This window comes from Mobula hypostoma, chromosome 18 (assembly GCF_963921235.1).
Source record: "Mobula hypostoma chromosome 18, sMobHyp1.1, whole genome shotgun sequence".
NCBI lineage: Eukaryota > Metazoa > Chordata > Chondrichthyes > Myliobatiformes > Myliobatidae > Mobula > Mobula hypostoma.
The window spans coordinates 19388050-19455261 of record NC_086114.1 but is presented as its reverse complement, the minus strand read 5'-3'; the positions used below and the strand labels follow the sequence as shown (position 1 = coordinate 19455261).

Below are 67212 nucleotides of genomic sequence, written 5' to 3'. Positions count from 1 at the left end.
TATCTTGCTCTAGATAAGGGGTTCCCAACCCTTTTAATACCTTGGACCAATAACATTAAGCATGGGGGTCTATGGACACCTGGTTGGGAACCCCCGGTATGGAATGAGCTGGGGAATCTGCAGCTGAGTAGTTAACTTGGTCCAAAATTTAATTTCTTCTCTTTTAGTGTCTCCTTTTCCCCTTTGCAAGGTGGCTGGGTCCTGTTGGAGTCCGTGATCTACAGCTGCACTCAAACTGCAGTTCTTTACAGTGGTGGGTTCTCGTTCTCAGAACTCACCATGTGGCCATGCGATTTCGATATCTCCAGGCGTGGCCTGGAAGATGTGCATCTTTGGGTTGTGGCTCCGTGGATGACACAATTACTCACCAGTGTCAACGTAAGTGCCATGGGACATTGAAACATCATGACAGCAGTCTATGCCGCTGTCGAAAGAAAATCCTCGAGTGAGTGGTCTCTCTCTCTCTCTTTTGAATGAATGTTATGTTTGTACTGACTGAAATAAATCTCATTCATTCATTCATTCTCTCTCTCGTGATGGTAAGTGAGAGTCTGCTGGCCCTCGAGTTGGGGGGGACTTGAGTAAGCGATGTTGCAGGTCGTAACGTCGAAACAGCGAGCTGTTGGTCTCCCTCTCGTCTGTTGTACGAGCGCTATCTCTCTCTCCCTCACCAGTGAAAGAGAGAGACCTTGTCTGACAGTAGTTTTTGATGGACTCTAGATTATGGCCTCCAGGGTGGGGGGGCTTTGCTATTGCTGCTGCTTATGCGTGGGAGGGGGGCTTTGGGGTGCTAACGTTTTTCTGTCATTCATTCTTCGGGTTCTTTTCCGTTTCGTGGATGTCTAGGAAGAGTAAAGATTTCAGGTTGTATACTGTACACATTCGCTGATGTTAAATTGAACCACAGAAAAGAACAAACGACTGGGGTAACTCAGTGGGTCAGGCAAAATCGACGGAAGGAAACAGACAGTCAATGATTTGAGTCAAAAGCAATGAATCACAAGGAGGACCTGCCAGTCTGTTTACTTCCTCAGAAGATTGTAGGATCATCACCAAACACTCAACTTCAACAGATATACTGTTGAATGTATCTGACTGGTTGCACCATGGTCTGGTACAACAATTCGAATACAGACAAATTTAAGAAGGGCAGCGGACTCAGTTCAATGCATCATGGCCCCACATCTCTCCTTACCATTAAAAATGCATAGGACGCTGCCCCAAGATGGCAACACCTGTCATCATAAATCTCCACCATCCAGTCCATGACATCTTCTTGCAGTTACCATTAGGCTGGAGATACTGAAGCCAAAGTCCCACACCACCAGTTTCAAGCACAGCTCCTTCCCTTCAACCCTTTGGTTCGTGAAGCAATCTGCACAACCCTAACTGCTACCTCAGTACGGCAATACAATGCCCACTTAACATCACAGTGTGCATTTTTCTCATTCTAATTGTGTTCTCGGTTAATTTTAAGTTTTTTTTTCTTGTGAATGTCGTGTGTCTGATGCCATGTGTCTGTAATGTTGCTACAAGTAACCTTTTCATTGTACCTGTCCATATGTGTTCTTGCACATATTAGAAATATGGAAAACCTACAGCACAATACAGGCCCTTCAGCCCACAAAATTGTGCTGAACACGTCCCTACCTTAGAAATTACTAGGCTTACCTATAGCCCTCTATTTTTCTAAGCTCCATGTACCTATCCAAAAGTCTCTTAAAAGACCCTATCATATCCGCCTCCACCACCATTGCCGGCCGCCCATTCTACGTACTCAGCACTCTCTGAGTAAAAAACTTACCCCCGACAACTCCTCTGTACCTACTCCCCAGCACCTGGTAGCAGCAGAGATACAGAGGAGCAGATTGGGAGGCAGATTTTGGAAAGGTGCAAAAATAACAGGGTTGTTATCATGGGTGACTTTAACTTCCCTAACATTGATTGGCACCTGATTAGTTCCAATGGTTTAGATGGGGCATAGTTTGTTAAGTGTGTCCAGGATAGATTCCTGTCACAGTACGTGGACAGGCCGACTAGGGGGAATGCCATACTAGATCTAGTACTAGGTAATGAACCGGGTCAGGTCACAGATCTCTCAGTGGGTGAGCATCTGGGGCACAGTGACCACCGCTCCCTGGTCTTTAGCATTATCATGGAAAAGGATAGAATCAGAGGGAGCAGGAAAATTTTTAATTGGGGAAAGGCAAATTATGAGGCTATAAGGCTAGAACTTGCGGGTGTGAATTGGGATGATGTTTTTGCAGGGAATGTACTATGGACATGAGGTCAATATTTAGAGATCTCTTGCAGGATGTTAGGGATAAATTTGTGCCAGTGAGGAAGATAAAGAATGGTAGGGTGAAGGACCCATGGGTGACAAGTGAGGTGGAAAATCTAGTCAGGTGGAAGAAGGCAGCATACATGAGGTTTAGGAAGCAAGGATCAGATGGGTCTATTGAGGAATATAGGGAAGCAAAAAAGGAGCTTAAGAAAGGGCTGAGAAGAGCAAGAAGGGGGCATAAGAAGGCCTTGGCAAGTAGGGTAAAAGGAAACCCCAAGGCATTCTTCAATTATGTGAAGAACAAAAGGATGACAGGAGTGAAGGTAGGACCAATTAGAGATAAAGGTGGGAAGATGTGCCTGGAGGCTGTGGAAGTGACCGAGGTCCTCAATGAATACTTCTCTCAGGTATTCACCAATGAGAGGGAACTTGATGACGGTGAGGACAGTATGAGTGAGGTTGATGTTCTGGAGCATGTTGATATCAAGGGAGAGGAGGTGTTGGAGTTGTTAAAATATATTAAGACGGATAAGTCCCCGGGGCCTGACGGAATATTCCTCAGGCTGCTCCACGAGGCGAGGGAAGAGATTGCTGAGTCTCTGGCTAGGATCTTTATGTCCTCGTTGTCCACGGTAATGGAACTGGAGGATTGGAGGGAGGCGAATGTTGTCCCCTTGTTCAAAAAAGGTAGTAGGGATAGTCCGGATAATTATAGACCAGTGAGCCTTACGTCTGTGGTGGGAAAGCTGTTGGAAAAGATTCTTAGAGATAGGATCTATGGGCATTTAGAGAATCATGGTCTGATCAGGGACAGTCAGCATGGCTTTGTGAAGGGCAGATCATGTCTAACAAGCCTGATAGAGTTCTTTGAGGAGGTGACCAGGCATATAGATGAGGGTAGTGCAGTGGATGTGATCTATATGGATTTTAGTAAGGCATTTGACAAGGTTCCACACGGTAGGGTTATTCAGAAAGTCAGAAGGCATGGGATCCAAGGAAGTTTGGCCAGGTGGATTCAGAATTGGCTTGCCTGCAGAAGGCAGAGGGTCGTGGTGGAGGGAGTACATTCAGATTGGAGGATTGTGACTAGTGGTGTCCCACAAGGATCTGTTCTGGGACCTCTACTTTTCGTGATTTTTATTAACGACCTGGATGTGGGAGTAGAGGGGTGGGTTGGCAAGTTTGCAGGTGACACAAAGGTTGGTGGTGTTGTAGGTAGTACAGAGAATTGTCGAAAATTGCAGAGAGACATTGATAGGATGCAGAAGTGGGCTGAGTAGTGGCAGATGGAGTTCAACCCAGAGAAGTGTGAGGTGGTACACTTTGGAAGGACAAACTCCAAGGCAGAGTACAAAGTAAATGGCAGGATACTTGGTAGTGTGGAGGAGCAGAGGGATCTCGGGGTACATGTCCACAGATCCCTGAAAGTTGCCTCACAGGTAGATAGGGTAGTTAAGAAAGCTTATGGGGTGTTAGCTTTCATTAGTCGAGGGTTAGAGTTTAAGAGTCGCGATGTAATGATGCAGCTCTATAAAACTCTGGTTAGGCCACAATTGGAGTAGTGTCCAGTTCCGGTTGCCTCACTATAGGAAGGATGTGGAAGCATTGGAAAGGGTACAAAGGAGGTTTACCAGGATGCTGCCTGGTTTAGAGAGTATGGATTATGATCAGAGATTAAGGGAGCTAGGGCTTTACTCTTTGGAGAGAAGGAGGATGAGAGGAGACATGATAGAGGTGTACAAGAGAATAAGAGGAATAGATCGAGTGGATAGCCAGCGCCTCTTCCTATTCTATGTTCTATGTTAAACCTATATCCTCTCGTGGCAACCATTTCAGCCCTGGGAAAAAGCCTCTGACTTTCCACATGATCAATGCCTCTCATCATCTTATACACCTCTATCAGTTCGCCTCTCATCATCTTATACAACTCTATCAGGTCACCTCTCATCCTCCGTCGCTCCAAGGATAAAAGGCCGAGTTCAGGCAACCTTTTCTCATAAGACATGCTCCCCAATCCAGGCAACATCCTTGTAAATCTCCTCTGCACCCTTTCTATGGCTTCCACATCCTTCCTATAGTGAGGCGACCAGAACTGAGCACAGTATTCCAAGTGGGGCCTGACCAGGGTCCTATATAGCTGCAACATTACCTCTCGGCTCCTAAATTCAATTCCATGATTGATGAAGGCCAATACATCGTATGGCTTCTTAACCACAGAGTCAACCTGCGCAGCTGCTTTGAGCGTCCTATGGACTCGGACCCCAAGATCCCTCGAATCCTCTACACTGCCAAGAGTCTTACCATTAATACTATATTCTGCCATCGTATTTGACCTACCGAAATGAACCACTTCACACTTATCTGGGTTGAACTCCATCTGCCATTTCTCAGCCCAGTTTTGCATCCTATCAATGTCCCGCTGTAACCTCTGACAGCCCTCCACACTATCCACAACACCTCCAACCTTTGTTTTCATCAGCAAACTTATTATCCCATCCGTCCACTTCCTCATCCAGGTCATTTATAAAAATCACAAAGAGTAAGGGTCCCAGAACAGATCCCTGAGGCACTCCACTGGTGACCGACCTCGATGCAGAATATGACCCGTCTACAACCACTCTTTGCCTTCTGTGGGCAAGCCAGTTCTGGATCCACAAAGCAATGTCCCCTTGGATCCCATGCCTCCTTACTTTCTCAATAAGCCTTGCATAGGGTACCTTATCAAATGCCTTGCTGAAATCCATATACACTACATCTACTGCTCTTCCTTCATCAATGTGTTTAGTCACATCCTCAAAAAATTCAATCCGGCTCATAAGGCACAACCTGCCCTTGACAAAGCCATGCTGACTATTCCTAATCATATTATACCTCTCCAAATGTTCATAAATCCTGCCTCTCAGGATCTTCTCCATCAACTTACCAACCACTGAGGTAAGAGTCACTGGTCTATAATTTCCTGGGCTATCTCTACTCCCTTTCTTGAATAAAGGAACAAAATCCACAACTCTCCAATCCTCCGGAACCTCTCCCATCCCCATTGATGAGCAATCTCCTCCCTCGCCTCCCACAAGAAAAACTTGCACAAAACCGCAGTAGGTGTCAGCATCGACAGACACCAGTTTTTACTGTTAAAATAGTCAGTGACTGTGAACAACAAAACCAGACACAACTTAATTGTAAACAGCACACACAAAATGGTGGTGGAACGCAGCAGGCCAGGCAGCATCTATAGGAAGAGGTACAGTCGATGTTTCGGGTTGAGACCCTTCGTCAGGACTAACAGAAAAAAGAGATAGTAAGAGATTTGAAAGTGGGATGGGGAGGGGGAGACCGGAAATGATAGAAGACAGGAGGGGGAGGGATGGAGCCAAGAGCTGGGAAGTTGATTGGTAAAATGGATAAAAGGCTGGAGAAGGGGGAGTATCATGGGACGGAAGGCCTTGGAAGAAAGAAAGGGGTAGGAGAGCACCAAGGGAAGATGGAGAACAGGCAAGGAGTTATTGTGAGAGAGGAAGAGAGAAAATAAATAAATAAATAACAAATTGGGGATGGGGTAAGAAGGGGAGGAGGGGCACTAATGGAAGTTAGAGAAATCAATGTTTATGCCATCAGGTTGGAGGCTACCCAGACGGACTATAAGGTGTTGTTCCTCCAACCTGAGTGTGGCTTCATCTCGACAATAGAGGAGGCCATGGATTGACGTATCAGAATGGGAATGGGATTGGGATTGGGATGTGGAATTAAAATGTGTGGCCACTGGGAGATCCTGCTTTCTCTGGTGGACAGAGCTTAGGTGTTCAGCAAAGCGGTCTCCCAGTCTGCGTCGGGTCTCGCCAATATATAGAAGGCCACATCGGGAGCACCGCACGCAGTATATCACCCCAGCCGACTCACAGGTGAAGTGTTGCCTCACCTGGAAGGACTGTCTGGGGCCCTGAATGGTGGTAAGGGAGGAAGTGTAGGGGCATGTGTAGCACTTGTTCCGCTTACACGGATAAGTGCCAGGAGGGAGATCAGTGGGGAGGGATGGGGGGTGGGGGGGTGAATGCACAAGGGAGTCGCGTAGTACAACTTAATTGTAGTTCCCGGTTAAATGTTCCCCACTTTACCACCGCACCAGTCTCCTTCCCCATAAACACGAGAAATTCTGCAGATGCTGAAATCCCCCGTCCTCAGATTGTTTAGGAGATTCTGGCGCTCTTTTGTAAATTTAATTCCGTTTCACATCTGATTGGTTCATTTCTGGAAAAACGACTGAACGTCACGGATTGCCGGAGAGATTTGTTCCGGGAATCACAAACAGATACGTGGTTATAGGAGGCCGCGAGAGACAGTCTCGGGCACAAAATCGTTTCTTATCGTAAGTTTTGCTCCGTTGCTTTGTGACTTCAGGAATGTTATCTCTTGTAAAACAGGCAAGCACGTTTACTTTCTGTTCTTGGGCGTCGCTAGTTCACGCCTGGATCGCTCCCACACAAAGATCGCAAAATGATCTCACCGGGAACGCTACGCCGGACAAGCTTGCAAAATAAAGTTTGAAACGAGCTGGGAAATTTAGCACCGTTCAAACGTTTGCATGTTTGTCGAAAGGATTGTTGTGTCCTGTGCTAAAAGAATCTGCGGTTAAGTGTGCCTCACCTTCTGTGATCTGGTCTGGTAGGTCCTGGGTTTTGTTTAGTACCTGATGAATCTGGGGGCTGGGCCAAATGAGCTGAATGAGTGCTGAGAAGCTATTCTACCTGCAGAGAAGTTCTCGCCTCTTTCCCATCCTACAAGACATTTCTGTCAATACTGTACACTTCTAGTGTCTATAATTTACACTCCCAGTACGCTTTGCCTAATTGATTCAACGTAAACGGACACCAGCTGCTTTATTTAAAACAAAACAAGTGCTCTGCTGAGAGTAAAAGCTCACTCGGTCGATCACCTTGGACACCTTCTCAGTTGCTAGGTTCTGAACCTCATGATATCCAGAATTATTTGATGTAGATAAAAGTGGCGGATTTATCTCAAGGTCACACTCAGTGTAAACACGTTTAGTGAAACGAGATTATAGTTGAAGCAATAAAGCCAAGGTGCTTCCAAATGGTTCAGCCAAATCTAGCAAAAACTAGTCATTGGTAGCATGATAGGGTTGGATTTAGCTTAGTCAGGTTCTAGCCATGTAGACGAACAGGACGTTAAAGAGCTGGTTTGCAACTTTCATGTTGATGAGGGCGTGATGAAGGAATCTGCAGTGGGTAATATAAGCACCAGAGATTCTGCAGGTGCTGGAAAGCGGAGTAACATGCTAGAGGAACTCAGCAAGTCGGGCAGCATCTATGGAAAAGGCCAAGACCCTTCATCGGGAGTGGAAAGGAGGGGGAGATGATAGCCAGAATAATGGAGTGTTTAATATAAATACAGTTATCAATTAAATTCAATTGCATCCTAAAGTATGCAGCATAATCTTCTTATGTATCTGTACGCTGAAATGGGCAACACACCAATTTGTGTAACTATGCTGCCAAGTTATATACATATATGGAGATTGTAAATATAGCTCTTTATCATAATCACACCTGAACGTGATAACATCTGTTAAAAGAGCATAATTTTAGCAACTATGTTTAATATGAATTTCCTACCTGTAGCCTTTTAGTGGTAATGTATTTCCTTTAAGTGTCTGGGCAAAGGTATTACAGTGGATTCCATTTATTTGGACAAATCCAGGCCAGTACATTTTGGCCCAATTAAGCAGGTGCCCCAATTAGCAGAAGTTTCATGGAAATAGTTTAAAAGGTATAAAAATGACAAATTATCATTTAACAGAGTAACAAATCAGCACAGATTATTACTCGCCAACTGTCTGTGACAAAATCACTACTTTCGGAATACAAACACACAAGTGACTCTATTTAAGAACTGTTTGCTCTAAGCTCAGAGTAGTGTCTAACGGCCATATGACTGACACTAGTTAGAAAATGTTTGGCAACAGTCTTCTGCCCCAGTTAAGCAGCATAGTGTTCCAAATAAATGAAGGGAATCTTGGCAATTTTGCTGACTAATTTTCTTTAAGCATTGTCTCAAATAAGCGTCTGTTAACCAATGACCCAATTAACTGGAATCCATTGATTTTTCCTTGTGCTGCTCCACACAGAGAATCCATGTCCCTGAGGCTTATGACAGAATTTCTATAACAGAAGGGCACCTTCTGTTCCCAGTGTTGCAATAATTAAATTTGTTGAAGTAATACAATACCCACGATAAAAATGTTGCCCAATAGATTAAAATTCTAAACTAAGTTGCTTTTCTGAAATGATATTTAATGTTCATAATTTTTCAAGCCATAACAGGCATTTAAATCTTTCTAAGGTTCTCTGTGACCTAATCCTGTGCATGTCATAGTGTTATCTCTTGTATCAACAGTGGGCACATTGATGTTATCCTTGGCCACACTGACTGCAGATTACATAATGTTAAAAGCACTTCTTTTGAGTAACTGGAGTTCGTATAAAAGTTGTTTTAAATTGTTTGTATATTGTGAACAGTTCTGGTCGCCCAACTGAAGGAAGATGTCATTAAGTTGGAAAAGGTGCGGAAAAGAGGATGTGTGTTAACCTGGCAGTTAATGTAATACTGTTACAGTGCTGGAGACCTAGGTTCAATTTCCACCGTAATTGCAAAGAGTTTGTATGTTCTCCCCATAACCGTGTGGGTTTCCTCCCACAGTTTGTATGTTCTCCCCATAACCGTGTGGGTTTCCTCCCACAGTTTGTATGTTCTCCCCATAACCGTGTGAGTTTCCTCCCACAGTTTGTCTGTTCTCCCCATAACCACGTGGGTTTCTTCCCACAGTTTGTCTGTTCTCCCCAGAACCGTGTGGGTTTCCTCCAAGCGCTCTGATTTCCTCCCACAGTCCGGTGACATACAGGTTGGTAGATTAATTGGTCACATGGGACCGTGTGGGCTCATTGGGCCAGAGGGTCCTGTTACTATGTCGTATCTCTAAATAAATAAATGTATTTAAAAGTTCATGAGGATGTTACCAGGACTGGAGGACCTGAGAGCTTGGAGCATTTTTCCCTGGAGCCTAGGAGGCCGAGGGGCGACCTTGTAAAATCATGAAAGATGTAGATAAGGTGGATGGACACAGTCTTTTTCCCAGAGTAAGGGAGTCTATAGGACACAGATTTAAGGTGAGAGCTGAACCAATCACTTCTTTCACATCCACTTCCATGTTCTCGGACTCTTACCTCTCCTGATTATTTTTGCTTTTGCATATCTTTTTGCAGAGCCTTGCAGCTTCTCATTTCCTCCTCCCTCCCTATGCACCTACCTTCTCCTTCAACTGGTCTTACCTATCACCTACCACTTCCAGTGCCCCCATCTTCTCATTCTGGCTCTGCCCCCTTCCCTTCCAATCCCGATGTAGAGTCTCAGCCCAAAATGTTGACCATTTATTCCTCTCCATAGATGCTGCCTGATGTGCTGACTTCCTCCAGCATTTTGTGTCTGGTACTCTTTTTACACTGCTGGAGATTGCACTATACCCTTTGCACCATTCTGTTCTTTTGCAGTCAGCTCTGTATTTATTGTTATATTTATTACTATAGGTGCACTGTTTAGTTTGTGAGCTGCACACCAGTGAGGAATTTCATTGTTCCCTGGCATATTTGACAATAAGCTGCTCTGAATCTGAAAGATTTAAAAGGGACTTGAGGGACAGGTACTTCCACATAGGAGTTTGTGGAGCTGCTAGGGGACCCTTTGAAGATGGGCCCAATTAAAGTGTTTAAAAGCCTTTTAGACTGGTATATGGATAGAACAAGTTTAGGGAAGAGGTTGCCAACCCTCTTTACGGCATGGATCAATATACCATGAAGCAAGGGATCCATGGTCCCCAGGTTGGGAACCCCTGGTTTACGGGAATATGGGCCAAACTTGGGCTAACAATTTGGTTAGCATGGACCAGTTGGGCTGAAGGGCCTGATTCTGAGCTCTGTGACTCGGTATTTTGAAATGAATGTTGTATTTTTCCCTAATGTCCAATTGGATGTCATTGAAAAATATAAATAAGTTACTTTAATGAAAAAATTATGATGTTTCCCTCTATTATTTTGGTGTGCTACAACGTGCCTAGTGCAATTCCCAACGTCATTAGGATAGCAGAGATACTGTGCAGTCTTTGCCACCAGTGATTATGGGAGATGTGCAGGAAACTTACGGGACGCCCTCCGTGCCAGCTTCATCAACTGGCTGCCCCGAGGGAAGTGAAGAGAAGAGGCGTGTCATCACTGCATCTTACCACACCCTCTCCCCATCCCCACATGTCCACCATCCTCCAGCTGCGTCCCGAAACACTGAGATGAGGTCACAATGCAGCAGTAACTTCTGCAGGGAGAAGTTGCTCCAGGCACTGATTCCCTATACCTAATCAATAATCTGTCAGGCAGGCAGGCAACCAAGTACGGAAGTGCCAATGGGGATGCACTAATTCATGCATGGGTGATGCTTGATTACAAGGACTGCTCCCTGTTTGACAGTGACTGAAGAACATTGGTTTTAAATTGTACAGTACATTTTGGTGCTAATTTCAGTTAGAGGTGAAGAAATAATTGCCACACGTAGTGATGATGGGACTTTAAATGGCCACTGTTGAAAGTAATTCAGGTCAGGCAGCATTCATGGAAAGAGAGCCAGTCAACATTTTGGGTCTGAAGTCCTTTGTTGGATCTTTGTGGAAGAAGGATACAAGTGAACTTTCAATAAGAGAGGGATCTGGCATATCTCACAACCTTAGCATTTACAACACACTACACAGACTAAGAAGCTTAAGGTGCCAGTAATTACTGCATTAAGCCATTTTGATGCATCCTATCACAGACATTGCCTTTATTCCGCACATCCCTCCTTCATCTTCTCTCCTACCAAAAACTAACCTGTAACTCTCTCTTTCCCATTACAAGAGTTGCTGATTATTTCCTTTTCTACAGATGCTGCTTGATCAGTTTAGATTTTTAGAGCATTTTCTGCTTTTGTTTCAGATTCCAGAATCGGCATTTTTAATCTTTTTCTTGGTTTTTATTTACTGATAATGTACACCCATTCTAGAGGGACTCGTTTGTAATCCAGTTTTCCAAAGGATCGACATTTGGCAGAAATGGGTGCAATTAAATTAAAACAGATACAATCTTCTCCAAGCACACCTTACACTCAAGAATTGGTTCAGTCAGGTGCAGTTTCTAATCAATCACATCCATTGGAGTACAAAACCAGTGGTTGTTGAGCATTCACAACAAAACAGGTCAGGAGTACTTAAAGAGAAAGAAATAGAGTTAATATTTCAGATTCGTAACCATTGAGTTCAGGGAGAATATTGAAATGTCAGTTTTGTTTTTTTTCTCCCAAGAAGTACTGTCAGACTTAATCATTTCCAGAATTTTCACCATGTCTATTTCATAGTACAAACTCAAAATGGAAAATAACATCATCCTAAAAGATGTGATTATGTTTCGGATTTAATGGCAGAGGAAAGTGATTCTTGGAATAAAATAGATTTTTGGTAAATTACAAATGACTTATGGACACCCCTACATACAATTGAATTCCTATAATATTATAAATTCAAAGGTCTGATGTTCGTACATGGAAAAAAACTCAATATTCTGTTGAAAGATCATCATCTGAAATATTATGTCTGCTTCTCTCTCCACAGCAGCAGCCTGACCTGCTGACTAATCCTAGCATTCTTTGTTTTTAATATTTGATATTTATTCAGTGTTAAGCAACTATTCAGACCATCCACCTAAGTATAACCATCTGGGAAAAGTGCTATGTAAATTCCTTTAAAACTTAGCCATCAGTTTGATTTTCGCACCGCCCCAGACCATCAGATTTTACGTAAAATGTGTATTCAGACAGTGTGTGGAAACAGGAATTTGACCATTTCTAGAGGGCCCATTTAAACAGATGCATTACTTATTGATCATTGAGGAATACCAGTGCATAAACTACCTCACCAGACTCAAGGACAGCTTCTATGCCACTGTTATAAGACGATAGAACAGTCCCTAGTATGATTAGATGGACTCTTGAACTCAAAATCCATGGTCTGAACATAAAATTATGGTCTAGCACCTTATTGTTTTCCTGCTGTGCACTTCCTCTTGAACTATTAGAGTCATAGAAAAGTACAGCAGAGAAACAGGCCCTTCAGCCCATCTAGTCCATGCCAAAGCCATTTAAACTGCCTACTTGTATTGACCTGCACCGGGACCATAGGCCTCCACACCCCTACCATCCCAGTACCTGTCAAACTTCGCTTAAACTTTGAAATCAAGCTTACTTGCACCACTTGTGCTGGCAGCTCGTTCCACAGCCCTCGGCATGCAGAAGTTTCCCCTTGTGTTCTCCTTTCTGCATTCTGTTATTGCTTTTCCTTTTGTACTACCTCGATACACTTGTGTTTGGAATTATCTGTCTGGATGGCACACAAACCAAAGTTTTTCACTGCACCTCAGGCTATGTGGCAATAATAAAACAATTTACTAATGTAATTTAATTTACCACCCCTGTATTGGTTTATTCATTTTTATTTTAGTAACAGTACACTTTTATTGCAGTTTCACTTCCGTAACACAAACTACTTGACTACAAGGTGCTCATTTTTCTTCATGCAATATCCATTTTCCTTTGCAAAGCAAAGTAACCTGAAGCAGGGACGACACACAAAGCCCTGGAGGGACTCCGCAGGTCAGACAGTAGCAGGCGTCTCCTGCAACTAATAAAATAGCCACTGAGTGTAAGTTTATGCTCTTCAGCTACAGCCCATCCACTTCCCAAGGTTCAACACCCTGTGCATTCAGAGCACCCTGGCATTGTTGTGTGTGGTTACCTGAGTTGCTGTGGCCATCCTGTGAGCTTGAACCAGTCTTGTCATTCTCCTCTGACCTCTCTCATCAACAAGGCAGTTTGCTCATCAGAACTGCCACTCGCTGGATTCATTTTTGTTCTTCACACCATCCCCTGTAAATTCTAGAGGCCCTTGTGTGTGAAATCCCCAGGAGATCTACAGTTTCTGAGATACTCAAACCACCCCATCTGGCACCAGCAATCATTTTTTAGTCTAAGTCACTTAAATCACACTTCTAACCCCAGTCTGATATTTGCTCTGAAGAGCAAATGAACCTCTTCACCATGTCTGCATGCTTTTATGCACTGAGTTGCTGATTAGGTATTTGCATTGACGAGTAGGCGTACAAGTGTAGCTAATAAAGTGACCACTGTGTGTACAGTATATCCAGATGAAGGGTCTCAACCCCAAATGACAACTGTCCATCTCCCTCCATAGATGCTGCTTGACCCACTGCGTTTATCCAGAGTTTTTGTATGTTGCTCTGGATTACACTGTCTGCGGTCTTTTGTGTAACCTAAGACAGGATTTCTGTGTACGTGTATAGATTAGGGTGTTACAGGCAGCAGCCTTGAAGTAAAGTGCTTGGAAATAGGAAATGAAACCTAATATGTCAAACTTTGCTATTACAGTGAAGTTGTTTTGTTTCTTCCTCATTGGACATCCGCTCCAAGTGTCCCAGATACTGGAAATACAATGTGTGAGGGAACACCTAAAGGCAGCTACCTTTGACCCCATTACCCAATCTACCAGTTATACAGTCCATCACAGAGCAATTCTGTCCACCCACTCAGTATTATTTAAGCAGTAAAAAAAAACTTAATGAAAATAATCTTATTTAAGATTCTAAAGACATTCTGGCCTGCAGGCAGCAAGAATTAGAGTGGGGCCCACTTTTACATCTGCTCTGACTTGATGCACTGAATGGGCGGGAAACCACGTTCTTCCTGTGCCTGGGATGTGCGTGAGGAGCTAGTCTGAGTGCAGGTCACCGCTCCCCTTGGCTGTCCTTTTCCATAAAAGATAAAATCCTAAAAGTGAAGTCCAACACAGACTTTATTTAATTTTTATTTACTTTATTTAGAGATACAACACGGAAACAGGCCCTTCTGGCCCAGTGAGCCCACACTGCCTAATTACACCCATGTGACCAATTAACCTGCTAACTCCGAGCAAACCCACATGGTCGTGGAGGAACGTACAAAGTCCTGACAGATAGCAGCGGAATTAAACCCGGGTCGTTGGCACTGTAATAGTGTAATGCTAACCACTGCATTACCGTGCACCTTTTTCTGTACCCCTTTCTGCTTAATGACAACTTCTTATAACCAGCTGACCAGAACAATACACCAAGAATCTATGAGTGAACCGTGCTCCCATGCCATCTCGAACAACCTTATGCAAGAAAACTTTCTGCACTGGATACAAAATAAGTAGTAGTAGTCATACTCTATTGATCCTGGTGGAAATTGGTTTTCGTTACAGTTGCACTGTAAATAATTAAATAGTAATAAAACCATAAATAGTTAAATAGTAATATGTAAATTATGCCAGGAAATAAGTCCAGGACCAGCCTATTGGCTCAGGGTGTCTGACCCTCCAAGGGAGGAGTTGTAAAGTTTGATGGCCACAGGCAGGAATGACTTCCTATGACGCTCTGTGCTGCATCTCAGTGGAATGAGTCTCTGGCTGAATGTACTCCTGTGCCCAACCAGTGCATTATGTAGTGGATGGGAGACATTGTCCAAGATGGCATGCAACTTGGACAGCATCCTCTTTTCAGACACCACCGTCAGAGAGTCCAGTTCCATCCCCACAACATCACTGGCCTTACGGATGAGTTTGTTGATTCTGTTGGTGTCTGCTACCCTCAGCCTGCTGCCCCAGCACACAACAGCAAACATGATAGCACTGGCCACCACAGACTCGTAGAACATCCTCAGCATCGTCCGGCAGATGTTAAAGGACCTCAGTCTCCTCAGGAAATTAATTACCCTAACAAATCCCCTGGTGTAGCTTTTTTGCCCGTCCCTGTGCTCCTACACTGCGTTACTCCTGTGTCGACTATCAATGAAGGAGACATCTTATGACCTCCTGGCTGTTATGGTCCCAGAGAGTCCAGCTTTGAAGTATCTTCTGCCCAGTGGGAGGGGGAAAAAAGAGAGAATAAATGGGGTGGGAAGGCTGTTTGGTTATGGGGTTGCTTTCTTGAGGCGATGAGAAGTGGAGACAGAATCTTGCTCGCCATCAACCAGTTGAACCAAAGAAGCAGATGTCTATGCTATATGACTCCCCCAGGGCTTGGAGAAAAGATCTATCTGCCAGTCATGGAGCAAATTACACTTAGGAATGATCAGGAGGCCAGGATTCTTTGAGTGTAGATGTTTCTAAGTCATGGAGGGCTAGAGGAAGCTAATGGTTGGGAGAGTGGAGAAGTTTGACAGGCTTGAAAATGATGAGAATTCCTATTGACATTTCTTTTTGTTTTTACTTCTTACCATTTGTGTTTCCTGTGGTTCCTACTTCATATCTAATGGAAGCCTGGTTGTTCAGTTGTCAATGTAATCCTCCTCTTCTGGAACAGGATGAAACTGCGGCGTGAAATGTACGCTTAAACGCTATAAATGATGGCAACCATCAACTGGTTTTAATGTCAGAATTTTCTCAGATGGAAAGAGAGCCTTTTCTTGATTTTTATTTCTATTTCTATATAATTGGTTTATTGGTGTACGGTGAAAAACTTTGTTTTGCATGCCACCCATACAGATCATTTCACTGAGGTTTAGTACACTGAGGTTGTACAAAGGGGAAAGCAGTAACAGAATGGAAAATATAGTGTTATAGTTACAGAGAAAGTACAGTGTAGGCAGACAGTAAGTTACAAGGAGCAGGAAGAGGTAGAATTCATCTTTATCAATATACAGTATGAGGTCCTGAAGAAGGGCCCATGACCCAAAATTGTTGAGTATTCAATCCTCTCCATAGATGCGACCTGACTTGCTGAGTTCCTTCTGCATTTTGTGTGTGTATTGCTCTGGATTTACAGCATCTGCAGACTTTCCTGTATTTTTAATATGAGGTTTGTTCAAGTCTTATGACAGAGGGATAGAAGAGAGAATGTTTGGGGTGGGAAGGGATTTTGGTTACGTTGGTTGCTTTCTTGAGGCAATGAGAAGCGGAGTTGGAATCTTGTTCGGCATGGACCAGTTGGACCGAAAAGGCTGGTTTCTATGCTATATGACCCCATGATTAAACTTATTCTTACCAGTCATGAATGGCTGATCCCCTCTTTTGGACTGTGATCCCTGCAGCTATTTTCCCTGTTAAACCCTCAGAGAATTTTATACATTTCAGTTAAATCCCCTCTTGTTCATGGAAAGTGAAGAGCCTTCAGGACTATTGAATGATTTGTCTTAAATTATGTGCTGAGGCAGGTCCTTGTTGACTTTTTTTAATAAAGCCTGTGACAAGGTGGCCACAAGATGTCAGGTGTGAGCCTGGAAAGTCTTAAACAACATTAAGTGAGTTGGAACGTAGCTGCACTAACAGGGATAAGAACACTGATAGTGCACACCTCTCCATGAGTTCAAGCTCCTAGTCTGTCATTCATTGGAAGATTGATTGAAATTTTATCTTCAATAATTCATAACTTTGCATTAAGGAAAGGAATAGAACCCCTCCAACTGGTAATACTGAAACCATGGTTGGGTTGAGTTGTTCTCCGATGTTGACTATTTACTTACAAACATTCGGTCACCAATCAGTGAAATGCCATCAGTGTGCTGTTAATTGTGTGTCCTCCAAATGTTTGGCCTTTATATATTTATCAATCAGTTGATTCAATATCATTTTGGAAACTGCCCACATCACAACTGAGTTTCTGAAATGACATTGAATCAGCTCATTGAAAAGTATATAAAGGCCAAACATTCAGAAGGCACATCACAATCAACAGCACACTGACGATGTCTTCTCATACGATGACGAAGTGTTTGCAAATCAATTGCCAAGATCGCAGAACAACTCAACCACCTGAGCTGAATTATTTCCGACTGAAGCAGTGTCATCCAGTTCACTCAGTGATAGAAAGGGGCTGCAAATACAAATACAGCAACAACAGAAGAAATACAATTTTACTTTTAGATTCCAGATATTCTTTAGTAAAGGCATAAATGATTTTGACTTCCTTAGCTATGTTTTAACTAAAGAAAAGTTCAAAGTACAATTTATTATCAGAGTACATACATGTCACCATGTACAGCCCAGAGATTCTCGTTCATTCTTAGCAATGTATAGAATAGTAACTAACCCTCAGGAACTATAAACTGTAAGCAAACTGTGTAAATGCAGGTATAAATAAATAACGAGCATGAAATAACAATGTAACAGAGTCCTTAAATGAGTGTAGTTATCCCCTTTTGTTCAAGACCCTGATGGTTGAGGGGTAGTTCTTGAAGCTGGTGGTGTGAATCCTCAGGCACCTGTGTCTTCTACCTGATGGCAGCAGTGAGAAAAGAGCATGGCTTGGGTGGTGACGATCTTTGATGATGGAAGCTATGGCAATGTTTTATGTAGATATGCTCAATGATTGGGAGGATTTTATCCGTGATATACAGGGCCGAATCCACTACCTTTTGTATTATTTTCTACTCAAAGCCATTACTGTTCCGGTACCAGGCTGTAATGCAGCCAGTCAGCACACTTTCCACCACACATCTATAGAAGTTTGCCAAGAGTTTTGATGACATGCCGAATCTCCGCAGACTCCTGTGGAAGTAGAGGTGCTGTTGTGCTTTCTTTGCAATAATATTTATATGATGGGCACAGGACAGGTCCTCTGGTATAGTGACAGTCAGGAGTTTAAAGTTACTGACCCTCTCCACCTCTGATCTGATGATTACTGGCTCATGGACCTCTGGTTTCCCTCTGCTAAAGTTTACTATCAGCTCCTTAGTCTTATTGACATTGAGTGAGAGATTGTTGTTATTACACCACTGAGCCAAGTTTTCAGTCTCCCTCCTGTATGCTGATTCATCACCACCTCTAATACAGCCCATAGCAGTGGTGTCATCAGCAAACTTGTATATGGTGTTGGAACTGTACAGTCAAAGCTTGTCGCAAGTAGAAAAATAAGCAAACCAGGGGACTATGACATAAACATTGACGGCAGAATCTCAGATGGTGACAAGGAGACGTACTGGAGTGAGATTGATTGGCTGGTTGAGTGGTGTTACAACAACAATCTTGTACTCAAAGTCAGTAAGACCAAGGACTGATTGTGGACTTGAGGAAGGGGAAGGGCAGTTCCCGTGGAAGGGATCATCAGTGAAAAGAGTAAACAGTTTCATGTTCCTGGGTGTCATCCTCTCTGATGATCTATCCTGGGTCCACATATTGATGCAGTCGTGAAGAAGGCATGCCTGCAGCCATATTTCATTAGGAGGTTGAGGAGATTTGGTACATGTATCACCAAAGACTCGTGCAGATATTTACAGATGTACCATGGAGGGCATTGTGACTGGTTGTACCAGCAGCTGCTGTGGAGGCTCCAAAACACAGGGCTGGAAAAAGCTGCAGATGGTTTTAAATTCAGCCAGCTCCATACTGGGTACTAGCATCGCCAGAATTGAAGGCATCTTTGAAAGGCGGTATCCATTATTATCCTCACCCCCCAGGACATGCCCTCCTTTCATTGCTACCATTAGGGAGGAGGTACAGGAGCCTGAAGACACACACTCAGGGTTTTACGGTAGCTTCTTCCTCTCTGCCATCAGATTTCTGAACAATTCATGAGCCAGTGAACACTACCTCACTATTTTGCTCTATTTTTGAACTGTTTATTTCTTATATATTCTTTGTGTAATTTACAGTAATTTTTATGTACTGCTGCCACAAATCAGCACATTTCACGACCTTATGTCAGCGATAACAAAGCTGATTAAAATTGTGAGACTGGTGTTCACTGGTGTTCAGTGAGATATGGGTGTCCTTCACTCGTCACCTGAAGGTTCAGCAAGCAACTAGCAAGGCAAATGAGGTTTTGTTTTATTGCAAGAGGATTTGAGAACAAGAAGAGAGACGTCTTGTTCCAGCTGCAGATAAGGCCCTGATGAGACCGACACTGAAATTTTGTGTACTGATCTGGTCTCCCTACCTAAAGAATGATACTGAGCAGTAGTGTAGTGGAGATTCACCAGGTCTATAGCTGGGGGATGGTGGGTCGGGTCAAGTTTACTGCTTCAGTACATGTATGCACAGGTGCAATGAAAAACATACTTGCAATAGCATCACAGGCATGTAGTGTTAGGGCATATTCTGGAGTTAGGGTATATAGCAAATATTTACTTCAGCAGCAATCAATTTTCAGGCATAAACATGGATTGTAGATCGAATTTAAAATGTAGCCCTAACAATAGGTTTCCCAGAGCTGTTGGCAAACCAGACAATCCTGATTAACATTCATTAGGGTGTCGGGAGTGTGGGTGCAAAGACGGAGGTGTGTGAAAACTACATGTAATTCAAAGGAAGCATTGTAGATACATTGTAACTGTAGAATTGTCCTGCTGTTACCTTTGATCTTTAGCATATAAAAATGTCATGTAATATTGAGTTGGGAGGCCTCTGCCTCCAAGAGTGTCTCATTTTGTTGAATAAAAGTATCCACTAGATTCAGTGTCTCCTTAGTGACTTTGTTCACATTACAACAAGAGTAAGAAAAGCATAAATGAAACATTGTACACAAAAGTACACAATTAGGACAAAAAAAAAGTTCATTGTAGTGCGGAGTGGTCATAGTGTTGCTATACTGTGGTGACGATTAGGATTGTACAGGTTGTTTCAAGAACTTTATAGTTGAAGGGAAACAAATGTTCTTGAACCGGGTGGTGTGGAACTTCAGGCCTCTGTGCCTCCTGTCCGATAGTTGCTGTGAGAAAAGGGCAAGAATCTTTGGTGATACACGTGATACATGTTGTCTTGTTGAGGCAGTGTCTCATGTGGATACTCTTGATGCGGGAGGGATGTCCTCTGGGGAGAGAGGACACCTAGAGACCAGAGAATTGAAGAGAACTGATTGAAGTGTGCAAAATTAAGAGGCTTGACAGGGTAGATTGAGGGATGATGATTTCTCTGGCAATGGTGTCTAGAACCAGGGGCATTTTCTGTCAAAATAATGGATTAACTATTCAGGGCTGAGATGAGTGATACTTCAGCCAGAGGGCTGGTGGTCTCTGCTCTTCAATGCCCACCTGGTGACTCACTTAGTATATTTAAGGCAGAGGTTGGGTTAGTAGAGGAAAGTGAAGCCGACATAAAAGAAGAGCTTTATCTTATGAAATGGTGGAACAGGAGCAACAGGGCTGAGTAGCATGTCACAACTGCAATTTTTAAGTTTAAAAAAGTGATCATCTTATGTATTTCTTTACCTATAACTTATGTGATCCAGTGACTTTCACTGGCATCTTATTATCAGCCTCATCAAAATTGCACAGCTCATGACTGTAATAAAAGGCTATGCACGGAAGCCTCTGGGAAAATCTTTGAAGAGCCATTATAATGTGCCAGTCCAGTGAGCTTAATTATCTTCCAATAATTCTTACATCTGTGCATGTCTAAAACTGAAATTAAATCACACAACTACTGTGTATTTTACTGGTATTTTATGTACTTAGCCAACCAAGTATTATCCTCAAACAGAAAACTTGTTAGCTAAACCCAGTCCATTAGTAATGGCCCGGTAACTGGAAATGGATGTGTTGTTTCAAGAACACAATGATTCAATGCTGCTGTACTCTCAGACCTAATACTGAGAGTCTCAGGAATCTGCCCCAGTGAAAATCTACAGGAAAGGCAAGAGGAGGTAATATGCAGAAAAACTAGCCAGTGCTGTATTTTTTTAACTGGATGCTTTATCGTGGAATGAGCTGGGAGGAGCTGATAAGACAAAAATGGTTTATATAGAAGACACGTACCAACTTCAAACTAGTTTACTGTACCACACAAAATTCACTTTCAAGGAGTCTACAACTCATGCTCTCAGTATTTCTTTATTTTTTAATATTTTGCATTTTGTCTTTAACACATGGTTGCTTGTCTGTAGTTTTGTGTGTAGTTTGCATGTTTTTTTTAATTCCATTGTACTTTTTTGTTCTACTGTGAATGCTTGCAAGAAAATGAATCTCCTGGTTGTATATGAATACATAAAGTTACTTTAATAATAAACTTTGAACTTTGAAATGCTTTTGTTACAGTAAATCTCCAATGACATCTGATTATTTGGAAATCCTGGTGTTAAGGCATTTAGCTCACTGGACGGTGTTTCCAGTGGTCACACGTAAATTGTCGATCTCCTATTTCCCACACTCCCTTAATATCCACTTGGGCCCTTTTGCATTTACTCCCAAGAAACTTAACCGAGTTCACTAGGAAAATTATTATAATATGGAATGCATGAAGAAAGTGATTTTAAAAGTATTAAATAGCTTCCAGACTGGCATCACCAATGTTCCAAGTCAGAGAGCAGTATGGCACAAAACAGGCCCTTTGTCCCATCTGGTCCATGCTGAATAATTATTCTGCCTAGTCCCAATGTTCTGCACCTGGACTACAGCCTTCCATAATACTTACATAAACTTCTCCAAAATGTTGAAATCAAGTGTGCAATTGTATTTGAAGAAATGGAATCTGAAACTTTGTTGGTAAACCAGAGTCTGGAATAGTCAGCAGGTCAGGCTGTATCTGTGGGGAGAGTAACAGTGTTATTATTTCTGATTGATGACCCTTCATCAAAATGGTTTAAATTGGACTTTAATAGGGCAGTGTTTAAATAAAGCTAATCATATCTAATAATCCAGATCACTGGCCAAAACATGAAAGGAATACGGGGATATTTCCAATTTCTTTTGAAATTCTGTTTATATATCATGCAGTTTGCTTTTCAATTATAAGTCTTTATCATTAATTATTTATTTATTGAGATGCAGCGCAGAACAGGCCCTTTCGGTCCTTTGAGCTGCGCTGCCCAGCAATCCCTGATTTAATCCTAGCCTGATCAGGGGACAATTTACAATAACCAATTAACCTACCAACCCGAATGTCCTTGGTCTATAAGAGGAAACCAGAACACCTGGAGGAAACCCACACAGTTATGGGGAGAACATACAAACTCCTTACAGGCAGCAGCGGAAATTGAAATCGAGTTGCCTGTATTGTAAGGCATTGTGCTAACCACTATACTATCATGCCAAACTGTAATTGTCCTTGGCCTGTAACCAATCCTCCTTGTTGGATGCCCTTTAACATTCAGGACTGAATATGATGAAATGTCCTAATGAGAAATCTCAGGCTGAAATGTTGACTGTTTAATCCTCTCCATAGATGTTGCCTGACCTGCTGTGTTCCTCTAGCATTTTGTGTGTGTTGCTCTGGATTTCCAGCATCTGCAGAATCACTTTGGAGTTTTTGTTTCTATTGCACTCCTTACCTTATGCCTATATTCTTCTATAGATCTGACTAAAAGGCTTAGGGAGGAATTTTCAGATATTGGGGCTTATCAACATTATTAATTAAACCACAAGGATGGATTGAAGTAATCAAGTATGAAGAATGAAGAGTCTCTGTTGAGACAGATCTAGTGACTTTGTGAATTCTGATTAAACTTTTTTCTTACAGGCCCTTTCAAGAACTGGCAATTGAATGCAGTGAATATACAAGGATTACAAGGTAAATGCCATAATCCCATTTGATACTATCTTGATGTGTTATTAGAGGATACAATGAATGTTCAAACTCTGACCCAATCTTCTGTGTGAGTTCAGACAAGGATGTGGGGAAGATTGGGATTTAGGCTGCAGGGTCTGAATTTAATCATTATTTCTTCCTGGGGAGATCAACCCAAAACTGCCATATCAACATTAGTTATGAGAACTGTAATTGGTTTATTATTGTCACATGTATCAAGATACAGTGAAAAACTTTGTTCTGCATGCCATTCAGACAGCGCACTCTACACACAAATACATTGAGGTAGCACAAAGGAAATTACCAGAATGCAGGACATACACTCAGTGGCCGGTTTATTAGGTACCACTGTATATCTGCTCATTAATACAAGTATTTAATCAGCCAATCATATGGCAGCTACTCAATGCATAACAGCATGCAGATATGGTTAAGAGGTTCAGTTGTTGTTCAGGCCAAACATCAGAATGAGGAAGAAATGTGATCTAAGTGACTTTGACCAGGGAATGATTGTTGGCGCCAGATGGGGTGGTTTGAGTATCTTCAAAACTGTTGATCTCCTGGGATTTTCAAGCACAACAGAATCCAGAGTTTACAGAGAATGGTGTGAGAAACAAAAAAAAACATACAGTGAGTAGCAATTCTGTGGGTGAAAATACCTTGATAACGAGGGAGGTCAAAGGAGAATGGCCAGACTGGTTGAAGCTGACAGGAAGGTGACAGTAACTCAAACTACCATGCGTTACAACAGTGGTGTGCAGAGTCTGAATGCACAACACATCGAACCTTGAAGTGAATGGGCTATAGCAACAGCCACAAACATATACTCAGTGACCACTTTATGAGGTACAGTAGGTACCAAATAAAGGAGCCACTGAGAGTAGTGATACAGTTAGAGAGGAACTGCGGTGCAGGAGGACAAATAAGGTGCAAGGACCATAATGAGATAGATTGGAAGATTAAGGGTTCAGCTTTATTGCGCGAGAGGCCTATACAAGACTCTTGTAAAAGCTGTCCTTGAGCCTGGTAGTACGTGTTTTCAATCTTTTGTATCTTCTGCCTGATGGGAAGGGGGGCGGGGGTGGAGAGAATGACAGGGTGGATTACAATCGCTGCTTTCCTGAGGCGTTTGGAAGTGTAGCGAAAGTCAGTGGCGGGGAGTCTGGTTTTCATGATAGACTGGGCTGTCTTCAATTGCTGTGAAATTTCTTGGGGTCTTGAGCAGGGTAGTTGCCATAGCAATTTGTGATGCATTTGAATAAGAGGTTTTCGATGGTTCTCAGGAGGTGTCAGTACATTGGGAACCATACATCAAAAATTATAAAAGGTTGCAGCAGGGACCATATTCAAGAGGAACCACTTAAATTTACAGTTAGACTTACATTGCAGGATTTATCTTCTAACCCTTGACGACGTGGCCAGGGGTCCTGAGACTAGCTGTGAAATGGAACTAATTGACAAGATGAATTTCCCCTGTCCGAAAGCTACTGTTAGTGTCAAATGATGAACGGTTGTCTTGCTGTCATGGTGACCTTGTAGCCAGACCACTTTCACATTTGATTCTCATGCTGTTGAACCTAATGCTGTTTTACACAGTAGCGGATAACAGATCATTATGGACTGTCTTCAGAAAAATAAACATCCAGGTGAATTTCTGGCAATTCTGTTGAACCGTATTGCAGAATGAGCCACCATATTTAGTAGAAACTGGGGGAGAAAAATTGGGCAAAACTTACCTTGTGTTTTCTTTTACATTAAATCACAGAACTGAGCTGTGATTGATTTGCCTCATTCTCATAGGAGCACAAGTTTGCTTATTTATTGATATACAGTGTGGAATGGGCCCTTCTGGCCCAGCAACCCACCTGTTTAACACTAGCCTAATCACGGGACAGTTTACAATGAACAACAAACCTGCCAACCACTACGTCTTTGGACTTTGGGAGGAAACCAGAGCAGCCGGAGGAAATCCATGTGATCATGGGGAGAACGTAGAAACTCCTTACAGACATTGGCGGGAATTGAACCTGGGTCACTAATACTGTAAAGCATTGTGCTAACCACTAAGCTACCGTGTAGTTTCTCTCCGCCTCCCCCCCCCCCCCCCGGAAGCCATTTGGCCATTGAATAGGCACCTCTGGCATTCACTTTAACAGGCCTCCAGATACAAGTCTAGAACAGGGGCTGCACACACACACACACACACACACAGTTGGAGGAGCACAGCAGGTCATCCAGCATCTACGGAGGGAAATGAACAGTTTATTTTGCTTATTTATTTAGAGAGACAGAGACAGCTCGGTAAGAGGCCCTTCCAGCCCAGTGAGACCTTGCCACCCAACTACACCCATTGGGTTCAACTCTGCTCAGTTCTGGTCACCTCTTTACTGGAAGGATATGGATACTAGACAGTGCAGAGGAGATTTACAAGGGTGTTGCCTGGATTGGAGAGCATGCCTTATGAGAATAGGTTGAGTGAACTTGGCCTTTTTCTCCTGATGAGAGGTGACCTGATAGAAGTGTACAAGAAGACGAGAGTCATTGATTGTGTGGATAGCCAGGGGCTTTTTCCCAGGGCTGAAATGGTTAACATGAGGGGGCATTGTTTTAAGGTGCTTAGAAGTAGGTACATGGGGGGTGTCAGAGATTTCACACAGAGTGGTGGGTGTGTGGAATGCATGGTGGTGGAAGCAGATACAACAGGGTCTTTTAAGAGCCTCGGATAGGTACATGGAGCTTAGAAAAATAAAGGGCTATGCTGTAGGGAAATTCTAGGCAGCCTGTAGGTAGGTTACATGGTCGGCACAACATTGTGGGCCGAAGGGCCTGTAATGTGCTGTAGATTTTCTATGGTCTATGTGCACCCATGTGACCAATTAACCTACTAACATAGATGTCCTTGGAATGTGAGGGGACTTGGAGGAAACCTACACAGTCACAGGGAGAACATATAAACTCCTTACAGACTGCGGCTGAATCGAACCTACACAGTCGCAGGGAGAACATACAAACTCCTTACAGACTGCGGCTAAATCGAACCTGGTTTACCGGCGCTGCTTTCTTCTACATCCTGAAGACATGGTGGGGTCGGTAGGCTGATTGACCACTGTAAATTGCTCCAAATGTATAGGTGGGTGGGAGAATATGGAGTGAGCTGATGGGAACTGGGGAGAATGGATTGAGTGCAAAACAAAGTCAGAGAATGCTGGAAATATTCAGCGCGTCAGGTCGTATCGATGAAACGAGATGCAGAGTCAAACTTTCAGTTCGAAAGTGGAATGATGGTAAATGACTGCTTGATGGTGGGTGGAGATGGTGTGCTGCCTGTTTCTGTACTGTGTTGCGTTATGACTCTGTAACTCAAACTTGGTGTGTTCATTTTCAGCATCTTACCATGGAGAATGTGCAGCCTGTCAGTCCAGAGCCGACCAGCAGAGGGATCTTTTTAATTCGGCTCCTGAATCTGAAATCATTGCCACTGGCTTGCCTTTACTTGGCCATGATCTTCTTCTCTTCAACGTGGCAGAAGTACACCAAACCCCTGGAACTGCGGAAGGTGAGATTGCTGCTCGTTCGTTACCTGGCTTCCAGCAGTCATGTTTGGTTCACGGTGAACTGCGGTCACAGAGCTGGGAAGCAAGATAATGTAAACGGATTGATAGGCAACATCATATCTTGTAGTCTGGCATTTTAACAGAATAACTCAGGAATATGATATTCAAAAACAATTCTTTTATAGTCAGTCACAGAAAACACTGACGAAATACAATTGTAGCTTGCAGCACTCTTCTTGATTGATACATAAACAGTATCCACACATGATGCAAACTGTCTTTTCCAAAAGCTCCCTTCTGAAAAGCACTATTGGGCTATTAAAACAAAAACTTCACGCCTTCTTAAAAGTTTCTTCCCCCGGCAGCTAATCTGATCAATCACCCTAATTAGTTCCCCTGCCACCCCCTCCCCGACTATGCATTAACCCCTCCCATCACTGCATTGCACTATAAATATTTTAAACTACATTTTATAAGGCTGTTTATTGTAAATACATACTGGTATGTATAATTTATGCTAATTTTATTCCATATTGGTACTATAACTAACTTTAATTTTATATAATTCTTTATACTTTATAATTGTTGGATTTTTTTTTTGTATGTCACGCCCTGACCAACACATCACAGCAAATTCCGAATACATATAAATGTACATGGCAAATAAAGATGATAAAGTGAACATTGTTTTTTGATTTTGGACTTCCCACTTTGCCTTTGTTCAGTCATCTTTTCATAGCCGTTTCAGAGTGCGATATACGGTACCCCCGAGGGGTGTGGTCTTGCTGGCGGACTTGTTCAATCTCCGGTATTGATCAAAAATATGAAGGTAGCCACAGTTCTGTGTCTATGCCGCAATGGTTTTCCTGCCACAGTTGTTTTAGAGTGGAGTAGATCAGCAAGAAACAAATTGCTGGAGGATATCACTGAGTTACTCTGTATCTGCAGAGGCAACGGGATTATCGGTGTTTCGGGTCGAGACCCTGCATTGTTGACTATCATTTTTCCTCCACAGATGCTGACTGGCCCTAATCTCATTTCTCTTCCCATTACTATCATTAGAGTGGAGGTACAGGAGCCTGAAACATATGCTCAATATTGTAGCTACAGCTTCTTCCCCTCCACCAGCAGATTTATGAATGGACGATGAACCCATGAAGGCTGGCCAGTGGTGTAGTGGCATCTGCACCGGACTTCGAGGCGAGTGATCCTGGGTTTGAATCCCGCCAGGTTCTTGCATGCTTTCCCTCTGTGCTGACTTGAGTGTTGAACTAGCAACTGGGCCTTGTTTAAAAAAAACAGATAAAATGCTAAAGAAATGGCAAAGTTGCTGCCTGAGCCGCAGAGAGGAATGACAATGAACCACGACCGTTAGCTCACTATTTTTTGCTCTCTTTTTGCACTATTTAAATTTTATATACATATATATTTCTTAATAGAATTGACATCTTCATCATCAGGGTAGCATGGTAGCGTAAAGGTTAGGACAACACTGCAAGCAGCCGCTACTGCCTCTAAGGAGTTTGTATGTTCTCCCCGAGACCATGTAGGTTTCCTCCGGGTGCTCAGGTTTCCTCCCAAGTGTCTAAAGACATACCGGTTAGTAGGTTAATTGGTCATTTTTTACTGTCCTGTGATTAGGCTAGGGTTAAATCAGGGGTTGCTGATCAGCTGAAACTCAGTAACTACAGTAAATAGATAAAATCATCATGTGGTGTGTCATGTGACGTGGGCGATCATGGTCTTTCTATGACTATGATTCTTCTTTGCAAGTTTTTCAACAGAAGTGCTTTGCCATTGCCGCCTTCTGGGCAGTGTCTTTACAAACGAGAGAACCTGCAGATGCTGGAAATCCAAGCAACACAGACAGAAATTTGGAGGAATTCAGCAGGCCAGGTAGCATCATCAATAGAAAAGAGTACAGTTGACTTTTTTCAGGCTGAGACCCTTCATCAGGACTGATGAAAGGTCTCGGCCCGAAAAGTTGACCGTACTCTTTTTCCATAGATGCTGCCTGCCCTGCTGAGTTCCTCCAAAATTCTGTCTGTGTTGCAGTGTCTTTAGAAGATGGGTGACCCCAGCCATTATCAATACACTTCAGCTATTGTCTGCCTGGTGTCAGTGGTCGCATATCCAGGGATTGCGATATGCACCAGCTGTTCGTACAACCATCCATCACCTGCTCCCAGGGTTTCATGTGACCCTGATCGGGGGGTGGGGTGGGGTGGCGGGGGGCTAAGCAGGTGCTACACCTCATCCAAGGATGTCCTGTGAGCTAGCAGAGGGAAGGAGTGCCTTACACCTCCTTTGCTAGAGATGTATCACTACCCCACCACCCAATAGAGGTTGTGATGATAAACCCAATTCTAATTCTGATTCTCCCGCCGACGTCCTACAGAACTTTGTTAGCTTTTTGTTCCTTTCTGCAGTATCTGCCATCCCTCTTGTGATTCTAGTCATTTCGCTAATTGGTTTCTGCCTTTGGGTACTGTCTTCAGCAATGGAAACCAAGTGTCTGGTTGGGGGTGAAATATGACCATGGATGAATATCACAGCGAAGCAATTGTTTTTGTTTTAAAAAATGCCCAACCTAGCTACTGCCAAATCCACTGTAGCCCCGGAACTGCAGTTATACTGTCTGCATGACCAACTGCACTGAGAAGATACTCAGCTGATACTCTCCACTACAATAATGCAATATACTCTTCACTACACATCACATTACACATTAATGGGCGACACAGTAGTGTAGTAGTTAATGTAATGCTATTACATGCCAACAGCAGGAGTGTAGTGGTTAATGTAATGCTATTACATGCCAACAGCAGTAGTGTAGTGGTTAATAGACAATAGGTGCAGGAGTAGGCCATTTGGCCCCTCGAGCCAGCACCGCCATTCACTGTGATCATGGCTGATCATCCACAATCAGTATCCAGTTCCTGCCTTATCCACATAACCTTTGATTCCACTATCTTAAAGAGCTCTATCCATCTCTTTCTTGAAAGCATCCAGAGACTTGGCCTCCACAGCCTTCTGGGGCAGAGCATTCCATATATCCACCACTCTCTGGGTGAAAAAGTTTTTCCTCAACTCCGTTCTAAATGGCCTACCCCTTATTCTTAAACTGTGGCCTCTGGTTCTGGACTCATCCGTCAGCGGGAACATGCTTCCTGCCTCCAGTGTGTCCAATCCCTTAATAATCTTATATGTTTCAATAAGATCCCCTCTCAGCCCTCTAAATTCCAGAGAATACAAGCCCAGTCGCTCCAATCTTTCGACATACGACAGTCCTGCCATCCCGGGAATTAACCTTGTGAACCTACGCTGCACTCCCTCAATAGCAAGAATGTCCTAATGCGTTAATGTAACACTATTACATGCCAACAGCAGTAGAGTGTGGTTAATGTTACGCTATTACATGCCATCAGCAACATAGTTCTTCTGCACATCACTGTTGTAATACGTGGTTTACATGAGTTACTGTTGTCTTCCTGTCAACTTGAACCAGTCTGGCCATTCTTCTCTGACCTCTCTCATTAACAAGGCATTTTCACCCACAGAACTGCCGCTGAATTGAAGTTTTTTTTTTGTTTAGCACACCATTCTCTGAAAACTAGAGACTGTTGTGTGTGAAAATCCCAGGAGATGAGCATTTCTGAGATGCTCAATCCAAACTACCCGGTACCAACAATCATTCCACCGTCAAAGTCACTTGTATCACATTCCTTCTCCATTCTGATGCTCGGTCTGAACAACAACTGAATGAATCTCTTGGCCATATCTGCATGCTTTTATAGATTGACTTGCTGCCATATGATTGGCCGATGAGTTATTTGCATTAATGACCAGATGTGCAAATGTACCTAATAAAGTGGCCACTGAAAGTAATTGTCACCATATACAACCTTGAGGTTTATTTTCTTTCAGTCATTTACAGAAAAATAAAAAATACAATAAAATTTACGAATATCTATACATAAAGAACAGCCGATAGACAACCAGATCGAGTCAAGTCAGCCACTGCCTTTTCCACTGGCTGTTTGTCAGTCTATAGATTCTGATGAAAATTGAATTTAGAAGATCAGTAGGTGATCTCTCTCCGTAACAGAACAGGGCTGAGAAAACCGGAATAATTGCATTCTGGCCTTTGACCTGTGCCGGCACAGAGGTTACAGTACAATAACTTGCTCAGATATCCTGGCTGCAGATGTATAGTTACCACCTATTGCTGTCCAAGTCCTTCCCACATACAAATAGTTGTGTGTGTGTGTCCGCGTGTCTGTCTGTTGTATAATTGTCGGTCACTGTAACTGGATCACACTCAGCTGTGATGCACCCTCAAGCTGCATGTCTTCCAGAAAAATCCACCAGTAAAGGATTATGACTTGAGTGTCATACCCGGTGGTACCAGCTGTAGGTACAAACCCAAGGGAATCAGCACCATCATCAAAGGCAGAGGAGAGGGAGGCAAGGGCAGAAAGCAAGTGCTGTGAATGTATTCGTGGCTCGTTTATCTCTGTGGTATCTCATTATTCTCAGAGACTATTCTCTTCAACTTCTCATTGTGGAGAGGCTTGTGTGTTCCTGAGACCCTGTGAGCGATGTCGCCTGGACTTTAGCCACCCGGCTTTTCACTCAAGGTAGGGTCACCCTTGCCGGTGGGGTCAAGGGAGAGGTTCCAGACAGAAAGCGAACCAACGAAGACCTCAGAAGTGGAGTTGGCGGAAGATGACGACACGTCACAATGGCAGTGAAGACGGAGGAAGGCTAAAGCAGTGAGGGGTCCCCAGCCGTCTTGCATTCCATCCCACTAGACCCTGACCCCCATCTGTCAAGGACCATGTGATGCATCGGTCTCTGCACATTAAACAAAGTCACGCACAGCCGTTCTCCATTTATGGAATCCACCCTTACATCCCAGTTGTGTAGATCCCGGATTGGCCTCTACGGCCATTTAGCTCCTTGGAATCCACCAATAGACAACTCCTTATGATACTCGACTCGAATGGTGACACTACTACTATTGTCAAAGACATTGAAGCAGGGATCTCAAGATCTGGTATTTTATTGACTACTGATTTTTTGAAAAAGAACTTAGATTTGTTTATTTACCACACTTTTATTTATGATATTTTAAGGAAAAACATAGTCCTTTAAACAGAAATATCATCACTGTTTCTATTTTTTTCCTCTCTGAGCTCTTAAATCTACATAGTGTGGCTTCATGGGAAGCCACTGCTCTAGTTAACGAGAGTAGATACATTTTGAATTAATTCAATTATGATTTAAAATTTCTTCTCCTCCCCCCCCCCATACTTTGTTGAATTGCAGTTGAGACATCTAATTAGCAATGCTTTAACATGGGATACATCTGGTATTTTCAGGGGGTTTTCATTAAGGGTTTTTAAACCACAGCCCATTTCGCTTTTCACTCTGGCGGAAGATTGTCTGGCACTGTTATAATAAAAAAAAATCACAATTCTGGTTTGTATCTCTCAATTCACATACTTCATAAAATAAAATTATCTGGTCATTATCACATGACTGTTTGTAAGAACTTGCTGTGCGCAATTTGGTAGCAATGTTTCCTAATAACGTCGGTAACTGCACTTTAGAAGAATGTTATGGGCTGAGGGATTTCCTGAGAGTGTGTTTAATGCGCCATTTAGTGTGAAATCTTTTATCCTACATGGTAGGTGTTAGCTGTTTGCTTCCCTGTGTAAATACCACTAATCTTCAGAGTTATTCATATCAAACTCTTAGCAAGTCTACTTTTTTTTGATATATTTAGCAGTGCTAAGTAAGATTTGTTGCCACTGCATTATTTATCACAGCTGTGCCAGTGATTACTTTCAAACTTGACCTGTTCCTTATTAAACTTTATTTAAAAGTGTATTAAGATCAGCATTAGTTTTCGTGACTGAGTGTTTTTCTTTTAATTATTATTCCTGCTGTTATATTTGACAAAAAGCACTCCTGTATACTGTTTATATGCCTATTTGCTATTTTCCCACTTGGATAATAATGTACATGAATGATTCATGCCGAACATACATAATGCATAATTAAATCACAGTTTGATGGAGTGGAATTTATTAATTGTGAAGACACATGTGTTTCTGTAATACACTAATTTATTTCGATAGTTTTTATTGCTACGTTGCTCACTCAGCCGTAATCAGCTACTCTGAGTTACTAAGTAGCAGTTGCACATTGTTGTAACAAATTATCTACAGGAACATGCTAAACACAGACAGGGACTGTTAAAGATACAGATTGGAATAATACGTTTCTTAAGAAAACTTATCAAATTAATTACAGTAATGGTGGCAACTTGATCATTTATCCTTGGCTGTCAAAAGTAAATTTTGATGGATTAACGAGGCTGATAGATTGCAGATTGTGTATGGAATTCGTGTCAATTATAAATAATGGGTTGTGTTAACAATGCAAGCAGAACTGGAAACATTTATATCAATTAGCAACCTTCTTTTGCTTTTAGCCGGCTGATGAACAAGAAATGTATTTTAAATTTGGATTCTTCCACACTAAATGATGTGGCCACTGTCGGGATGCTTGAATGCGAGTGTGTGGCGGTTTTGTCAGATGTGGTTTCCTTTTGAGGTATCAAGTACTGAGGTGGAAATGTTCTGTATATTGTGTGTCTGAGATAATATTACTGGAAAGAAATGCTTGGAAGGGTGACGGCTTTAAAACAGTGCCCCCCAGTGGCTGTGTATAAAATTACCATCCATCGTACTCCAGACCAGAATGGTTGATGCTGAAGGTAGCTGGCCCCCACTGTGGTAACAGTAAGTGTGCTGCAATATTCCTCAAGAAAATTAAATAAATAGATATATGTGACTGGTACTTCCTGTACTTAATATAGTGGTCACTGAGTGTATGTCCACGGTCTTTTGCTGCTGTAGTCTATTCACTTCAAGGTTCAACATGCTGTGTGTTTGAAGATGCTGTTCTGCATGCTGCTGTTGCAATGTGTGGTTATATGAGACACTGTCACCTTTCTGTCAGCTTGAACCAGTCTGGCCATTCTCCTCTGACCTCTCTCATTAACAAGGCCATTTTCAGCCACAGAACTGCGGCTCACTGTTTTGCTTTTTGTTTTTCACACCATTCTCTGTAATCTCTAGAAACTGTTATGCATAAAAAAAAAACACCCAGGAGATCAGCAGTTTCTGGCCTCAACAATCATTGCACAGTCAAAGTCACTTAGATCACATTTCTTCCTAATTCTGACGTTTCAGGTGAACAACCACTAAACCTCTTGATTATGTCTGCATGCTTTTATGCATTGAGTTGCAGCCACACGATTGGCTGATTAACATTATTTCATTTGATTATATATATGTGCAGACAAATTTGACGACGATTGGATACGGTATTTGCATTAACGGGCAGGTGTGCCTAAAGGAGTGGCCACTCAGTGTATCTATATTCTGTTCTGGAATTTTATTAATGTTTCTTGAAAGTGACGCGAGGGTTAGAGATGACCACAATGCCCGACGCTATACCTGCTGACTTGAATGTAATGAACAGCAACCTGAGTGAGTTACCAAAGGAAGACTGGTATCTGTGAACCGTTCCAGCAGAAGACTGCAAAGTCAGCAGCGGTAAAGCAACAGCACCAACAAAAATCCCAGTTAAATATCACAGTCCCATAAATTCTGAAATAAGAGATTAGAGGTGAACTCTTCCAAGAACTGCTGCCCATGTAAGCTGGTAGAATATCCCTTAATACATTTTGAGTGCACATTCAGTTGAAAGTAAATAAATTTTACCTCAGAATTCAAAGTTCGAAGTAAATTTATTATCTGGTGTGTACTGTATATGTCACCTGAGATTAATTTACTTGCAGGCATTCACAGTAGAACTAAGAAATACAATAGGATCAATATCAATGAAAAACTACACACAAATGGACTGACAAAGAATTATACTAAAAGTAACCTGAACTATTATAAAACTACTCATATAGCTTTCAAAGAATAGAATATGATATTTTATCCCATATGTTAGATTTGTATGGCAGATAAATTCAGCCACAGTACTTATTGATGGGTGTGCAATATTTAACAGCACTGCCTTCTTACATTGGAGCATTAAGCAATCAGATTCTGACAGTGGTATTAATGCCTCCAGTGATGGAGAGTTGGCCATTTCGAGGGCTAGGTTCATTATCAAATATTCAATCAGTAATTTGGTTTTTAATATTATAGAACTTTTCAATTCAGGTATTTTTATATGGAAGAAATGTATTTGTTAGATGGAAACTTTGAATTGGACAAAGGTGAAAATTAATGCTTGATGTTGATTTGTTGTATTTTCTTTCTGTTAAGACTTTGGCATCTATTTTAGTTTTTAACTAACCATGAGGGACCCAGATGCATCGTAAAGAAAAACGGAAATGCATTGTTCATAAAAAAAAACTTTTAGCTTCATTTCACTCCCTACTATTTCATTCACTGTGTCAATTTCCCTCTCGCCCTCTCTCTCTCTCTTTTCTTTATATTTATATGGTTTTAGATGCTGAGTAATAATGCAGTAAATCTGGTGTCATTTCCTAGGCACAGACACTCCATGTTTATGAATGGCTGGCAGACACTCGTAAACCACACGTAGAGTGTTACACAGTCCGATAGAGAGATATAAACATTTGACATTGGCCATCTTGTCTAAATCTGTTTGATAAATTCAACCTTCTCCAGAAATCTTTTTCCTGAGGCTATTGATTTCAGAAGGATACCAGAATATGATACATTTACTGAGTTAGTATTGGACGCACTGTTACATAGTTATATTGCTAACGGCTCCCTTGTTCCTCATACACTTAAAAAATAGTTTAATTTTAGACTTTAGTAATGTTGTGGCAATGTGTTTCTTTTGTTCCTTTTCTAAACAACAGTCACATTTGATTTATTCCTAATGTACTCTTTAGAATAATACCATCCATTTTATAGGTTTGAACTGCTGCTTGCATTGTGAGCATATTTTCCACTGTAATAAATGTTGTTTGAGAAAATTATAATGTTGAATATTACGTGTGTAAAATAAGTAGATTTGAATAAAACACATGGATTTGATGTTTTTGGATTGCTTTTGAATAATTTGAAATTCAAATGCAGCCACAATATCCTAAAGTGCCATTGGACGTGTAATGAAGGTGAACGCCTCCAGGCCTCCAGCTGAATATTTACACTGAGATGAAGTAATTTTTCTCCCCTTGTACTGGGCTGCTGTTCTGAATCTTGCTGGATGGACAATCTGCTCCTAAAGGAGAGGGTCCGGAGGAGCTTCATGAGAAAGATCCCAGGAATGAAAGGGTTAAGGTATGGGAGTGCTTGATGGCTCTGGGCCTGTACTCACTGGAGTTTAGAAGAATGGTGGGGGGGGGGAATCTCATTGAAACCTATTGAATATTGAACAAGACAATGAATTTTCCATAGATTCAGCACCCTTTGGCTAAAGAAATTCCTCCTCCTCCTCCATTCTAAAGGAATGTCCTTCTATTCTGAGACTGTGTCCTCTGGTCCTAGACTGCCCCACTATAGGAAACATCCTCTCCACATCCACTCTATTAAGGCCTTTCAATAAAACAGAGAGCCCCTCATTTTGGGTAACTGTTTCATATTCCTTCCCACATCTCTGCATCCCTCTCTTGTAGTGTTTATCTTCTGCACTTGTCTCTTTGTGGCATCTGCCTTCTGTTTGACACGGATTTTGTTTTTTTTTTAAAAACCTTGGATGTAGAGTGGGGTGGTGGAGAGATATCTCTACCAAAGGAGATGTAAGGCACTCCTTCCCTCCGCTAGCCTGCAGGTCACCCTTGGACAAGGCCACACCCCCCAGTCAGGGTCATGTAAAGCCATGGGAGCAGATGGTGCGTATCACAAGTCTTGTTTATGTGACCACTGATGCCAAGCCGACAATCTCTGAAGAGTGTTTATAATGCCAGGGGTCACCTGTCTTGTAAAGACACTGCCCAGAAGAAGGCAATGGCAAACCACTTCTGTAGAAAAATTTGCCAAGAACAATCATGGTCTTTGTACCATGATCACCCACGTCATAACGTTGATGGTGAAAGGGAAGGTTGGGCAGGCTGGGACATTTTCCTTGGAGTGTAGGAGACTGAGAGGTGTAATCTTACAGAGGTGTATAAAATCATGAGGGGCACAGACAGGGTGAATGCGCTTGGTCTTGTTCTCAAGGTTAGGGAATGGAGAACTAGAGGGCAGAGGTTAAAGGTGAGATGGGAAAGATTTTATAGGAATCCGAGGGGCAACTTTTTTTTACACAGTGCTTAGTATGTACGTGGAATGAGTTGCCAGAGGAAGTGGTTGGGGCAGGTTCAATTTCTGATGGATTCTGGTGTTAAAATCCACGGTTCTTTTAGAAGTCAGGAATGAGGCATAAAACATGTTGCTTCATGATGGTTTTATTAAAAATTGATAGAACAAAGGAAACAGGAGCAGAAGGCTTAAAGACAAGAGACTAAAAAGAGTAAAACAGCACTGTTTTGTGCTCAGCTATTTTATACCCAAAGGTAAGAAAAAGTTCCATTCAAATTTAGATAAGTATTAGCCAGTTAGAAAACACTTACTCAATACTGCAGTGCCAAGTTAACCAATGAGACAACATTTAATCACTTAATGCAGAACAAAGAAGCTTCCTGAGTTTTCCAGAATTGTGCTTTGTATAAAAATTAGAAGCAAATTAAACTGTTATGTGCATGCTTTAGTCACTATAGTAAGCAGTTACTTGTATATAAATATTTATATAAAATACAAACATAATTATTTGTTAAGCTGCAATGACAAAAGCAATTAAACAATTTAATCTAAGATTTAAACAATCAGCTCCTGAATTCCTTGATGATTTCATCAGTGTATGTCTTGTTGATGTGGATGAGAGAGGAGGTGCAGTCAAGGAGAGTGCAATATGATGCAGCCTGTGAAGGGTGATTGAGGATAATGGTGTCGGGTAGATAGAGGCTTCCTCTGGAGTGCATAGTTAAAACCAAGGAACAAAGCCTGGAATATGGTGTGTTGTGGTGGGTGAGTGGCTGAGCTGGAGGGAAATGGGATTAGTGAAGAATTAGTGTAGATGGCTGTTTAATGGTTCACATGTGATTCATAGTTCATTGGGAAGACCAATGGCGGGGGAGCTGCATTGCTTCAGTTGTGGCCAGGACTAGGCCGAGGCTGAAGCTACAGAGTCAGCTGTGGCAGTCACACGGGGGAGGAGACGCTACTGTCTGGAGTTCATTTGGTGCTGCCCTCCAGTGTTCACTCAGTGGAAGAACAGGCTGGACCAGGACTGTTTACCAATCAATCTCGCCATGCCACACGGGGACTTGGGCAATATTATTATTATTTTTTCCTTTTTGTGACTGATTTTCTCTGAAATCATAACCATATGGGCTATTTGTGCAACGTGCATTGTGCTGTTGGTAATGTGTTTTGCACCTTGGCCCTGGAACACTGTTTCAATTCGCTATACATATATGGTGGAATGATAATTAAGCCTGAACATAAAGTTCATTATTCTTAGATTAAACTGTTTAATTGCTATTTTATTTGCAGTTTAACAATTAATTATCTGTTTGTATGTTATAAAGGCATCCGTTAGTCTTGCGAGACCATGTATCTGCACCTGGAAAGTCTTCACTCTCCAGGCCTGGGCAAGGTTGTATGGAAGACCAGCAGTTGCCCATGCTGCAAGTCTCACCTCTCCACAACACCAATGTTGTCCAAGGGAAGGGCAATAGGACCCATACAGCTTGGCACCAGTGTCGTCGCAGAGCACTGTGTGATTAAGTGTCTTGCTCAAGGACACAACACGTAGCCTCGGCTGGGGCTCGAACTCACGACCTTCAGGTCGCTAGTCCAATGCCTTAACCACTTGTCCACGTGCCCACACATTGTACGTTATATAATTATTTATATACAAGTAACCAAAGATTCATTGATGATTCCTGATGAAAGGTCTCGGCTTGAAATGTCGACTATTTATTCCTTTCAGCAGATGCTGCTTGACCTGCTGAGTTCCTTCAGCTTTTTGTATGTGTTACAGTGAACTGACGGTTCTGTTTTCGTGTTGCATGACGATGATCTACTGATAGGTGACATCATTTTGGTCTTCTGAGTGATTGCAGACCGAACTTAGAGAATACTGAGCAGCATCAGGTTTCACGTTGGAAAAATGGAGCCTGTTTCTTTCAAGAGGTCAGGGGCAAAGAGTGGTAAAAGTCATAGATCAACACATAAAGGCCATTCGGCCCACCACACCCATGCTCACCGTTTTGCCCAACTGCATCAATTCTGTTTGGCTGCATTATGACTGTATCCTTTCATACATTGTCTATTTAGATATCTATATAAATGCCTTGTAAACCGGGCAAATTGATCAGATTACACCATCTGCTCTGGCTTTGCTACTGGTATTGTTCTGTTATTGTCACATGTACTGAGGTTCAGTGAAATTCTTAATTTTGCATCTATCCATACTGATCATTCCAAAACATAACTACTTTGAGGTATTCCAAGGGAAAAACCAAAAAAATGCAGAATATGATGTTACTGTTACAGAGAAAATGTAGACCATAATAAGACAAAGGAGTAGAATTAGGCCATTTAGCCCATTGTGTCTGCTCCGCCATTCGATCATGGCCAAGTTATTTTTCCTTACAACCCCATTCTCCTGAGGTTATGTGAAGAAGGCAGATGCCCTTACTAATCAAAAACCAGTCAACCTCTGCTTTAAATATACCCAATGAATTGGCCTTCACAGCCGTCTGTGAATTCCACAGATCCACCACCCTCTGGCCAAAGAAATTCCTTCTCATCCATTGTGAAATGTAGACTGTAAAGACAAGACTTCACTTTTAACATAGAGAGATCTGCTTAAGGGTCTTATAACAGTGGGATGGAAGCTGTCCTTGGGGCCCCCGGTGTGTGTTTTTCTCTGATTTGTGTAAAGAAAACCTTACCCCTCAGATCCCCTTTAAAACTCCTTTCTCTCACCTTAAACCTACGCCCTCCTAATTTTGCAATAATCTCATTGGAAAGAGATGCTAATTAGAATATGATTAATTTTCATGGGCTGTTTCCATGATACGTTTCAGTTCATTCTGTCTCTGTCTCTGTCTCTCTCACTCACTCACTCACTCACACCCCCCCCCCCCCAACCTGGAGAAGTATATCATGATATCATAGACAGGTATGTGGATAGGAAAGGTTTAGAGGGATATGGCCCAAATGCAGGCAAAATGGGGCCAGCTCAGCTAAGCACCTTGGGTCAGCAGGGATGAGTTGGGCCAAAGGGCCTGGTTCATTGCTTTATGACTCTGTAACTTTAACTGGCAACTGAGATGCATAGAGGCTTCATTGTCCAATTATTGTCTATCCTCTAATCCCACTTCATCGGAGGACTTTTGGCCATTAGCTGGTCTTAATGACTAAAGACAGGGACGGAAGTGTTGCTATTATTGATTTGGGATATACAGTACAGTTAGTGGCCATTTTATTAGCTAGCTCCTGTGCCTGATAAAGTATATGTTTGTGGTCTTCTGCTGCTGTTGCCCATTCACTTCAAGGTTCGATGTGCTGTGTATTTAAAGATGCTCTTCTGCACGCGTGGTTATTTCAGTTACTGTCAACTTAAATCAGTCTGGCCATTCTCCTCTGACCTCTCTCATTAACAAGGCGTTTTCGCCGGCAGAACTAATGCTCACTGGGTTTTTTTTTTGTTTTTCGCACTGTTCTCTGTAAACTTTAGAGACTGTTGTGCATAAAAATCCCAGAAGATCAGCAGTTTCTGAGATACTCAAACCATTCCATCTGACAGCCACAATCATTCCACTGTCAAAGTCACTAGGATCCATTTGTTCCCCCCTTGTGATATTTGCACTGATCAACCAAAACTCTTGACAATGTCTGCATGTTCTTATGTGCTTAGTTACTGCCACATGATTGGCTGATTAGATATTTGCATTAACGATCAGGTATACCTAATAAAGTGCCCACTGAGTGTATGTACTTTGCTCAAACAGTCTCCTAAGTGCACATACAAAGAAGGTGATGCCAGAGAGTACAGATGAAGAACATACAATTCCAGGCAATTACAGCTCCTCAGTTAAAAGCATAGCCAATATATTAGCCATTGAGGGATTAATAATTAATATCAAACCATTAATAATTTAATGTCAATTTCAAACATTAATTGCAGCTAAATTAGATACTATTAGCTTTAACAGCTTTGACTTGAATATATATTCCCACAAATTTTAATCTGCTCTGAACTCTGATTTTGAAGACAAATATCGGATTTTGGATTTTTAGTCTAAAAACAGATTGAATGTGCTGTTGTTTTTATCTATTTTAAGGTTTCAAGCAAATAGGTTAATGCCTCTGTTAAATGTTATGGAAGAGAGCACTGCTCAAAAGTGTCAGGAATGTGTCAGCTGTGGCACCTCTGATTCCTGGAGAAATCTGGAGAATTGCATGTGATCTTACTTTCATCTAACTGTAATCTAGATTATGCCTCTACCCTCTGCTGTTAGATGGACACATGACTATACAGGGAGAGGAGGGATACAGATCATGTACAGCCAGAAGTGATTTGGTTTAGACCATAAGACACAGGAGCAAAATTAGGCCATTTGGCCCATGGAGTCTGCTCCACCATTCCAACATAATCCCTCTCAGCTCCATTCTCCTGTCTTCACCCTGTAACCTTTGACACTTCACAACACGCTGGAGGAACTCAGCAGGTCGGGTGGCATCCGTGGAAACGTCGACCGATCTTTTTCACGGATGCTGCCCGACCTGCTGAGTTCCTCCAGCGTGTTGTGAGTGTTGCTTTGATCCCAGCATCTGCAGATTATTTTGTGTTAACCTTTGACACCTTTACTGATCAAGAACTTGTCAACCTCTGCTTTAAATATATACTGTACAAAATCTGACCTCCAGAGCAGTCTGTGACAATGAATTCCACAGATTCACCACCCTCTGGCTGAAGAAGTTCTTCCTCATCTCCATTCTAAAGGGACATCCTCATTTTCCGAGACTGTGCCCTCTGGTCCTAGACTCCTGCACTGTAGGAAACAGCCTCTCCATGTTCACATTATCTAGGCCTTTCATTATTCAACAGGTTTCAATAAGATCCTCATTCTTCTAAACTTCAGCGAGTGCAAGACCAGAGTCATCAACCTGGCATCATGTTCCACACCGACAGTGTGGGCAAGGAGCTTGTTCCTCTGCTGTAAAGCTCCATGTTCTGTGGTATGCAGGGAGGTATTACTAAATAGTTGACCCATAATTGCGCTATTTTTTCTCTGATTTTTGGAAGCTAGTAGTGGTTACAGTAACCTGAAGTACCCAGTCTTACTACTACTACTACATTGACTCAGGTCTAGGGGGCTGGCGTCGGGCATGATGATGAACTCTCTGCTTCTCTCTCTCCCTCATCAGTGTGTTCAGTTCATCTACATTAGCCGCGCCGCTGTCTTCTAGGAGCATGTTGACCATAGTCTTGCGAGGGCGCCCAGGGTTCATCCTCCCGTGCTTGGGCTCCCATATGATGACTAGGCTGGCAGGTAGCTCAGGGTGGCGTAGACAGTGCCCCGCTAGCTGCAGTCTTCTCGCCTTGATTTTAGTGGTGAGCGGTAGGTTGTTATAGAACTCGACGTTCGTCATGTGCTGTTGTCAACTCATGTCAAGAGCCACCCGGTCCTACCCAGTCTTAGTTGTTCCAAACTAACATCATATTCGGATTTACTAATCACACATACATGGGAACATATAGAGAAATACATTTTTTTTTCCATTAACATTCAACACACCTACGGACATGCTGAGGGTGACCCGCAAGTGTCGCCACCCATTCCCACGCCAACATGGCTCAGCAGAACCACACAGAGCACAACAAGCAGCGAAACAAGGCCCTTTCCTCCCTCCCACCCCCACCCACACGCATGGACAGCCCTCCAACTCCAGGAGAGACGTGGATCGAACCTGTAGAAAGGCTGAATTTCAGTAGTGATTACAATAGCCTCCTTGCCTCCATTGGCACCCACACACTACCTGGGGCAGAAGTAGCAAGGATCTGTGCACTACTGTATCTGACAGTTTTAATTTGGAGGTGGGTGTTTTTGAACAAGGAGAGGTGCTGTGAGTCACAGTGGAAGCTTGTTTGATGGGACCTGATTATGAGTTTGCAGATGAGTGCCCCGGAACTGTATTAATTTTGCATGCGAATTCTGTTCGTGCCAGGAAGAGTCCGCGTAAGTCCTTTCCGAGCTTGCGTCACAGGTTACAATATGTTAAAGTGTCCGGTACTGCTGTATATCTGCTGCCTTCTAGATTTTGCTTCCTGACAGCTGCTGCAACCTCCAGAGAGCCCTAATTTATTACCCCGATGCTTTCCTCCCCTGTAATGGATATGATATTACAGGAGATTACATTATTGTTGTTATCTGGAGGTCACTGTGACTTTGTCCCATGGCAAGAAAATAATACAGTGATGCCTTCTCCACACTGAGTTCCCTGTAAGACCTAGGAAGGATGATACAAGCACAATTAATTGACTGGACTGACGTGTGCTCTTCTGTAACAATCTGTGGGGCAGAACAGGGCTGATTACCTTTAATGAGAAAACGGGCTGTGAGGTCATGTGTCCTGATGAAGGGTCTCGACCCGAAATGTCGACTGTTCGTCCCTTTCCTTAGACGCTGCCTGACCTGCTGAGTTCCTGCAGCATTTTGTATGTGTTACCAGTGAGGTCATGTGGTGGCTAGTGCTGACGCCACACAGCTCCGGCGATCCAGGTTCGATCCTGACCTCGGGTACTGTTTAGCTGGAGTAACGCACACAAAATGCTGCAGGAATTCAGCAGACCTGGCGGCATCTGTGGAGAGGAAGAGACAGTCAACACGTTGGGTCAAGACCTTTCATCAGGACTCGGCCCGAAATATCAATTCTCTATTCCTCTACATAAATGCTGTCTCACCTGCTGAGTTCTTCCAGCATTTTGTGTGTGTTACTCTGGATTTCCAGCTTCTGCAGAATCTCTTGTGCTTATATTAGTAGGTTAATTGACCAGTGCAGATGTCGCTAAGTGCTGGTGAATTGAGGGTGATATTAAGGAGATACAGCGTAACAACAGGGTCCTCTGCCTATGACAACCATCATCCTCCCTTTTACACTAGTCTTCCATTTATGCATTATTGATTCTCCCTACATTTTCAACATCTGGCCTCAAACTCTACCACTCACCTGCACGTTTGGGCCACATTACAGTGGCCGGTTAACTACCAAACTGTACTTCCTTTGGGAGGATCCGTAGAGGGTTCAAATGACATTTTATTGTTGCAGGTTTTCTCGGAATCAGTCATGACATGCCACCGGATCAACAAACCTATTTTCTAAACAGGGAGAAATCCAAAAATCTGGAATGCATAGGGAGTCCTTGTGCAGAACACCCTGAAGGTTAACTTGCAGGTTGAGTCTGTGGTGAGGAAGGCAAATGGCATGTTAGCATTGATTTCAAGATGTCTAGAATACAAGAGCAAGGATGTGATGCTGAGGCTTTATAAAGTGCTGGTGAGGCCTCACTTTGAGTATTGTGAACAGTTTTGGGCCCTTCATCTTAGAAAAGTTGTGCTGGCATTGGAGAAGGTCCAGAGTAGATTCACAAGTATAATTCCAGGATGAAAGGGTTATCAAACAAGGAACGTTTGATGGCTCTTGGTCTGTACTTGCTGGAATTCAGGAGGATGAAAGGGGATCTCATTGAAACCTTTTTAATATTGAAAGGCCTAGACAGGGTAGATGTGGAAAGGATGGTTCCTATGGTGGGAGAGTCAAGGACAAGAGGGCACAGCCTCAGGATAGAGGGGCACTCTTTCAAAACAGAGATGCGGAGAAATTTCTTTAGCCAAAGGGTGGTGAACTTGTGGAATTTGTTGCCACGTGCAGCTGTGGAGGTCAGGTCATTGGGTGTATTTAAGGCAGAGATTGATAGGTTCTTGATTGGATATGGCATCAATAGTCATAGTCTTAGTCATACTTTATTGATCCCAGGGAGAAATTGGTTAAAGATTACAAGGAGAAGGCCGGGAACTGGGGTTGAGGAGGAGATAGAAAAAAAAGGATCAGCCATGATTGAATGACGGAGCAGACTCGATGGGCCAGATGGCCTAATTCTGCTCCCATGTCTATGGTCTTATGGACTGTAAGACATAAGAGCAGAATTGGGCCATTCAGTGCATCGAGTCTGCTCTGCCATTCCATCATGGCTAATTTATTATCCCTCTCAACCCCATTCTCCTGCCTTCTCCCTGGAACTTTTGACACCCTTACTAATAAAGAACCTATCAACCTCTGTTTTAAGTATAGCCAATGACTTGGCCTCCACAGCCGTCTGTGGCAATGAATTGCACAGATTCACCACCCTCTGGTTAAAGTAATTCCTCCTCATCTCTGTTCTAAAGGGAGGCCCTTGTATTCTAAGACCGTGCCCTCTAGTCTTAGACTCCCCCACTAGAGGATACATACTCTCCTCGTACACTGTTTCCAGGTCTTTCAATATTTGATAAGTTTCAATAAGATCCTTGCTCATTCTACTAAACTCCAGCAAGTATAGATGATTAATTCAGTAACCTTGCTAATGTTCAGATGTCCCCTAAACCTTCCACGGGCTGACGAGCAGGGTCTAGAATCTGCTGAGTGTGAACTGCTGAGAGAGCTATCTCCATGAGCTCTGTCCTCCATGTGTGACCTGCTCTCCAGATCACCTCTATTATGTTTTATATCAATGCAGTGAATAAGACATTTGAAATTTCTGAATTTAACTAAAATAAAGAAATACGTGGATTGATAGATACTTTATTGATCTGAAGGGAAATTACAGTGTCACAGTAGCATATGATTGTGTGGCACAGTAGCATAATGTTATTACAGTGCCAATGACCTTCAATTTCCGCCACTGTCTATAAGCACATGGGTTTTCTCCAAGTACGCCGATTTCCTCCTATATTCTAAAGATATACAGATTAGTAGATTAATTGGGTTAATTGGTCACATTGGTTGTAATTGCATGATGTGGGCTCTTTGGATCGGAAGAGACTTACTGCACCGTATCTCTAAAATAAAATGAATAAATAAATGACCGGGGCAACTTTTTAGAAAGCTTGCTAGTGCCTGTGACATCACTGGCATTTAGGACAGCAGTGAAGACACGCCATCTCTGGCATTGTTCAGGGCTTCTTTCATCACATCTGTAGCTCCGTTTTCACTACTGTCAGTCATGCAAGTCCCGGGTGGAGACTCAGGAATACCATTGTTCAGATGTAGATTCTTCATTGCTGTTTCCATAACACATTTGCTTTATCTTTCAGGGTTGTTAGCCCTGAGCTGAACCCCCAAATTTGGAAGACCAGAGGATTACTCTCAGTCTGGCCTCTACCCTTTGACCTGTTTGGCATGGGTGACCCCACCAAGAGCCAAAGCATAAAGCCCGGACTCCATCCAATGGCTCTCTGGGTCATTGAGGCACGCATGTCTCCAAACCCACGACAAGGTTGTGGTCCTTTTGGAGGTTTTTAGAATGCCAATAGGGGTAAATATCTATAGCCAATGACAATGATGGTACATGTTGTTTTAGATTCATTCATAAAGGTCTGAGTTCGCACTTGCTCATAGCTGCTTAGTCAGCTCTGCCCTACTTCCTGCTAGAAAGCTATTGCACTCCAATATATTGCTTATAGTTGGCAGAGTTCCCAGTCACCTCTTCCCCCCCACTCTCACCCACTTTGGGTTCTGCTTGTGCTTATTTTTCCATGGTTCGGCCCAACAGGTCTGTGCCATCAATCCCACCAGCCCCATTTCCCCACTGATTTCTCTGCAGCCCATTTGATCACTCATGACCCCATCACCACTAATTCTCCTACCTACCTACACCAGCTCACATGGCTTTAGATTGTGGGAGAAAACAGGGACGCTCACGAAGTTGCAAGATGAAACATGCAAACTCCGCCCAGACAGCACTGAAGGTGAGAATTGCATCTGAGTGGCTGGTGCTGCGAGGCTTCAGTTCTACTTGTGTGCCCCATAGTTTAACGTGAGACCATGATGAGGTATCTCTTGCTCTCCCCTCCCCTTTCAGCATTCCGAAGGGACCATTCCCTCCCTGATTCCCTCGTTTACTCTTCCATCTCCACCAGCACACGTTCTCCGACAACTCACTCTGCACTCACAGGAGATTCAATACCTGAGTATCTTACCTCTTCCCTTCCCACCATCCAGTGTCTGAAAGTTGCTTTCCAGGTGAAGTAGTGAATTGTTTGTACTGTTCAATCCAGTGCACTGCATTTAGTGCTCACAATGCGGTTTTTCTATATTGGGGAAATTAAATGCAGACTGTTTGATCGTTTTATGAAACTTTCCCCTTCAAGAGGGCATAATTTTAAGCTGATGGGAGGGAAGTACAGGAGGGGATCTCAGGGGTAGGTTTTTTACACTGAGAGTGGTGAGTTCATGGAATACCTTGCCAGGGGTGGTGGTAGAGGCAGATACAACAGGGACATTTAAGAAACGCCTATGGATGATAGAAAAATGGAGGGCTATGAAGGAGGGAAGGGTTTGATCTTAGAGTAGGTTTAAAGGTTGGCACGACATTGTGCGCCAAAGGGCCTGTACTGTGACATATTGATCTATCTTCTATTAAACTAAACAGAGACTGGTTGATCGTTTGATGAAATCATCTTCAATCAGCAAGGTTGACTCTGAACTTCCTGATGCCTATCCCTATGATTCTCCATCCCCTTCCACTGTGACCACATTACCTCCAAGCCCCTACACTGTCTCAGCAAAGGCCAACATTATCTCGAAGAACTTCCTTCACAGTTCTCAACCTGAATTCAGCAGCTTTGGTTACAACATTCCATCAGGTTTTGGCCAGTTGGAGCGAAAGGTTCTTAGCAGCGATGCTACCTCATTTTTCTCTTTCCACAGAAGCTGTCTGACTTGCAGAGAATTTGCAACATTCAGTTTTATTTCAGATTTCCAGCAGCTGCAGCCTTTTATTTCTCACAGTTCCAGCATTTTCGTCTCTCTTCTGCTTTCATTCATTGACTATTTACAATGCCCCTAGGTAGATCAACTCTGATTAGCAAGCCTTCACCTCTGTCTCTCAACCAGCCAACAACACTGCATCTTCTGTTGTAGAGAATCACATCCCATCTCTCTCTTCTCCTCAACTTAAAACATGATTTCTGGTATTCCCCTCTGATGAAAGCTCACGAGCCTGAAATGTTAGCAGAAGAGACTCCACAGATGCTGCAACCTGGAGCAACAAATGGAGAAATTGGAGGAACTCAGCAGGTCGAGCAGCACCTGTGGAGGTAAATGAACAGTCAGCGTTTCATGTCATGACCCATGAAGAGTTTCAACCTGTTCTTTTCATCTCACAGATGCTGTCTGACCTACAGATTCCCTCCAACATCTTTTTTGTCACGTTAAAATGTTAACTGTTTCTCTCTCCAGTGGTGCTGTCTGACCTACTGGTTATTTCAAGCATTTTCTGTTCTTACATCAAATTCATGGCATGATGTGGTAACAGGATAGCGTAACGCTTTATAGTGCCAGCAATCGTGGTTCAGTTCCCGCTGCTGTCTGTAAGGAGTTTACATGACCGGGTGAGGTCCTGCGGTTATCTCCCACAAAAAATAGGTCCTCGGGGGTTGGTAAGGGTTTGTAAAGTGTGGGCATGCCGTGTTGCCACCTGGAGCATGGCGACACTTGTGGACTGCCCCCTAGCAAAACCTCAGACTCTGTTGGTCGTTGACGTAAATGACTCACTTCACTGTATGTTCTGATGAACATGTGACAAATAAAGCTAATCTAATCTTTTCATCATGAGGTGATTTTTATTAGCACACATCAAAGTTGCTGGTGAACGCAGCAGGCCAGGCAGCATCTCTAGGAAGAGGTACAGTCGCCGTTTCAGGCCGCGACCCTTCGTCAGGACTAACTGAAAGAAGAGTTAGTAAGAGATTTGAAAGGGGGAGGCGGAGATCCAAAATGATAGGAGAAGACAGGAGGGGGAGGGATGGAGCCAAGAGCTGGACAGGTGATTGGCAAAAGGGATATGAGAGGATCATGGGACAGGAGACCTATGGAGAAAGAAAAAAGGGGAAGGAGAACCCAGAGGATAGGCAAGGGGTATAGTGAGAGGGACAGAGGAAGAAAAAGGAGAGTGAGAGAAAGAATGTGTGTATAAAAATAAATAACGGATGGGGTATGAGGGGGAGGTGGGGCATTAGCAGAAGTTAGAGAAGTCAATGTTCATGCCATCAGGTTGGAGGCTACCCAGACGGAATATAAGGTGTTGTTCCTCCAACCTGAGTGTGGCTTCATCTTTACAGTAGAGGAGGCCGTGGACAGACATGTCAGAATGGGAATGGGATGTGGAATTAAAATGTGTGGCCACTGGGAGATCCTGCTTTCTCTGGCGGACAGAGCGTAGATGTTCAGCAAAGCGGTCTCCCAGTCTGCGTCGGGTCTCGCCAATATATAAAAGGCCACATCGGGAGCACCGGACGCAGTATATCACACCAGCCGACTCACAGGTGAAGTGTTGCCTCACCTGGAAGGACTGTCTGAGGCCCTGAATTGTTCTGTTTTGAATGCTGTCCACTTAGTTCTTTTCTCTTGCTCTTGGGTATTTAACTCACCTTTGAAAGCTTCCATTGAATATCTCTTCCATAACATAGGCTAGTGGTCGCCAAACTTTATAAGCCCAAGATCCCCTATCTCGGCAAGATCGACCTACTAAATTGTTTAGAGAAAAAACAGCTCAGATTGTACTTCCAACTTGAGGCCTTTTATTCGGGCTAATTGCATTTGAATTACATAAAATGCTTTTGTCAAACTTTCAAATTAATTCAACTAAGAAAACACTGTAACTAGCATATCAACCAGGCCATAGCTGTCTTTCTTTAAGAATATTACAATACTTCATACCTTTAATTCTAAGTTTCATTATTTAATTTTATTTCAACACGAAAAATAAATGAATAAAAATTGACTGTTGCACTCAGTGTGATGACTGGGGCTGAATACTTTCTGCTGGTTCCCTGAAATTTGGCTCATCAGTACAGACAGCCAGTCTGAGACAGTCTGTGAGATGTCTGTCAGTAAGACAGCTCCTATACTTAGATTTAATAATTTTCATCTGTGAAAATGCAGTTTCACACAGATAAGTTGACCCAAAGTAGGCACTGACTTTTAGTTCACATGTGGTGAGATGAGGAAACTTCTCCCTGCTGACAAGCCCCCAAAAGTCACTGTCCTTTGATCTTGCTTTAAGCTCAGTGTCATTTTGCAAATCAATTATTTCCATTTCAATATCACTTGGCACACCAAATACTTGCTGGAATTTGGCTGCTATCTGTTCTATATCGATCGGCAGAAATGGGTTTGAAATAAATGCAGCAATACCTTTCATGACGTTTAACTCCCCAAAATGCCGATCGAACTCTTGCCAGTTTGTCTAGGTAAGCACAGTACTGTTCAGGGTGAAAAGCATTCTTTTCCTTGATGGCCTGTAACATTTTCTCCAAGTTGGGAAAGAGTGTCAGCCTCCCGTTCTTTAACTTTGAAATCCAAATACCAAGCTTGGCCTTAAACACATTTACTGCGCTTATCATGTGGGGCAAGTGTCGGTCTTTTCCCACGAGCTCGTTGTTAAGTACGTTTAATTTAGCCGTTAGGTCTGCCAGAAACCCTAAATCCAGTAGCTGCGCATCATCTGACAGTTCCTCGTGCTCCTCATTTCTTGTCGACAAAAAAGTCTTTATCTCGGGCAGCAAGTCAACGAATCGTTGCAGCACTTTGCCACGAGTCAACCACCGAACATCAGCATGAAGAATTATGTCTCCGTAAGCGGCATCGAGCTCATCCAATAACGCCTTGAATAAGCGGTGCTGGAGCGCTTTTGCTCGAATCAAATTTATCAGTTTGACCACCAGTGCCATTACATGAGAAAAGTCCACGACCTTCCCAGCCAAGGCCTGCTGATGAATCACACAGTGATAATCCAGGAAGCTGGCAAAATCAGGGTCATTACGGCACAGCGCTATAAAACCAACACTCACACCGCGCACTGCTGGGGTCCCATCAGTAGTAATTGCCACCAGTTTATGAATGGGGATGTCATTTTCAGGGACATATTTTTTAAACTCGTTATAAATATCCTCAGCTCTCGTTCTCGCCTTTAATTGCAAAAGAGTGAGGGAGACCTCCTTTGTTGTAAAATCCTGGAAAGCCATTCTGACAAATCCAACAAGCTGAGCTGTTTGCATTACATCTAGGGATTCATCAAACTGTAGTGAAAAATATTCACAGAGTGACAAGTCCTTTAACACTTGTCGATCCACATCCTCCGACAGTGGCCCCACCCTCCTTGTCACTGTCGCAGGGCCAAGCTGTATATTGCGTATTGCGGTTTTGATGTCGTTTTTGTTTTTAAAGTCATTAAAAACAGTCTCTGCAGTAATGGCCATTGCTTTCTTGATTAAATCGCCATTTGTAAAAGGCTTCTTGTATTTAGCCGAAAGGTGACTTACGCGAAATGATGCTTCAATAGCAGCCTTATTTTGAGCAGCATGTTTTGTGAAAAACGATATAGCAATTTCTCTTCCCATTCTGGATGGAATTTGTACGTTTTCGCCTTCTTTTGTGGAGCCTCCGCCATGCTGGCGAGCTACCTTGTAGGATATCACCAGCGAGTGCCGTATATTGATGTTTGCGACAGTCTGTACTCTTATCTAATCTAATTGGTCACTTTGATGCAGCACAAGCTACGCTGAAAAAAATACAACAGCTAAATCAAAAGAGAGAGAGAGAGAGGCGCTAACTTTTCAGCAAAAACCAAAACTTATGCTAATTACTAGCACACTATCCGAAATGCTAAACATGAATTCACGCTATCAAAGGCAAAAAATTTCGAAAGAAAGAAAGAAAGAGCAGTACAACTGATCAAACTTTGGCATAACTGACGTAATATAAATAGCAGCATAATAGAGTCAAAACCGATTAAAGTTGACCAAAGTTTACTTAAGTCATGGATGCATAAATGAGTTATTTTTAGCCACACGTGCTGTTTTCTTTCGCCATTGGACAGTTTGCCCATTTGCTCGTTTATGTTTTAGATAATCAAAGCTCTCCCATGCTCCATGGAAATTTGACAGCAGCAATAGTCACATGAGTCAGCACACATGTGACGCACGACGCTGGGCAGTGGGAAAAGAGAAACACAATAACCAGGGAAAATAACTAAGTGTGGGTTAAAAACAACTCACATATGCGCTCTAGGGGTAAAATTTGCTCTTGCATCAAAAGGTTTATCAGGCATAATGTATTTGTGTATTTATTGGAAGAGGTACAGTCGACGTTTCGGGCCGAGACCCTTTGTCAGGACTAACTGATGAAGGGTCTCGGCCCGAAACGTCGACTGTACCTCTTCCTAGAGATGCTGCCTGGCCTGCTGCGTTCACCAACAACTTTGATGTGTGTTGCTTGAATTTCCAGCATCTGCAGAATTCCTCGTGTTCACGTTGTGTATTTATTTTTCTTTTTTTTTCGGGATCTACTGGGGAAAGTCTCAAAGATCGACTGGTGGCGACCACTAACATAAACAATATTCCTTTTTTCCATCCAAACATTGCCAATGCCTCTTTGATATATCTTTTAATGCTTGTATTGAAATCATCTAAAATGGTGAGTACCACACACAAAATACTAGAGGAGCTCAGTAGGTCAGGCAACATTTAAGGAAAGGAATAAACAGTCAGTGTTTCAGACTGTGACCCTTCATCAGGACATTCAAAATGCGGAATGGCTCCATGAAATCCCTCCAAACCTTTTGCATTCTAGAGAGAAACTCCAAGGTTTTGCAATGCCATTTATTGTTTATTTTTAACCAAGTATGAAATCCAACTATTGAGTATTTACATTTTGCATGAGATATTGAAGTTGTGCAGAAACTTTAAAAGCAGCCATCGCAGGAAGAGAGAAATAAATGATTAAGTAAGCTTTTGGTCCACAGCCATTTTTTTGCCTGGATAATGCTGATTCTGTATGTAGCGTAACCCAGACACACATCTTTTTGATCACATCCCTGCCTTTTTATCCTGTTAAGTTAAAACTGTACCAAAGGTAAGTGAGCTGAGCCATGAAAGATATTTAATATTAAATATTTGCTTTATTTACCACATGTACATCGGAACATACAGTGAAGTGCCTCATTTGCATCAAACCTAATCAGAGAGGGTTGTGTTGGTCAGCCCACAGGTATCAGCTATGCTTCCAGCACCTACATAGCATGCCCCACAACTCAACGTCTTCTGAAAAGTGGGAGGAAACTGAAACAGCCAGAAGAAATCCTTGTGGTCACAGGGAGAACGTACAAACTCTTTACAGGCAGCGGACCAGCAGGAATTGAACCCTGGCTGGCAATGTAAAGCAAGGTATTAGCCACTGTGCTACCACGTCACCTTTTACTACGTAGGTGAAGTAACAGATTAAAAAATGTCTCTGGTTAAATAGTTTATAACTTTAAATCCAAAAGTCAACTTGGTCTTCAATCTTAAATGTTTTTTTTTTCTAATTACGCTGCTGAGAGCGAAATGAATTCGGTTCTCTTGTCATTTTTTATGCTGCACAGTATGTGATTTGAATAGTTGCTGCTCACCAGTTCTTGTAACGGTCTATGTTTCTTAAATTCTACAGATCCTATTATTGTATAACATGGGCTGTAGCTTCATGAGCCTGTACACCTCCCTTCTGTTCCTGTACGGCCTCAGCGTCGCAACTTCCATCTTTCAGAAGGAGTTCTTCTCAGAACTGCAGCAGGCTTACTTCATGTACTGGTTTGTTAAAAACGTGGAGCTGCTTGACACGGTCTTCATGATCTTGAGGCATCGAAGTCGTCAGATCTCCTTTCTTCATGTCTACCATCACTGCAGCATGTTGCTTCTGAGCGAGCTGACCTATCATTACTACCCGTGGCCCGCCATTGCCCCGTTCGTGCTCGTCAATTCATTTATTCACATCATCTTGTATTTTTACTACGGTCAGAGTGCGATGAACCCAGCACAGCGACCCACGTGGAAAAAAAGAATGACGCAATTACAAATCGCTCAGTTTCTTATGGACTTGGCTCTTGCAACGTGGGGCTATCTGTTTCACGGATTCTGTATTTACGCGATTCTGTATGGTGTTACAATGCTTTGTCTTTTCTTAAATTTCTATTTCAAAGCTTTCAATTCCAAGAAAGCTACATAATTATGTATCTAAATCAGAAAATCTGAACTAAATATTATTTTTTCTTTTTGGTGAGCTGGTTTAATTGTCTAACACACTGGATTTTCAGTGTTCTCTATTAAGCAAGTCAACTTCAAATAGATTGCACCTTAATATTGTAACTACAGGTCAACCTTCACTAATCCGGCACCACTGGGAGCTGAGGAGTGCCGGATTAGTGAAAACACCGAATTACAGAAGGATCACATTAAGCAGAATCAGTGCCGGATTATCGAAGGAGCCGGATTACAGGTAGTCGGATTAGTAAAGGTCGACCTGTATTTAGAATAAATATATAATTTTAAAATGTAACATATTTTAATAAAGATTTTACAATTCTTTCAAATGTAAATCTTCAGTGATGATGGCTATTATTTTTTCATTTCAGAACCAAATTTAAAATTATCAATCAAGATTTTTAAAAATTTGTCCCTCCCCAGTAACCTGGCACTTATCCCTGAAAGCAGCCCAAGTGTTAAACTTTCCCATTCACCTCCTCCCTCACCTCCATTCAGGGCCCCAAACAGTCCTTCCAGGCGAGGTAACGCCTCACCTGCTGGGGTTGTCTGTAGAGTTTGGCATTCCCAATGCAGCTTCATTGGTGAGACCTGTTGTAAATTGGGGGGGCTGCTTTGTCGAGCACCTCCACTTCACCTGAATTTCCCGGTGGCCAAACATTGTAATTTCCATTCCCATTCCGACACGTCGGTCCATAGCCTCCTGTTGTGCTGTTGTGCCAAGATGAGGTCACCTTCAGGGTGGAGGAGCAACACCTTATATTCCGTCTGGGTAACCTCCAACATGATGGCATGAACATCGATTTCTCCTTCCCGTTAAAAGTTTTTTCCCTCCCGCTCCTGTCTTCTATTCCCCACTCTGGCATTTTACCTCCCCTCTCTTGCCTATCACATCCCCCTGGATCCCATCCTCCTTCTCTTTCTCCTATGCTTCTCCTCTCCTTTCTGAATCCTTCTCCAGCCCTTTCCCTTTCCGTCCCACCTGGCTTCACCTATCACTTTCTAGCTATCCTCTTTCCCCTCCTGCCACCTTTTTATTCTGGCATCTTCCCTCTTCCATTCAGTCCAGAAGAAGGGCCTCGGCCTGAGACGTTGACTGTTTATTCGTTTCTCTAGATGCTGCCTGACATGCTGATTTCCTCCAGCATTTTGTGTGTGTTGCTTTGGATTTTCAGCATCTGCAGACCTTCTCATGTTTATATTTTTAAAAATTAGCCATATCCATCCCTAACACACTTAATGTACATAGAAAGAGCCAATCCTACTTTCCATTCAGTATAGAAGGCATGCAATGTAGTTTCATTTAAAATTTATATATACTGTAATTGCATCTTACAAGTTTGAATAACACACACAAAATGCTAGATGAACTCAGCAGGTCAGGCAGCATCAACAGAAAGGAATAACAAGGTTGAGGGAAGGTTTCATGGAGGTATACATGATCACTGTGGGTTTAGAGGAGGTAAAATGAAGACTAAATTCCCATTATTTGAAGACAAGCCAACATAAAGTGTTGATTCAGGGGGATAGGAGTTGTAGCAAACTATCTGCTGGAGGAACTCAGTGAGTCGAACAGTTTCTGTGGAGTGCAAAAGAACTGTCGATGCTTCAAGTCAAAACCCTGCATCTGAACTGAGAAGGGAGAATGGAGAGGTCCAGTGTATAGAAGAGATGGAGAGTGGTGAGACAAGACTGTAAGGTGATTGGTGGACTGAGGAGGGGTGAAAGGTGACAAGGAAATTGCACCAGGTAAGGGACAGGAGGGGGTGGAGCTTGTGAAACAATCCAAGCTTTCAGGAGAGAAATGGATAGGAAGTTAAGAACAAAGAACATTACAGCACAATATAGGTCCTTTAGCCCACAACTTTGTGGCAGCCTTTTAACCTACTCTTAAGATCAATCTAACCCTTCCCTCCTATATAGCCCTCACTTTTGCTATCATCCACGCGCCTGTCTAAGAGACTCAAATCTTTCCAGTGTATCTGCCTCTGTCACCACCCCTAGCAGGCCGTTCCACACACTTACCATTCTGTGTAAAAGAATTTACCTGTGACATCCCCTTTATACTTCCCTCTAATCACCTTAAAATTATGCCCCCTTGTATTAACCAGTACCACCCTGGGTAAAAGTCTCTGGTTATCCACTCAATCTATGCCTCTTAACATCTTGAGGACAATAGATAAAGAACAGGGAATGGGATTTATGGGACTGCACGAGCTGGCCTTTTGGCAGTCTCCTTTGGTGTAATGTTTACTTAATGATAATTCATTTGATTCCTTAAGGGTAGTAGTGAGAATAAGCTCCAGCTATCTATTAAATTCTCCCGATAGTGTGCATCTCAATCAGCCTCTGACAACCAGTTCCAGCTCCTGGCCTTCACATGTGGCCTAGCTACCAGGCCTGGCAGAACCATTTCTACGGACGGGAGGATGGGCAAAGGTGGTTTACTGGCGCCTTAAAACCAGTCATTTCAGGCAGATGGGGCTCGTCAGCAGTGGTTGGCAGCTCCTCCAAGAGATGTGAAACCTCCGCTGCCTTGCAGCTACGCCCACTCAAGGGGAAGGCTTCGGGAATAAACCCCAAGGGAAAAATCCGGAGCTGGAGTCCCGAAGTTGAGTTTGATGCTGACTGGCAACTCCTGTGACACTGCTGACTCCAAACTGTATTCATTTCAACCATTTCTTTAGATTCGTCAGCTGCATGGTGAGGGAGGGCCTGCTTCATGGGCAGTAGCTTGCCCTCTATTTCGTACTGCCCTGGTTTGCCTATCACATAGAGAGCTGGGACACAACATCCATGGTCGACCTCGACGAACAGAGGGCCTCAATTCATTTGCTCTAATGCAGAAAAATACTAATTTGGCACAGTGGTTAAAAAAATGTCTTATTTTGGGTCTTCTCCCTGCACGTTGCTCCACCCATTCCCGATACCCCAGATCTGCCCATTTGCGCTCACTCTTGGAGGGCAAACAACTCCAGTATAGAGGAGCAGCTGGTCAGTGGTAGTCAGAGATTACCCCTGAGGCTCGTAGCACTTTCACCTAGCAAACCACAATTTAAGAACCACTGCTCTAATATAGTGTTAATACTATTCATGCAATTCAGCAATTTATTTCAGAAATATATGTAGTTACAGTTATGATTTGGTGTAATTTCAACAAATAATATATGGATTTATGAAATATAAGTTTCAAATCTTGGTGTGAATGTCCTGTTGCTAATTAGGGTCATTTGATTTGTCCGATTGCAATTACAATAAAACAAAGACATTATCAAACACAGCCAGCGGTGTTTCTTGAATGAGTGAGTTTGATGGCATCAGTGAGAACTGTGGCTCAGTGAGGGCTTTTCCCAAAGGTGCAGGAGGAACTTCTTATGCCTCTAAGCAACTGGTTCAGAGCCACAATAATCGGGAAGGACATAGACAGGAGCATGTGCACTGCCTCATTCTCTGAAGTCAATGACAAGCTGTTCTGTTTGGTTGATCTCTGAAGGTTTAATGATGCAGTGAATGGTCTCCGTCATTGACCATGGTCTGAAACTTGACCGAGTTCAGCAAGATTGGATGTAGCTGTTCTTGGGCAGTTGTCAGACCCCCAAGTGACCAGCTCACTAGAGATGACATCACTGATTTATATAATAACATGTCACTGGATTCATCCTGATTCATAACAGGCTTTTTAGACCATCAAGTCCACACCAACCATCACACACCCAATTATGCTAACACTATTTTGTTCTATCCCTTTCCCATCAACTCCCCGATTCTACCACTCACCTGCACACTGGGGGTAATCTGCAACAGCCAATTAAGCTACCGACCCGCACTTTTTGAGGATGTAGGAAGAATCGCATGCAGTTTTAGGGAGAATGTGCAACCTTCACACAAGCAGGACCAGAGGTCAGGACTGAACCCAGGCTCCTGGAGCTGTGAGACGGTGGCTCTACCAGCTTAACACTATGACATCCAAGGTGATGAGTCCAGAGATAGAAAGCCTGAAAAGTCAAAGAATGAAGTCAGGGAGTTTAGAGGTGGAGGCCCAGAGACAGAATCTGAGAGTCCTGGGCCAGGAACTAGATGTTGGAGGCCCAATATCAGAGTCCGGGGCCAAGGATTGGAGGCCTGGAGGTGGCCTGACCTGGGATTGGAGGCCTTTCTCTGTGTGTGAGTGGGAGGGTGGGAAAGGGGCTTGATTTGTTGTCTCATTTAGCTCTGCCTATGTTGTTCTGCTGAACATTGGGGGCATGCTATGTTGACGCCGGAATATGTGGCGACACTTGTGGGCTGCCCCCAGCGCATACTTGGGTGTGTTGATTTTTAACAGAAACAACACATTTCACGATGCAGATGTGCAGGTCTTGCAGAAAGAATCTGAGGTGCAAAAGTTATCAGGTTAAGTTCTGGTTTCATTGGCTGTACAGGAGGAGGGTTATTAAGGTGAACTTGAGAAAGGAAGTTTAGATCTCAGGACAACGAGAAAGTCAGAGCTGGTGCTGTTCACATGAATGGTGGTGATCCCAGATTCCTTGTAGACAGGGCTGGGAACACTATGGGATGAATATAACACATTGAATGGAGGAAGAAGGAACAGAAAGAAAATGAATATATAAAAGATATACAGATTAAACTAGGGCAGAATCAGCTTAATTTGGCAGAGTTAGGGAAGAGATTATGTTTTTGATATATCCATGAGACTTCTTATCACAGGTTACAACACAGTGTTCAACTGGCATTAGTTATATTTTAGTTTTGTTCCTTAAAGTAAAGTGTATAACCTTTCTGTGGTTTTAGCCTTATAAGGTACTATAAAACATAGGAGTAAAATTGATCATGGCTGACTTATTTTCCCACTCAACCACATTCTCCTGCCTTCTTCCCATAGACTTTGATACCCTGACTAATCATGAACCTATCAACCTGCGTGTTGTGTATTTAACATTTCAATAATATTTGAGCAATCGTGTATATATTGATTGATTGATTAAGCATTCTTTTTTGTTTAAAGAATTAATTATAGGTTATATGTAAAAATACCTTAATTGCATATGTCATTACACTACCATGTGATACGTGCACACCTCACTTAAAGTAAATTAGAAGTTACACCTGTGTTTTCAAACTCCTGTATCTTCATTTGAATTAGTTGAATGTTTTGAAGTTACAAAACGTAAAATTGGCAATGAGGCTTTTTTAAAAATCAAACCCGAGATGGCTACAGATGTTCAAAATTTTTTAAAAATGCAGCGAGGAATGGCAAGTGATTATGCAGTCCACATGTTCAGCAAGATGGTCCAGTTTGAGAAAAGCAGTGCAGCACATATTCTTCAGAAGGGAAAACACAAACGAGTTTTAAAAAGAAAGTAAGAAAATGGAAGAATTCATTGTTTCATAAAGAGTGAGTATTGGATTATAATGTATGGCACGTGGCCAAGTGGTTAGGGCATTGGACTAATGATCTGAAGGTTGTGGGTTCAAGTCTTAGCCGGGGCAGCGTGTGTGTCCTTGAGCAAGGCACTTAACCACATAATGCTCCAGTCTACCCAGCTGAGAATGGGTACCATCAAAAATGCTGGAGGTGAACCTCGCGATAGGCTGGCGTCCTATCCAGGGTGGGGGGGAGTCTCGTACTCTCAGTCGCTTCACGCCACGGAAACTGGCATAAGCACCGGCCTGATGGGTCACAAAGGCTCGTGACAGACTTTAATTGGGTTATAATAATCATTAAAAAAAAAGCAGAAATTGCTGGAAACATTGGAAAGTTTGATGAGTTTGATTACACAATAGAAAATTGGCTCATGTATACTGAGCTAATTCAATAGTATTTTGAAGCAAATTAAATATCCAATGAGAAGCGAGTACCAATTAAGTATATTAGGTTTAAAGGCAAACAAGAGAATATCTGTAGATGCTGGAAATCTAAACAGTGCACACAAAGTGCTGGAGGAACTCAGCAGGCCAGGCGGCATCTATGGAAAAATGTACAGTTGACATTTCGGGACGAGACCCTTCGGCAGGACTGGAGAAAAAAGCATACAATTTGCTTCGAAGTATGATTGCTCCAACCAAACCAGCAGAACTAAGCTTTGATGGTATTGTCAAAGTAATGCAGGAACATTTTGAACCAAAGCTATTGTTGAACACAGAATGCTTTAGGCTTCCTAAGTGGAATCTAAAGGAGAGTCCATTTCAGCATACGTGGCTGAATTTAAGAGATTGTCTGAGCACTGTCTGTTCGGTAATGGGCTTAATGATACACTAAGTGTTCATTTAGTTTGTGGAATCTTGAAAAAAAGTATTCAAAAATGGCTGAAGCAAAACCTACATTCAAAAGAGCAATTGAAATTGCTATTTTAATGGAAAGCGCAGACAGAGGTGCAATTGAATCAGGAATGAAAATGAGCATGAACATAACTTCAGCATCTAAACAGAAGCCAGCCTGGCCGAACAAGTTGTGTTACCATTGTGGCAGGGACTCGCAAATGTGGATTTAAAGATGAAACTTGCAGAAAATGCTACAAAGTTGAACACATACAAAGAGAATATCAGGCAAACAAAAAGGACTGTACAGGGAAGAGAAAATGATAAAACATCAAGTTGCAGTTTCAAAAAGAGCATAAATCTGCAGGCTGTTAATGAAAAATCTGATAATGATAAGAGTGACACAGGACTGTGTAGCCTTGAGATTTAAAGTGTGAAATTTAATAATAAACAAGCAACATAGCTTACGCTAGAAGTGAACAGCAAGTTTTTAAAAATGGAATTAGACACTGGTTCAGCTGTTTTAGTCATTCCACAAAATAAGTTTGAACAGTATTTCAAAGATACTAAACTGAAGCCTGCAGATATCCAACTAAGAACTTATACTGGAGAAAAGATCACTCCCGCGGGAATGACATCTATAACAGTGAAATAGAACAACCAACAAGTCACATTGAGCTTGTATGTGGTTAAAACAGGAAGACCAGCATTGGTGGGGCATGATTAGCTGAGACAACTACAATTTGATAGGAGATTCATCCACAATTTCAATGCAACGTCCCCTGCATTGAAGCCATATGAAAGCAAATTAAGAAATCTACTGGATGATGGCACAACTGCCTCCATGTTGAACACCATGAACCATTACACAAGCATGTGTTGGTGCCAACCTCTGTGCCTCTGGTTGGAAAGTATACAGACTAGGGAAGGACCATGCTGCTCAGAGGAATTGTGAAAGTGACAAAAGCAGAGTCCCACTACAACAGTTTTTGTAGCAACATATCTGTGAAAGCTTCTCATATGTCAATCAGGCAGGTGCTTGCGAAATGTGGCATGGTTTTAAGCTGGAAGAGAGTTCAACAAGCTTCAGGAAAGTTGCAAGGATTCAGCTTTTGTGAGTTTAAAGAACCAGAATATACCCTGAGTACATTAAGGTTATTGTGTGAACTTCAAGTGGGAGACAAAAAGCTTCTTGTAAAATTAGATGCTATAATGAAATCCCAGCTGGACCAATCAAAGGCCAAACAGGAAGCAGTCAATGGAGATACAAAAACAGAGGATTAATCAGATGGTGTTGTGGATGAGGAAACCAAGAGGAGAGATCAGATCATAAAGGGAACAATAAAAAATTAATAAAAAAATGTGTCAGTGAACTAAATGCACCTTCCCAAGATCAAGATGCACAAACTAGAAGACAAAAAAGGAAGAAGAAAGATGGCTACCACTATCAGAACCATTTCCTACAGTCTCAGAGTCTACTCCTACAATCACCACACAGGAGACCCCAAAACCTGAGATTGTTTCAAAACCTCAAGTCTTTCCTGTCAAGCAGAGTGATCCCTCTTGTCAGGAAAGATATTATACCACAAGAGTGAGAAATCCTGCACAGTGATTAAATCTTTAAATCTGAATGGGACAATTTGAAAACTTACTATGCTGTGGATGTCTGTAAATAGTAGTTGTATATATACATAGTATTCGGTGTATATTCTTGATGCATTCTCTATTGAGTTGGATTTTATAGCTAAGCAAGGAGTGTTGTCTAGTTAATATTTCAATAATATTTGAGTAATCTTGTTTATATATCGTTTGATTAAGTATTCTTGTTCATTTAAAGAATTGATTATGGTCATCTGTAAAAATACATTAATTGCTACCAAGTGATACATGCACTCCTCACTTAAACCTCATCCCTATTCTAAGGGGATGTCCTTCTATTGTGAGGCTGTGCCCTCTGGTCCTAGACTCTGAACTATCTGAAACATCCTCTCCACGTCTACTCTATCTAGGCCTTTAAATATTTGATAGGTTTCAATGAGAATGCTCTCTGATTCTTCTAAACTCCAGTGCGTACTGGCCCAGAGCCGTCCAATGCCCCATATACCTCTGGACCCTCTCCAATGCCAGCACATCCTTTCTTAAAGGTTCCAAAACAAGTAACAATACTCAAAGTGTGGTCTGGCCAGTGACTTCTAAAGCCTTGGCATTCCATTGTTGCTTTTATATTCTAGTCCTCTCAAAATGAATGCTAACATTGCATTTGACTTCATGTACATTTTCTGTGCAAATGAAATTTCCTCAGACACACCAAATTATTCATTTTTAAATTTCCTGTTTTGGAAATGGTTGATCAAAACAGACACAAGCCAGCATAAATGATATACTTCTAACTTCAGTTAAAATTGTATTGATTTAAGCACAAGAGAAGTTGGTCTGGAAACACGAGAATGCAGATGTTGGAATCCTGAGCAACAAACAAATGACTGGAGGAAATCAGTGGGTCAAACAGATTCTGTGGAAGGAAGGGAATTGTCGACATTTTGAGTTGAAACCTTGCATCAGGAATAGATGAACTGAAGTCTAGGACAGATGAGTAATGTTAGTTTGTTATCTAGGAACTATTATTTATTAATTAGGTGATAGCAGGTATGGATTTTGCAGTCGATGACTGACATAATTACACTTTCCACTTTCATTATTAATAGACTTACTAAGCTCCAGGTTAATAAAAATCTGGTCCAATATCTAATTACTTTCACTGCCTAAATGTTCTGACCTGAGCATACATTTAGGGATATTTACATGTCAACTCACATTCTGTGGGGAATAGAAGAGACAGACCAAAGAAGAAATAGCTACAAAACCCATCACCTTTCCCTGGAGCCCCTTCTTCCCTTTCTCTCATGGTCTACTCTCATCTCCTATTAGATTCCTTCTCTTCAGCCCTTGACCTTGTCCACTATCACTTCCCAGCTGCTTATTTCATCCCCCCTTCCCCAAACACCCACCTATCACCTGCCAACTTTTTCTCTACCCCTCCCTACCTTCTTCTTCTAGCCGTTGCCCCCTTCCTTCCCAATCCTGATGAAGGATTTTGGCCCGAAACATCGACTCTTTATTCTCCTCCGTAGATGCTGCCTGACCTGCTGAGCTCCTCCAGCATTTTGTGTGTGTTGCTCTGGATTTCCAGTACCTGCAGAAACACTTATGTATAAGCAAAGATTAAGATGTTTAGCGATGAATTTAGTTTAATAATCCAAAGAATTCATTAGTTTTTACACTGAAATCAAAAAGCACAATTTATTGCACTTATATCAGAATGATGCAAACATTTTCACCAGTGGCAACTTTTATTAGGCACCTTGTGTAGCTAATAAATTGGCCACTGAATGTATGTCAGACTCAAAATCAAGTTTAATTTCACTGGCGTATATCATGCAATATGTTGCTTTGCTGCAGCAGTATAGTGCAATACACAATGATTTAAAAAACTATAAATTACAGTAAGTATACATATGTTAAAAGAATTAAATGAAATAAAAAGTGCAAAAAGAGAGGAAAATATGTAGTGAGATAGTGTTCCTGGATTCATGGTCCATTTAGAAATCTGATGATGGGAGGGGAAGAAGTTGTTCCTGAAAAGTTAAATACTCTTGTACCTCCTTGATGGCAGTAAAAAGAAGAGGGTATGTGCTGCTGATGGGGTCCTATGTTCTCAGTGCTGGGGAGGCTGGTGCCCATGATGGAGCTGACTGAGTTGGCAACGTTCTGCAGCTTTTCCTGACCTCGTGCAGTGCTCCCTCTGTACCAGACAGCGATGAAACCAGTTAGAATATTTCCACAGTACATCTGTAAAAAATTTGCGAGTGTCTTTGGTGACATAGCAAATCTCCTGGAGCTCCTGATGAAATATAACCTCTGTTGTACTTTCTTTGAAGTTGCATCAATATGTTGGGCTCTGGATAGATCTTCAGAGATGTTGACACCCAGAAACTTGAAACTGCTCACCTTTTCCACTGCTACTCCCTCAATCAGGACTGGTGTGTGTTCCCTTGACTTGCCCTTTCTGAAGTCCACCTTCAATTCCTTGGTCTTACTGATGGTTGTTGCCGTGACACCACTCAACCAGCTGATCTATCTCGCTCCTGTACGCCTCCTCATCACCATCAGAAATTCTGCCGACAATAGTTGTGTCAGCAGCAAATTTATAGTCGGTGTTTAAGCTGTGCCTAGTGTTACGTACCCCGTAACTGGGTTGCCAAACCAGCAGAAATGGATCACTCAGTTGGAGTCTGGAGTACTAGAACTAAGAAAGTTTTATTAAAGAAACAAGCAACACAGTAATCGAAAGGATAATAAATGCAACAGTTCAGTGATGATAAACACACATGTGCACAGAATTAAGATAACAGCATCAATCAAGCTCTATCGTTGTCTAGGGGTTAAATGACCAATTTCAAAATGACTCAAAGTTCAGTTCAGTTTGTAGTTCAGTTCGCAGTAATCGTTGCCAGGGCGATGGACAAGGTGGGGGAAGAGAGACAGAGATAGAACAGGAACAACTGATCATTCAGAACAGCTTCACTCACAGACCAGCGGGATGGCTCACAAACAGCATTTGGGCGGGTCCTTGGTGATGTCACCTGAGGTCACCGACTGTGACCCCTCCTCCAGATGCGGTCGATCCTCTGCAGTGAACCCGGCACCCAGGCAAGGGCGGACACACACCGGGTTCCCGCTGATCGTACCTTTCCACCCTGTGCGTTGTCCGGTACTTCTCATCACTCGTGAGAGGCGCACCGCTTCCAGGGTCTCGTTACCTCGGGTGGCGTGTGTGTCTGTCTTAGCGAACCTGTCCCTTTTTATCCCCCTGCTGGGGTATCGCCTGTCCATCACTTCAAACAGTTCAGGGTTCAAAGGGGGGAGCCGCTCCAGACAGCTCTCTCCCTCCCACATCCCTTCATTACACATCTCCAGACGCTGCTCCATTGTTCCTTATCTCTCCTTCCCCTGAGGGCAGGTGGCAGACCAACTGCTGATGCCACTGATGCTAGCCCAGGCCAGCAAACATCTTAATTTTATGTGTATTCTCGTAACACTAGCCACACAGATATGGGTGTAGAGAGAGTAGAGCAGTGGGCTAAGCACACATCCTTGACGTACTTGATGTCAGCAAGGAGGAGATGTTAATTTTGATCCACACAGATTGTGGTCTCCCAGTGAGGTAGTCAATGCAGAGGGAGTCACAAAGCCCAGGTTCTGGAGCTTGTTGATTAGCACTGATGGTATAATTGTGTTGCAAGATGAGCTGTAATCAATAAACAGAAGTCCGACATAAGTAAGAATATTGTCCAGGTGGCCTTGGAGAGTCAGTGAAATCGCATCCTCCGTAGACCTATTGCAGTCAAGGGCAAATTGCAGTGGGTCCAGGTAAGTATTTAGGCAGGAGTTGATTCTAGTCATAACCAATCTCTCAAAGTACTTCATCACAGTAAATGTGAGTGCCATTGGGTGATAGTCATTGGACACTGGTATGGTTGTCACCCTTTTGAAGCAGGTGGGAAACTCTGACTGCTGCAGTGAGACTTTAAAGATATCCCTGAACATTGCTGCCAGTTGGTTGGCACAAATTTTCAGAGCCCCACCAGGTACCAAATGTGGGCCTGACAGCTTGTGAGGGTACACCGTTTTGAAAGCTGTTCTGACGTCGGCCTTGTTCTGATGTTCTGACATTCCTGGTCTCCTGCTGCTGTAGCCCATCCACTTCAAGGTTCGATGTGATGTGCATTCAGAGATGCTCATCTGCACACCATTGTTGTAATGCGTGGTTAATTGAGTTACTGTCGCCTTCCTGTCAGCTTGAGCCAGTCTGACTATTCTCCTCTGACCTCTCTCATGAAGAGGGCATTTTCATCCAAAGAACTGCTGCTCAATGGTTGTTCTTTGTTTTTCACACCATTCTCTGTAAACTCTAGAGACTGTTGTGCATGAAAGTCCAAGGAGATCAGTGGTTTCAGAGATATTCATACCACCTTGTCTAGCACCAAAAATCATTCCACATTCCAAGTCATTTAGATCACATTTAGATTATTAGATTAGATTATGAGGACACGCAGTCCTCTTTTATTATCCTTTAGTAATGCATGCACTAAGAAATGATACAATGTTCCTCCAGTATGATATCACAGAAACACAAGACAAACCAAGACTAAAAAAACTGACAAAAACTACATAATTATAACATATAGTTATAACAGTGCGAAGCAATACCGTAATTTGATAAAGAACAGACTACGGGCATGGTAAAAAAAAAGTCTCAAAGTCTCTCAAAAGTCCCATCATCTCATACAGACAGTAGAAGGGAGAAACTCTCTTCCTGTCATGAACCTCCAGCACCGCAAACTTTCCGATGCAGCACCCTGGAAGCACCCGACCACAGCCGACTCTTGAGTCCGTCCGAAAACTTCGAGCCTCCGACCAGCCCTCTGACACTGAGCACCGAGCACCATCTCTGCCGAGCGCTTCGACCCCGGCCCCGGCAACAGGCAATAGGCAAAGCCGAGGATTTGGGGCCTTCCCCTCCAGAGATTCTCGATCGCGCAGTATCAGCGGCAGCGAAGCAGGCATTTCAGAAGTTTCTCCAGATGTTCCTCCGTGCTTCTCACGTCTGTCTCCATCAAATCAGGATTGTGCACGGTACCTACTTAACAAATACTGATATCATTTCGGAGCGGCCACGTGTGCTGCGTCGCGCTGCCATCTTCTCCTCCCCTCCTTATTTCTTCCCCATTATGATGTTTGTTCTGAATAACAACTGAACCTCTTGACCTTGTATGCATGCTTTAATGCATTGAGTTTCTGCAATGTGATTGGCTGATTAGGTACAGTGCCTGTGAAGAGTATTCACCCCTCTATAAGACCGTAAGACCATAAGGCATAGGAGGAAAATTAGGCTATTCAGCCCATCAAATCCTCTCCGCCATTCCATCATGGCTGATCCTGGATCCCACTCAACCCCATACATCTGTCTTCTTGCCCTATCCTTTGATGCCCTGACCAATCTGGAAACGATCAAATTCCACCT

General features: G+C 42.6%; 1 protein-coding gene across 2 annotated transcripts; it reads left to right on the top strand.

Moving 5' to 3' along the window:
* The first annotated feature begins 6541 nt into the window (after nucleotides 1-6541).
* LOC134358170 (very long chain fatty acid elongase 5-like) lies at nucleotides 6542-57154 on the top strand. 2 transcript variants are annotated; one of them, XM_063070170.1, is made up of 4 exons: nucleotides 6542-6647; nucleotides 22851-22901; nucleotides 26305-26475; nucleotides 53281-57153. In XM_063070170.1, exons 3-4 carry the CDS (start codon nucleotides 26314-26316, stop codon nucleotides 53833-53835), a joined length of 717 nt encoding a protein of 238 aa, XP_062926240.1. In that variant the 5' UTR covers nucleotides 6542-6647; nucleotides 22851-22901; nucleotides 26305-26313; the 3' UTR covers nucleotides 53836-57153. The 2 variants fall into 2 exon arrangements, with proteins under 2 accessions (XP_062926240.1, XP_062926241.1); XM_063070171.1 differs by lacking the exon at nucleotides 6542-6647 and adding an exon at nucleotides 6802-6943 and having other exon boundaries at nucleotides 53281-57154.
* Nucleotides 57155-67212: the final 10058 nt, after the last annotated feature.

Excerpts from the sequence above, each read along its gene's own strand:
- LOC134358170 (XM_063070171.1), top strand. The coding sequence starts at position 26,314 with ATGGAGAATGTGCAGCCTGTCAGTCCAGAGCCGACCAGCAGAGGGATC. Across the intron at positions 26,476-53,280 it reads AACCCCTGGAACTGCGGAAG|ATCCTATTATTGTATAACAT; the intron begins GTGAGATTGCTG and ends TAAATTCTACAG.